At 35.0% G+C, this 60,948-nt stretch overlaps 1 long non-coding RNA gene across 1 annotated transcript; it reads right to left on the reverse strand.

The window, feature by feature from the left end:
* Positions 1 to 18,461: 18,461 nt before the first annotated feature.
* LOC138239385 (uncharacterized) lies at positions 18,462 to 51,850 on the reverse strand. The gene is made up of 4 exons (XR_011189834.1): positions 51,769 to 51,850; positions 37,296 to 37,338; positions 35,322 to 35,401; positions 18,462 to 18,541 (listed from the first exon to the last, which is right to left on the reverse strand). It is a non-coding gene; the product is annotated as an uncharacterized lncRNA (long non-coding RNA).
* Positions 51,851 to 60,948: the final 9,098 nt, after the last annotated feature.

The raw sequence follows: 60,948 nt of genomic DNA on the forward strand, positions 1-60,948 counted from the left end.
CTTCATCAGGAATGAACCGGTCTTCTTCCTGACCCACTGGGACCCACAGTAACTTTTCTCCTGTGCACAAACTTCCCTCGTTAAAGCCAACACTAACTTGCCGGTCTTCAGAGAGCATCAGCAGCGCACTGTCGCAAGCCGCACAGCACAGCCTGGCACGGAGCCAGAGAGCGCGGATTGGACAGCAACAAGCCTGCAACTGTTTCTTTGTGCCCACAGGAGATCTGAATCCCCAGAGATTGGATGAGTATTCAACTTCACTGCATTACTGCTCGAGAATTCAATTGTTATCCCAACCAGTTGATATCAGTTTAGTTCCTAAGAGTTATGTACTTGTTTTGAATATCTAATGTAGAAGTTGTAATCAAGTTCAATTAAGAAACGGTCTAAATGAATGATATACCGAACGTATGTCCTCTTGATATGTGTTACTCTTTGTGACTGACTGAATATATACCTCTTGTATTCTGATAACCCTCACGATAAGATCTGTTAGGTTTATATGCATATTTTATGTATTAATAAAGGTATCCTCGTGTATTAGTACCTGTGTGTGTGCGTTGTTTGAGTTATATCGCATGGTTGGATTCTAAGGCCATTAAAAGAATCATTTTGTGACTTACTGCTACAATTAATAATTGTCCCAGTAAATGCCCAAACACCTTCAGAACTGGTGCCTCGTGAGAGCACACTACACTGTGATGTAACACTTTTCATTACAGGGACCACTTTTGACTATTAATATGTAACCTCCTTTGTATTCTGATGTCTGAAGCCTTTGGGGCACTGACCAGCAAAGATGTCTCATAAATGTTTACAAGAAGGTTGTCTGATGACGTTGCAAAGACTGGTTGAGGATGCTGCTGTTGAACACAATGAAGCAATGCATCTCTGAAGCATTTGTTTGGATTAATGCTGGACAATCATTATGTAAAATCAAGCACTTGAATACTGTGTACAAAACAAAATGCCTGTGCAGTACTGTCTATGTGGGGGGCTAACATTGCTGTGGTGGAAACTGAGCTTTCCATGTGTGCCAAGGAGGATGAAAGATGTCGTCTGCTTAGTATCATGCAAATATTACACTGCACAGTAATACGGTTCAATTAGAAATGAGCATTAATTGTAGCCCATCACTACACCTCCACCAAATTAATCTCATTCAAGCAAGCAGCTCTGGAGATCATGTGACAGGGATCCTGCTTGTGATATGAATGATATTTCATTAAATCTATGCAATGTTGTGGTTGCTGCACACTTGTCACCAATTCAGATTTAATGCATTGCAACACTCCTTTTAATTTAATATTTAATATTTCTTTTAATTTAAATGGTAATGGAAATAATCTGATAAATAATCAGATTTTCTGCTTGAAAAACCGCTTAAGAGGATGTCATTGAACTTTTGTTTCCTTTCAACATACCCTTCTTTGGTTGGTCCCCAAAAAGAAATATCATTGGAGGACCTACAGTATGCGCATTAGGGTACTGAGTTACTGTAAACACTGGGGCTGAAGCTGAACCAACCCTAGTGTAAATAACCATTTCTAATCATTTCTAATCCTTAGACAGAAGGAAAAGTACACCATGCTTTTTCCTTCTAACTTTTAGACAAAAAGAAAGCAAGCCCTCATTTCTCTTTGTAACCTACAGAAGAGCAGCCTGTTTCTCCATTTAAACCTGTGGGTAATATAATGTTTTTCTAACTGTAACCCTGAGATTATTCTTAGACCATGACTGGCTGTTTAGATGATTTCTCCTGTTGCAATCAACTGTGTCACTCTCACTCTTGCTGGCTGTAGAACATAAAGAACCCTTAAATATGCCACACTGGAATCAAGGAAATTAGGTCTAAAGTCAGTGTACTAGGCTGAACTCTTGCCAAAACCAAACTAATTCCAGATTCATCCCTAATTGCTACTCACAATTTTCAACATTTGGTTCTCACTACGGACACAGAACTAGATTAGATGAAAAAACAGAGCTAAAAGGCAAAAACATTAATAGATAAGTCCCTAACCTTTTTCTGGTCTACAGACCAGTGAGAAATGGAAACCAAAAGACTGTTTCCTTCTCCAGACAAAATCCACTCTGACTACCCTGCATCTGAAATGGATGCTGGAAAGAGAGCTTGACAGGAAAGAGACAAGAGAATCTTCCACAGAGAGTGAAGCATTATCTCTTTAGAATATTAACTTCCTCATTCACCAGTGTATGAGGCAGAACTCTACTCACACAGACACTTATCTGGCCAAGGCCACAGGTGTACCTATTAATCTCCCACTGCAGCCTCTGATACACTGGCAGGCATACTGGTGGCACACATACAGCTTTTTGTTGCTCACTACTTAAAGTAAATCAACAGTTAAAAACAAACTGAAAAGATCATCCAATAACAAAAGACCCAAAGCTGAAAAAACTGATTTTTAATGATCCAAAAACACTTTGCAGACTAGTAGTTTTCTTCTATCTTGAGTTAAAAAGAAACAAAAGTGCTCCTTTAGCTGGAACCCATCTTTAAATGGGAAGTTAATGTAAAAACAGGTGAAACAAAACAGTTGATTCTACAAAAGTAAGAAAAAGCATCAACATAAAGCAATAACATTACAAATAAGAATATGCAGCGATGCAAGTCATTAAATGACACTAGTGAGACAACTGCTGTATGCTTTGGATATACTGTAAGAAGAACTCCAACTGAGAGAGAGTCATTCAATCCGTTTAGTTTCATTTTGGTTGCTAGTAGCTAAGAAGCCAGTGCTGCCCTAGCAGTGGAGGGATTACTTTGATTCAAGAGAGTGATTTTGAAAAAAAAAGTGTCCAACACAAAGAACATACAGTACAGTATAATGATTGAGGATTATACTAAATCAATCGTTGCAGGAAGTGTCAAGTTGCCAGTTGTCATCCATTACCATACAGTACCGATTCACTACTCTGATTAGACATTAAGCAATTACAATGTGAACTGGAAAAATAAAAAAGCTAATGTCTACATTGGAACAAGTAAAGGTTTATTCCATGCTGAAAAGAGAAGAAAGGAAACACAATGTTTCAGCTGTGGAGCCTTCTTTGGGTCCGAGCCTAAACATTGTGCTTCCTTTCTTCTCTTTTCGGCATGGAATAAACCTTTACTTGTTCCTTTGCAGCCTATGCATTCTGAGGCAGCTACAGTACTTACCTGAACTGTTCATGTCTACATTATTCAGTAACATTAAGGAGTTATTCCTTTTTTTATCCAGTATGTACCAGTATTCTGAAGGAGTTCTTCCAGTACATTGTGCACTAAATTTGTATTAGTTTTATAAACAATAAAAAAAGTTAACAAAAATCAGAACAAAAACAGCCCCTCCCTCTACATTACCCCCTCTGCCTCACCCACAACAGGAACTCATAAGATTCCTTAATTTTAATGCACCTTATACTGCATATGCTAATATTATGCTTACTCTTGCTGCAGCTCTGCATCACAGTATGTTCCAGTCTTCAGTGCTTTCCTTCTTCTGATAATTTAGCATGTGCCATGTTTCAGATCTTTATAAATAAATGCACTGTATATTCTAGACTGCAGAGTTTCAAGAGCTAGAGTAGGCTCCTCACAAAAAAACCTCAACAAATAGCAAGTTGCAAATACATTTACACATATAGTACCATTGCATGCTTATCAGAAAGATTAAACGATTAAAGTTACACTCTCTGCACTTGTCCATTAGAGTTTCAGACTGTGAAATAGATATATTGCTCACATTTGTGTTTGTTAACCTTCTGCAATGACGTGTGTGTAGGAGCTGGTAAAAATATAAAAATAGGTACTGTAGGTGTTGCTTCTGTAAGGTTGGTCGATGTGGGAATTGGCAGATTTAAGCTATGTACAGTACTTTATATTGAAAACAAAATGGCTTTTTTTTTCTTCTTTATTCTGATGCTATGAGCTCCAGTGTGAGGTCTGTTTGAGTCAGGATGATAAATCCAAGGATGATATCATTGGACACTGGGTTGCATATGGTGTTTTTTTACATGGGGATATGCAGTGGTAGTTTTGCAAAAGTCTTAGCAACTTAAAACACTAAAGGGCATTCACATTCATCTAGACCTAGTCCTGACTAATATGTTCTGCTTTTTCATATACAGTACCCTTTTGCCCCCCAGTGGCAATTCGTTTTTCACCTCTCAACCAGCAAAAATGTTTTCGTTTTTGGTTGCCTTGAAATATGAAGCAACATCAAACATCACGGCTCTCCAAATAATAACTTGTACACACACCGAACTTCAGCATTTGACAGTGCATTTACACATACAGTCTTGTCATGGAGGTATCTATCACTTACCAAGCAACAATGTGTGGTTGTTTGTACATAAATATACTGTAAAAAAAACATGCAACATTCATTTAACATTTCTATACCTCTACAATGTTGGATTTCCCTCTAAACATTCTGATATGGATGTAGTATTTCATATACAGTATTCAGTATATACAGTACTGTAATATACTGTACAAGTTATATACGGTACTGTGTACAGTATACTGTATGTACAGTAGTATGTAATATCAAACTTTTTTGTGTCAAAACTACTTTGAGGGACAGGATTTATTATTTCAGCAATGAGTTGTACATGTAAGCTAGACTAGTCTAAAAAGAAAAGGCAACGTCTAGTATGTACAGGTATTAGACTGTCTGTCTAAGTTGCAGAAATTTGATGAAATTAAAAAAACTTGTGATATTTTTATATCTCTAAAAAAATCGATGGTCTACAATTAGATAATGAACTACTACCTCTTCCACTTCATTCTAGGGAGCATTTCTACTGTTTATGCCTCATAGTCCAAGCAGTCTCAGCAAATGTAGCTGAAACATAAAATGGCTTTTCATTTATAGCTATGGAAATCCCTTTGCCACCCCTGCATAAAAAGAAGATGAATCCCAAAGTTCCCTAGTGTAAGACAATGAACATGAACTAGAGGGATTACACAATCGTACCTTACTGCCAGCACTGTAAAAGTGGTTTATTTATATAAAGCTATTAAAGTAGAAACTGTTCAATTTTACGAATTAGCCAGGCTGGAATGAAGCACTGTGTGAATTTATCACTGAGCCCCACTTTATTGCTCCAAACCAGTGCTCATTCCCTCCATTTAATCTAGCTGTTACACGCACTCTAAAAATGCACCTGCAGCTGCTTATCAATGCTATATATTGTGTACCATGACTGCAAGCCATTTATCCCGATCTTTATAATTAAGCTTGTGATTACATTTAATTTCAAAATCTTTATAACACTGAAACACTTTCCTTTTTTTTAGTCCTTAAGGCTTATGCTTCCATTCTGACGTCTGGATATTAAAAGAGAAAATGTTCAATTTTCTGAAACATCAATTTTTGCATGCAACAATTCTGTGACTTAGCTGAGATTACTTGTTTGTTAATATGCTGTATTCTTTAACTCAGAGATCCCTAGTCTATATTTGCTATGCAAAACTTTGCTCATTATACTGTACAAGTTGGATGTCCGGTGTGTTGCTTTGATATTTTACACATTGGAACTAGAGACTTGTTATTGCACCTTATTTTCATTTTTATATTGCATACTGGGTGCATTTCACACTTCAGACTCCAGACAAATTATAAGATGCTGCTTTTTTGTTCTCATGTGTGAGCTGGGTAAAAGAAAGTAAATAGATAATATGAAAGAAAATTGGAAAAGTTAGTGATTGCATAAGTACTCCATCCCTTTGCTGTGGCAAACCTCAATTAATTTATGTGCACCAAATTTCTTTACTTTAATGAGCCACTCAATTAGTCTCTTCTCTCTCTGTGCAATAATAATGGTTCACAAATTTTCATAATATACAGTATATGTTACAACCAGCACCACCATCCAAGACACAGAGTCAGACACTGTAGGTGTTACAGACCCAAAGGCTAAGGTGTCACAGTCCAGGGGCAGAGTCCAGTGGACCCAGAACACAGATGGAAAGACTACCTACAATAGATCAGGCTGTCCTTCCGAACTGCACAGGAAGGAGGATACTGGTTATAGATTACACTATTTACAGAGTCACACAGCTGAGATAGGAGAAAATGGCCGTGGGTCAACAATGTCCCAGTCACTTCACAAACGGGGTTTACAGTATATGGAATTGAAAATCTCCTGCATGGAATTTGCAACAAAATACCTTAACAATTCTTTAAACATGTGGTCAGACAAGGCAAAACTGGGACTTTTTGGTCTAAATGCAAAGTGTTACTGTACACCTGATATACACCCAACATTGTGCATCACTTGATCAACACAATCCCTACTGTCAAGCATGATGGCAGTAACTTTATGGTATAGTTCTGCTTCCTAGCAGGAGCCAGGGCGTTTATCAAGATTGATAGGAGCATAGCTTGAGCAAAGTCTTGGCAAATTGTAGAGGAAACTTACTTCAGTAAGTCCCTAAAACTGGGACAAAAATGTGCTTTTCAGCAGGACAATGAAGCAAAGCAGAAGGTCAAAGCTGCACTGGAGTGGCTTAAAATTAAGAAATTGAAAGACTTGAAAAATGCCATCTACAGTATATCCATATGCTATTCCAGAGATAAGAGAGCTTGAATAGATCTGTCAAGAAGAATGGGCAAGAATTGCACCTGTAATGGACGCGTTCTTTCAGGACTCTATGCAGACGACACAATCTGTGGTAGAGTGAGGAAAACATGGGGGGAAAAAGCATGCAGGAGTAGGGAATGAAAACAGGAGGCGTGTCCAAGGTGCACAGGTGTTCTGGGGGGTGAATCCAAGGCAAACTGTCCAAAAGGGAGTCCAAAGGGAAATCCAAAATGAGGCAAATGTCCAGAGCTGGGTGGTCCATCAGAGACGAAGGCAAACAGGATTAAAAACCGGAGCGGGATCCGGTGGAGGGTCATTGGAAATGGGACCAGACACTACGGGTCCTGGACTCGCCTGGTACAGGAACCAATGCAGAGCCTGGAACAGAGTGAGCGTCTGACTTTTTATAGGAGGCTGGAACAGGAAGCAGGTGCACAAAATCAACTCAGAAGTGAAAGACTCGGAGCACCCTTAGGGGTTAGGGACTACAATCGTGACAGCACCAACCCTTTGTGCAAATGTGGTAGAGACTTCCCCAAAAAGCCTTGCAGGTTTAGCTTTTGCTAAAAGTGTTTCCACTAAGTATTGACTTCACATGTCTAAATACTTAATACAATCAGTGTTTCAGTCTTTCCTTTTAAAATGTTACTGATATTATCTGTAATGTATTATATCCTTTGGAGTTTTCAGTTTTGAATAACATTAAGTTTTAAAAATACGTTTTTTTATCATTGTGAGCCTGGTCAGTACCTGGATGGGAGACCTCCTGGGAAAAACTAAGGTTGCTGCTGGAAGAGGTGTTAGTGGGGCCATCAGGGGGCGCTCACCCTGCGGTCCATGTGGGTCCTAATGCCCCAGTATAGTGACGTAAAACCGAGATCCTGACTCTCTGTGGTCATTAAAAATCCCAAGGCGTTTCTTGAAAAGAGTAGGGGTGTAACCCCGGTGTTCTGGCCAAATTTCCCATTGGCCCTTACCAATCATGGCCTCCTAATAATCCCCCTCTATGAATTGGCTACATCACTCTGCTCTCCTCCCCACTGATAGCTGATGTGTGGTGAGCGTTCTGGCGCACTATGGCTGCTGTTGCATCATCCAGGTGGATGCTGCACATTGGTGGTGGTGGAGGGGAGTCCCCATTACCTGTAAAGCACTTTAAGTGGAGTGTCCAGAAAAACGCTATATAAGTGTAAGCAATTATTATTATTATTAATTATGGTGTAAGTATTCATGGGAGACATATTGGAGGGCTCTGAATATTGTTAATAAAAATCAAACTACTAGTAATCTTTCATTTGACATACGTCTGTCCAGGAAATTAACAGATTCAGCCTAATATTGTAGCTTCCAATCTAAAAATATTAGGTTTTATTTCAATTTCAAAACATACTAACAAACTGTATTCTTTTTCTAATGGTACTAACTTCGCAATGGCAATAACGTAACATTAAAATTAGTACACACTGGTCAAACTTGCTTTAACCATGGAAATTTTCTTGCAAAGCTTGTTATGTTAAGTTTTGTGTTCTACATTTTTAAAAATTTACTATTTCAAAGAGAACTCTTTAAACGATTTACTTTAGTATTAATTGAGGGTCCTTAAGGAGGGTGATTTCTTGAAAAAATAAGGAAAGAAACTTTTTTTCTGGTGAGGAAAGATCGGAAACTGTGGTTGCAAGCCTTATTTCTTTGCTGGGTTATAAATCATTTTATTTTCCTGTTTATATTGCCTGTACAGAAGATTTTCCAGACCAGGAAAAGTACAAGTATATGTTACACCTACACACCGTTTGTGTGCATGAATGTTCACATGTGCAGTAAAAAATATAATGGATGCAGAGACATATACTATGGCTCTGAGTGCTTTATGGACCTGGTAGGTGTAAAGTTAGCAACTCTGCAACTGAACTGAAATCCCAGGGGAAGGGATTTGTCTCAACATGTGAGACATTCTATTTCATAGCTTTCACTCATGCGAAGAGAACTGGCGACAGCTTGTACTGTACTCAGATTCTACAGGTAGCATTGACAGATGGGATTTCCCTCTGCAGCAGATCAGCAGAAGAAACAACTGGCTCATGGGAGAGTGAACAATGAGGTCACTTACAGCTTTCTTCTTGAAATCGACTACAAGATTCCATTTCACTGGTGACTGTTTTTTTGTTTTTCAGAGGAACCTTAGCAACAAAGCATATCAACATGTTCATGCTCCAAGGGACATTGCAACCAGGCTCCTTTTCTTCATAACTTATGATTGCAAAATACAAAATAAAAACTAACACAAACATTATATTGCATAGCCTCATAATTAAACAGCAATATAAACTTCTCTTCATAATTACAACCTCTTTATCATTACCCTCTCTGGGGTACTAAAATGCAAATACACCAAATCTGTCCTCATTCTACAGCAAAACAAACATGAGAATGATACTTTTCATACTTTAATGACAGCGTTAAGCTTCCACATATTTTCTGCAATATACAAAGCCAACTAATCTTAAAGGACTGCTACAAACATACAGTAGTAGGACTGTTTATTTTGCACATAACACTTTCAAATCCATAGCATATTAAAGTTCTGCAGGGGCACGTATGTCAGGACCTGGATATTACACAAGGTCAAGCTATTAGGCTTTGACTTGGCTTCTACCATGTTTTGAGTTTGGAAATGTGCTTCATGTAATGCATACAGAAGAGATGAAATCACTGTGCTTTGTCACTAGATATTCACTACATGCAAGATGGTCAAACTGTTATCAGGGCTTTATAGTAGCATTCCTCCCTTCTCCTTCTTTTCTGATTAAACTGTTTGAATTCCTCTGCATTAAAAGGTTTAAAATATCATTTTTTTCATTTTCTTTATGATTTCCCATGGTATGTCTTGCATTATATATACAGTATAAAACAGTAGAAGTGATAGATAGTTAAAGAAAACCGGATATCACAACATGATAGTTCTAGAGTGTCATTTACGGTTTCTTGGCATCACTACTCAAAAGTGTACACAGCCTTATTAATACACTACTGTTTGCAGTTTGTTATCCTGGCTTCTTTTTTAAACTAAAACAAATACTCAAACTTGCAGCTCAACTCAGCATAAATGTATTGAACTTAATACAAATTAGATGGCTTGTATTAAAGGATCAAGATGACTGAAGGTTAATAAGTATAGTAGACCCTGGCTGACACTGCAATAATAACCATGTTTTTTACCCTACACAAGCAATTAAAATCTTAATAGTAATGCTTCTTGTAAATATTGTAAACACATAACATCTGAATACTGTAGTGTTATGCGGCTTAATGCAATATCTAGGTATTTCCATATTTGAAATTGCAGACATTCTTCTCAAGATTTACAGTGTGTATGTAAACAAGTTTTGGCCAAATGGTGTATTAGGCATAAACTTAAATGTGGCCATTTGGGGAACACTGGATATATGGGGACAACCAATATGTTTTGGGGGATTATAGTTTTCCAATTGGACACATTTGTACCATCTAAAAATTGACCGACATGTTCTTCTGTATGAACCTTTAGTAAATACGTTTTAATGATTCCCTCCCCTTATTCTAGGTTAAACTCCTCTGAATTTCATACATTTCTGAATGTGGTTTTCTAAGGAATTAATACTGTTGTCTTTAGGTGATTCAAGAAGGTCTTTCAACTTTTTCGGATGAAATGAATCACTTCAGATCAAAATGCAGAAGAATACAATGGCTATTAAATATAGTATTTAAATAGATTAAATGTAATTAATTACGAAATATGGTATTTATGTGTTAAAAACTGAATAGATCTATTTCTATTAGTTATTAATAGTAGTATTTCAATTCGAGCATCAATTCAAAGATTTAAAATGTGAACTGAACATGTAGAAAAATAAAAAAAAACAGGATTTTTCTTCAACTTCAAATTTTACCATTACATTTTCTCAGTTCATGTATCAGCCTCCATCTTCCTTCTTTCTGCTGTCATTGGTGACTGTAGGATGGCAAAAGAAGCTGATAAGGTGTCAGTTATAGGCAGAAAGGCAGTTTACGTTTTAAAAAGTTATAAAAAAGTGTCAGAGAAAAAGGTGTGTGCAACCTGTGGAACATTGTAGAAGAAAACTGACATCCAGGCTACACTGTGGGAACAATCACAAAATTCAGTTTCTTCTTCAAAAATTAGCCTGCAGAACTTCAGTGAGCATCATCAGAACAGTAACAAAGAACTGGAATAGTCCTGTATTCATGAAGACATGCACCCCAAATCATTAGAGCAACAACACTGTGTTGGTTCCAGTTTGACAAAAGCAAATTAAATATAACAGTCTGTCTAACAATCCCACTGACCATTGAATCATCAAACTAGTTTGTTACATACCAGGATCTGGAAACAAATACCCCAGAGTATTAGTTCATTTGTATTAATATCAAAGTTTTATGTCCCAGGAATCGACCATCATATATACTGGAGTAAGCTGAAAACACAAGGGGAAACTAAAATGGGACCAGGTATTAAATACTTATACATAAGCCCAGACTATTAGGAAAGAAATCCCCAAAATGAATGATGCTGGATTAGCAGGTGATCACGCAGAGTATGAAAATACAGAAAGAGTTTGAGAAATCAAGTGGGATAGGATTGATTCTGTAGAAATATCCTAATACTGCCAGATGCCAACAAGGTAAAATAGTCTGATTCAAGCACAGAACAGGTTCATACACAAATTTAGTACATCTAAAGCCAAGAAAACGATAAGTCAAATGGTTTTAAAAAATCATCTAAGAAAAATATATGGAGAAAGAGAGCACTTTCTAAAATTAGTTGGAGGGCCATAATGGGATCTGCTTTCCTGCAGCTGGTCAGGTGACTGAGGACAGCAGATAATTCTTGTTTTCAGGTAATTTTGTAGATAAATAATAGCCTTATGATACTAAGGAGAAGTCATGTTAATGAAAATATGCCTTAAATGTGCCTTATAAACCTTGACTTGCTGATACCTGTGACACATTTGATTTGGTAACATTTTTGCAACGCAAGCAGGATCACAATGGTATAGATTGTGATGATTCATACTTTCAGTCAAAACAGATGCTGTTTACATGACAGCACATACCTTTGAAATATTTTGAATATTAAGAACATGTGATTGTTTCTGTTTTATTGTGCCTCAGTGTGTGCTCTACATCTCCATTATGTTACCCCACGAAGAATGATCTCAGAGATATTTGCTTCCTACTGGATTTTTTTTAAATGGGAATCAGCAAGGAAATAAAGTGAAAAATAAAAAAGCAAAAATAAAGAAATATATACAGTAGTCTCCGTATTTCTTAGAGTTCTGTGCAAAGAACTGTTGTGAATAGCCAAAGTCGCATATAACTATAATAGTCCATCCCTATACAGTCCCATAATGTATTATAGTACATAGAACTGTACAGTATACAAGCATTAATGCACTGACTTTAAGCTAATTTAAAAAAACATTGATCAACTAAAAGAAACCATGATAAACTAACTTATAGACGCACCCCTCTGTAATGAAACAGTCAATAAAACTACAGACTCTCTGACAGAAATCAGGAAGTGAGGACGAAATAAATTATATAATTAAAAATAATATTTTAATGTTAATTATTTAAATGCAATGATACCCTAAATCTGCATTTTAAATTAAGTGATAGATACATTGTTGATCCAGGTGGATTTCTTCAACCTGTGTGCATTTTTAATTACTTTCACATCTTGAAGAGGTTATAGCCCTTCAAGATTAAGACTAAGTATCTGAAAATGATACTAAAAGTAAATATAATAAATAAGCATATCCATTTCACAAATCTTGCAATGAAGTAATTGGTAGTTTCTTCAAAAAACAAGTACTTGGAACACATTAAGTTATTTGATATTCTTGTTTTCTAGCATAAAGCTTCCTATTAACAAATCCAAAATTAATGGCATCCATGGATATTACACTATGCAAAATAACCTAATCATTACAATTTTATACTGTACCTCCACTCTGCAGATAAGACAGCATAGTAAGTTCACTCTTGAGTAATTAAACCTTTCAGATGTTCCTTTTTGAACATTGCACAGTATAACTATAGGTTGTCTGAAACCTGATGAGTTTCTCAAATGAAAAATTATCATGTTAATTATTAGGTAGAAGAATATATGTGAAACCTTTTCATTGTGGGTAATGAAGGAAAATGAAAATGTGTCATGAAATGCACAAGCTCAATGCTTAATATTCCGTTACCAAGAAATTATCTGAGTGGTGCAGAGACAAGTTTACAATATTGTGGAAAGTACAATGTATCATTTTCTTTCTAAGCAAGGGAGAGACTGGTAAATTCTGGAGTAGTGGGTGCTGTTTTCAAGCATAATATATTTTTTATTTAGGACTTCTTATTATTTCTTGGTAGTCCTTTGGTATGTCAAGAACATGACACAAGTACAGTAGCACTTTATAAAATAGATAATAAATACAAAACTCTAAATCATTATACTGTACATTATGTTAAAAATGTGTATACATTTATTTTAAACAGATTCATCAGTGCTTAATAAACATTATTGTTAGATGAACAGCACATCATCAACAAACTATAATATAGACATAGTTAATACACCTGAACACATGAAGAAGGCTCCACGGCGAAACGTTGTGTTTTCTTTCTTCTTTGTTTTTTAGCACGGAATAAACCTATTACTTGTTCATAATTAATACATTATATAAATATATTAAAACAGATATCAAACAAGTTACAAAATGTTTTTTTAGCTGTATTAATAATCAAATAGCAAAAAGACACTAATTCCTGTTTAGGGTTATCCCAGAGTCTATCCCAGAAGCAAAGGGTTCCAGGCAGTACGTTACCCTGTATGGGTCACCATCAGTTCACATACACAAGGAAGTGAACAGGGACAATTTAGAGAAATCAAAAGAAAACTTAGCCTGCGTGTCTATGGAAGGATGCCAGAGCACATATGGAACACTCCACATAGGAGGCATCCCAGTTCAGAACTAAACCTAAGATCCCAACTGTGTGAGGAGACAGCCATCCTCTATTTAAGAATATTTACAAAAATCGAACACTGTAATGTTAGCACACCTGGTTTTATTTGATCTTTCAGTTGGTGATTCTTCAGAGAGTGTTGAAAAAAATATTTTTTAAGGGCTTATTATTTAAAAAGTCATAGCATGGCCTTGAATACTCAGATGACATTCAATTACAGTATGAATTGTACGGTGAAATACAGTATGTGAATTTATCATTCACATATTGTATATCATTGACATCAAATAATAAACAATCTATACTGTATATGTAATTAAATATTGGATCCAATATTGATAATGATATACAGTAGTTTGATCTTATACAGAAATAAAATTGGGTACATTTTATGGACTTTCTAATTGCTAGATTTATCTATGAATTTTGCCATTATTAAAAATAATTATTTGGGTGTGTACCTGTGGTGACAATTAGAAATAACTAATCAAAAACTATTTCTTCGGCTTTGTAATGCAAACCTTGAATTTGAAAAAACTTTTTTTTGTGAATATTCAGAACATTTACCGAATTAAACATGGAATAAAGTCAAACCGATTCAAAGAGATCAGCTAATGGGAGATAAAAAGAAAAGCAATTACCTGTTGCTTTTTTTCATGTGAAGCCTGTTGAGAAATAATTTATATACAGTAGCCCTTTGAGCAATACCATGTATCATCAGCAATAGCCATTGCTACATTTTGTCTTTAGATAGGCCTTAATGAATATTTTCTTTTTCAAAAATCTTCTAGAAAGATCAAGAAACCAAGAATTGATGAGGTGTAAATGTCATTTTATAAATGAATAACAGACACAGTTGTTAACACTGAAATAGCGGTAAAATGTTTATAAATGACAAATACAGGATACACTCCACAATTATACTGTACTGTATATACTCCAGCCTGTATATACCATACTGAGAATACAATACACATCACTATATTTACGCATGAATGCATTAGAAAAAACTAAAGTATACAGGTATTTGGATTAACCGTTTAGTATCATTTTCACGAAATAATAATGACTGACTGTAATGCTGTGTGCTTGAGTGACTTTGACTGTTGCATAAGCACTAAATCACCTGATTGGTGAGACTTGATTGGGCACCTGTGATGAAGTGATTTAATCTGTTGACTGTAAAGCTTGATGTTAAATCATGAAAGAAAAAGACGGAAAGCGATCAATATACTAAGTTTATTAAGGAAACAATGCTTTTGTGCCAAAGGTATATTGTAGTCTGGACTGAAACATTGTACTTGTCACGGATGTCGGAAGGGCATGACGTGGGATGACAATTAGAGAGGTAGAGACCCTGTGTGTAGCGGCAAATGGGGCAACATACCCCCAGTGCTGAGCCAGGAGCAGAGCAGACACAGGAAGTAAATAGCCAACACAACAAGACACACCAGAAAGACATGAATAATCACAGGGAACTAGGAACAGGACAGAAGAGCAGCACCCTCTAGGTGTAGGGGGCGCAACAGTACTCATTATCTGGGGTGTTCACAGCCAGCTATTTGTAACCTGGAAAGATGTAAGAATCAAACACAATCATATACAGCCAAAGTCTTGTAGACCATGAGGCACAATACCTTTCCAAGATCCAAGATACATGAATGCTGGTCAGGCCAGGAGTGTCTATGCACTAGATTCCTCCAGTTGTAGTGTTGGCTCTGACTGCACAGCACTACATTAACCTTGCCTACTTTATTTGCTTCCTGCAGGCCAATTTGTAACAGTGACTTCCATGCACGATAGAAATGTGATATTCACATAGTGGATACCCTACATTCCAGACATGAGCTCCCTCGAACATTTCTGGGATGAGCTGTTACTGTGATATATGTGGTATCTAGGACTCAGAGACAAATGAAGAGGCATATGTTTTCTTATGGAACAAATCTCATAAAACAGTGTCAGTAACCTGGTACAAAGCATGTGTTTTTTCACTGGTACAGTCCTACTGCAGATACCACATATTGTTGATGATGTTAATCAGCATACCAAATTCACCTGACATGTTTGATCAATAAAACGTACAGTAGGTGTACCTGCTACAACATAGAACATAATTTCTCTGAAAATACCTTTGTGAATCTTTTGTAGTTACTGTGTAAGTTACAATTTCCTTTCTAGCCTTTTGAGTCTCAGAATAGAAACTACATATTCTATCTATACAGTTTTTAATATGTTTTCCAAGAATTTGGATTAATGTGGTGCCTTTTTATAAAATGTTTCTGGTTTGAAAAGCAATTATTCAAGGATAGCTCTACATTAACAATTAATTGTGATGCTATAATTTATTAATGACCAATAAATCTAATCTGGTTTAGGTCTTGTTTAATTAATGATTGTTGATTGTTGAAAGTGTATTCCTCTGAACAATGCTGATATTCAACTTTGACTAAAACATGTTTATTTTGTGTAAAGGTTTGTAATATCTTTTAGTTGTTATTTTTTTTGATTCATAATATAAAATTAAAGAAGAAATACAAATTTAAATATGGATTAATCTTCTTAATCTTAACATTGATAAATCTAGAGATTATGCACCTATTGAATCTGCTGTGTAAAGATTCTGGGAACTTATGAATGAGCATGATGGTAATGGTAGGACTTATGAGTACACAACTGGTCACCAAGGGCTTCACACGGATTTCCAGGTGCTCCAGTTTTCTCCCACAGTCCAAAGACACATTGGTATGTTAATTGCCTTCTTGGAAATTTTACCCTGGTCAGTATTTTGGTGTGTGTCCTGGATGGACTGCCATTCTGTCTAGGGTGTATCCTTCCTTGTATCTGTTGCTTGTCAGGATAGAGTCTGCAACTCTGTACTGGATAAAGTTATAAAATGGATGGATGGACGAGTTTATATGTAAAAAGGCAATTATTATTGATTAATCTTTTTACATCTGGGCAAATGTTACTGTAGTTTGACTTCTTTCATTGTAAATGTAGACATTGTAACTCAAGTGTCTGAGACTTCTACAGTACCAACAGTGGATTGGCAGATTTTGATACCTGCAGCTCTGCTCCCTGGAGTTTATTTGGTTGGTTTGTTTCAGATGTTTGCTTTTTTCTTTATCAGAAAAGCTAATTGGTTATCATTTTGGCTTTCGACAATAGACTCAGAAAACTGAAGTTTATGTGAGACTGGTTGATCAGATTTTCACAGCTCTTTGTTTAGTGTAATTACCCTACAAAAAACACCTGACCAACAGGATCTTTCCATGTTTGCTCCATCAAAATAAGGAGGCCCAACACTCTTAATTTGCTTAATCCAATAGTGCACAAATTAATTGACCTTATTAAAAAATAAAGCACTTCAGAATTGTATGTGTCACTTTGTATTATTATTACTATTATTGAAAAAAAATCTTAATCTCTCTTTATGCACCTTCAAATACCTGTAAATCCCTTTGACGTTTTGTGTTGCGGCAGCCAATGGAACAGAACCCACTTTTTGCTTATGTTTAGGTATAGGGTTACATTATTCATCTGTATTCATTCATTATGTATATGATTTAGGGGGATTTAAATTACAGTATGCACTGTAGGTTATCATGTGGTGGTCTATAGTCCTACATTTGTTAGAGCAAGTTGATTTGTTCACTTTGATAGAAAATATCAAGTGCATTATTTCTGTATTGGTTGTTTCACTGTCACTAGTGCCAAGTTGTAAATATAGATTTGACAATTTTACAGTTGAGCCTACGGTTCAAGCAATGTTGTCATTAGGAAGAACATTATTGAAAATGATTGAAGGACCCAAGACCAAGAAGAAAGGCCTGATATTGATTTGATGGTTGCAAAAAAAGTTCATCATAAAAAATTAAATGCATCTTTGTCATAAGCTTTGAAAAGAAAAACTAAAAGTCACTTTTCAATAGGCAATGCAAGAAGTATTTTCTTTGTACAATAAAGCAAACGTACACATACATCTGGCTTTCAGATTATATACAGTAATATTAAAGTTTTAAAGCATTTAGTATTAGTTTTATTTAAACATTACTGTGTGAATAGAACTGACGAAAGGATTTTGCCTCCAGTCAGTGGTAAGAATCACAGTAAGTTCTTCATTTGAAATACATAATTGGTCAGAAAAGGTTTTCATTTGATTTAATCCTTTTTTGAAAATCTGATGTCCTGTATTTTCAACTAACATTTTAAAGCATTTTATACAAAAAACATAAATGCACTCATTTTGTATTAAAAAGTCAAGAAAATAGTTTGTTTTTACTCAAGAAAAACATAAGTAAAACTGTTTTTCTTCTGAATGGATACAGATATTTTTAGACATAAAGGATGGAATGACACTATGAGCCTAGTAGTTCATAAACAACAAAAACAATTCTTTATATTATTGGATGTAAGAGGAATGTTTGCCACCAATGGAGAAGAAAAAAAAATACTTAGCACCCTGATTTTCACATGTAAAGCAACCCAATTCTTTGCCTGATCAAAATATGTCCTCTGAGCAACTTTTTCCCTTAAGAATCATAAGTGATTATTAGCAAGCTTACAGAGATGTTCTCCATGAACTTGACTGTAAAAACATCTAACAAGGAGCCAGAGAGGATGATTTGTGGATACATCAAATAAATCTTACATACAACATGAAAATAGCATGAAGGGCTTATAAGTATCTGATGTGGAATATGAAACAAGTATAAAAGAGACAGTAATGAAAAGTTGTTGAGTGAACTTCTAGATTTAATTAAATTAACACAGTGATTAGCATTACTGCTTCACAGCACTGGAACCCTGGGTTCAGTTCCATACCTTGGGTACAATCTGTGTGGGGTTTGTATGCTCTCCCATGTTCATGTACTGTAGGTTTCCTCCAGGTGCTCTGGTTTCCTCCTGGTTTCCTAGGTCAATTGCCTAGACAGCATGTCTTGGAATGTGGAAGAATGGAATGTGGCAAAAGACAAATAACACTGAGCATCTATAACATAAAATGTAAACTAAACATCTATATGCACTCTAAGATCAGCACTTACAAAATATTGTAACGCTTACGGCCGACAGGCACTGTGTAAGAGCCGGCGTACCAGAGCAGGTGACGTCACCTCCCTTCCCTGTGATAGCAGGACTACAGCTACTGGGCTGTAAAGAGATCTCTCTTTAGCTCACGGGGCTGGGTCACTGCAGAGGGACGCGGGAGTCCCGGGTTAGAGCCCCCGACGGTGGGGGGCCGACCTAATGCGGCAAGGGCGCCCGCCTGAGCCCCCGTTGCGTTACAATATTTTAATATACAATATTTAATTTCCATTGTGATGCATCCCTGCCACTGCAGTAAATTACATTATCCATAAAGATGGAAATGATATACAATTAATATTCCCTGAAATGAACATTATTGATTTGCTTATTAAATATTATCTCCCTACTGTGATTTTTTTTCATTCTCTGTATGATGGATTCTTGAGAAAAGTCACAGTTGTTTGCTGTCTTCCAGAAAAAATACTGGATTTATTACCAAGGGTGATAAGGCAGCTGTTAGAAATCAGAAGGGATTTGCCACATTCTATATATACATACTCTGAGCAATTATATTGCAAACAAATTCAAAATATTTTTGCAGCATCTGCGCTAGTATTTTTGAATGTGTGACAAAAGCAAACATATTATGCTAATTCACATTTGTCGACAACAGGGGTGAACAACACACGTCTACTGTGAAATAACAGGTCAGTGGCCTACAGTATGTGGCTACCATCAGAAGCAATATAAGCTGTCCGTCAGTGACATCTTCATGCCATTTACCAGGTTACAGACACCTGTGAGATTTGTCCAATTTGTTCTTTGTTCTCATTGGTCTCTGAACCCAGGATTACACACATCATTGCAGATCATCCCTCAAATGGGATTCAAGTTTGTTGAGTTAGTCATCTCCAGCATAACTGTCACATTCTTATTGTTCTCAATTAGGATAAGACCACAGAAAGCTGTGCTCAATCAATGAAATTGAACTTTTACTTAGAGCCTACTTTTATTTTTTTTAATAACATTTGTGGAAAATGTTCCCGGTTGTCCAGTCAATCTACAGTACATCCTCGTCCTTACCTACGGTCACAGGTTTTGAGTAGTGACCGAAGGAATGAGATCACAATAATAAGAGGTCGGAAATTAGGTTTCTTTGGCGGGCTCCTGGGCTTACTCTCTGTGACAGGGTGAGGATCTTGGCAATCTGGGAGGACCTTGTAGTAGTGAGTTGCTGCTCCTCTGGAATGTTAGGAACCAGTTGAGGAGGTTGCACATCTGATGAGGATACCTTCTGGGAACCTCTGTAACCTCTATGTATTGGGCACAGCCCAAAGGGAAGAGACCCCAGGGCAGACCCAGGATAGGCTGAAGGGATTGTATCTCTCAGATGGTCTGGAATCCCTGGGGATACCACTGGATGGGCTGGAGACTATTCAGCATGTTACCATCAGTAGTAGATAGATAGCCAAACATTCATAAAGTGTTTTGGAATTAATCATTTTAATATTTGCCATCTTCAACAATATTATGGCAATGCTTTTGTTCTATTCATGAAATGTCTATAGGATTTGATCTTACTTTGCATGGTTACTGTTTATTTTGTGGCTTGCATGAAATTTTAAAATCTAATTCTACAAAAATATTATGAAATCCTAATATGTAAATATAAATCATAATCACATAAAATCATGCATTTTAATTGTAACTGTTATAAATAACATTTAAATATTTACAAGTACCTAAAAAATATTATCTCCTGTTATTTAAATACAAATAACTGCTAAATATTTTTTTTTCCATTTGTATGACTTTCAGAAATGTTAAATAATGTTTAGAGATGAATGGATAATTTATCACTTTGACACATTGATGTTAAAAGGAAATACTTGACTCAGATCATAATGTAACTTGCCAATTCTTATTGTGCAGCACAGAAAATTGTAAGGCCATTATCTATCCATTGGCTAGGAGGAACTGTCTTGCATGATCAGAGGGAAAAAAAACATTGCTTTCAACACTGATAATGGTTCTGTCCTGATTAACTATCCTTCAAGATACAGTCTCTGAAAATATTTAAAAACATGATAGATCTTCAACTGAATATGTACAATCCAGTCTGACATCTGCAAGAAAATCACAAGCAAACATATTACATTCAGAAATGAGGATCTGATTTTCCAATATATTCTGATTATGGCTTTGACCCTCCTGTTTGCCAATTCATTGTTGTTCAAGAAAATGAGGCCACTTCATTAAAAATGACAGTGACAGATTGCAAGATCTCTAGGCAGAAAACATTCAAGATTGGAAGGCTATCACCAGCACTAGATACTGCTTACTTTAGCAAAAAAGTGAAATTCAGTCAGGCTGTCTTTCATTTTTTTTCAAACGTTTTTTTTTAATTGTATGCACTTTTTGCAGAAAATATGTTTAGTTACCAGACAACACAAGAACAAATTATGTATATACATTTTATTAACCTCTTATAAGTCTATAATAGCATACTAAGGATCCCTTCATTGTACAGACAGATCAATAGTAATTTTAATTTCCTGATTGGCTTGTTGTAAATAATGCTTTACTGTACAGTTTAAATCATATTCTATTTTTTGTGTTAAATTATTTATTGCAGTGATAAAAAACAGCATTACGGCCAGCGCTATAGGCCCATATATACCTGCACTGTATGAAATTATTTATAAAAGAGAATTTGCAGATCATTAATTAAACTATAATTTCTGAAAAAGAATGTGATTGTAAACTAGAAGATACTGTATAGTTTTGCACAGTTCTGGACTTGGTCAAAATGTTTAAAAGTATTTTTCCATAACTCAATTCTGGAGTATAAAGGGTGTAAGCTAAAACACATAAAAATGTTTTTTTTACAAAATGAAATAACTATTCTTAACAGCACCCTGCTGTTCTTCATCAAATTTAAATTATGGTAATTGTGGAAAAAGAAGTGTATGAACAACTCATAAAAGATCACCAGCCACGATGAGTTACTGTACAAGTGCAGAAGTGAGTCATAAAGGCTCATAAGCATTATGCAGCTGGTATATCTTGTTTTATTTTCAGTAGAAATGTATAGATTTTAGTCAAGAAAGATTTACAGTGAGCAAAATTACAAACTGAGAAATTAAAAAGGACAGCAAAAATGCATATTTACTGTATGCAACTAAATACTACTTTATCTAAACAATTGTTGTAAAAAATTAAGAGTATCCATTCTAATAATTTTACCAACACCTTTCAAAACATATTTTATATCTTCCTTAATGGATCCCAGAGAATCAGCTTCAACCAAATCACTTGGTAGCAGGCTCCAGACTTTTACAGTCCTTGTTTCTCCTGTTTTCTCTCTTAAATTACCCTAAACTTCACCTTGAGCCCAATGCTTGCAAGAACAGGTGTTACAGTAACTCCCCCAGAGATCTGTGTTGGATAAAGTGTTTAGAAAATGTACATTCAAGTATTTTGGTTCTGGAGGTGTGGTGTGTCCGCAGGTTTTCATGTCAACACAGCTCGTTCATAAATAAGATCAATACTGGCTTAATGAGACCAGTTTAACAACGTCTTCTAGCTCTTTGAGTGGTTGTGCTTTGGAGAGACCTACAGTAGAAAACCTGCAGACAGACAAGCCCTCTAGGACCAGGATTGCACACTTCCCTCTAAGGAAAAACAGATTACTGCTGCAAATAGCATCATTGGAGCAAGAGGTGGCACTATCCCCCCTGTCCCATGATTCCCAATACACTATCTGGGAACGCTATGCTTTAGGTTAGGAGGTGCTGTCCTTCAGATTAGACATTAAATCAAGGTTCTGATTGTATGTTTTTTTTAAGTGTAGAGAGCTGGGGTGTTCCCTCTAAATTCAGTTGGTCAAATAATTAAAACAATTACTAATTTCTACATCTACTCTGTCTTATACTGGGTGTTGTCACTTAATGACTGGTGTACATCATATAGGTGAATATAGATGGATACCACACTTCCGTCATAGTTCCTTTCTCTATGTAAAGTTCTTTGAGATTCATTAGGGTGACATTTTGAAGTGTACAGTATGTTCTTGCTCCCTGCATGTAATATCTTTTGTTATATCATGTTATTATTTTTCTTACTATGCGTTTTTCAATTGAAAATGTCAACAGTAAGATATTTTCAATTTCTTAATGTTAAGGAAATCCATCAGGGACATATGGTGGCAGAATGTATTTTGGTGTTAATGTACATGCTATAAAACACAGAAAACGCTGCTTGTACCAGTATATTCCATATTTGTAAAAGACCGGAAAAGCAAAATTAGCTGTCAAATGCCAATAAAGCACTTGGGAATGTTGGCATAGGGCTGAACACAAATATATTGATTCATAATATTATAAAGAATATTAAAATATTAACAGTGACCTATACTCATGATATTTTACAGCCATGGCAAATTTCTACCTATTCATATTCATATATGTATGAATAAAATGCAGACATTTTAAATGAAAAATTACTACATTACATAGGGATAAACTGTATAATGCACCATTTTTAAATACCTCTAATTAATTCATTAATGGATTACCTTTAAGGAATATTTTAATGTTATGCTCTATGAGTTTAATGAGTGTGCTCTATCATGAAATAATTTAAGGATGGTGTACAGATTAACATTTATGCTGAAAGTCTGTATTTAAATTCCAGTCATAAAATAAGGCAAAGATAATATTTTCCATTGGTCTTTGTCTTAAAAGAAGAATTGGTTTAATGTACAAAAGTTGTAGATTGTATGAAGAACAACATACAGTAGAAATTCACAAAATGTCATTGATCCAATACCCTGAACTGTACTGTATGTCTGTTTTCATGTTAGCAATCCATCTAAGAGATGTACTGTAGTCGATTACTAAGGCTTTAAACCCTTTCCAAGTAATGTTAGAAATTGTTGTAAATAAATATTTCAGGTTTTAAGTGGTGAGAACATTCTAAAATGTTTTCTTTAGAAGCAGGAGAAAAGACAATCATCATTGATCTAAAATGTAGAATCTGTAAACAGAATTTGAGGTGTTCTGTCATTTTACTCATTTATTTTCACAAAACCAATTCTAATCGCCAGTAGTACAGTATGGGCTTACTAATATAGATTTTAGGTAAAAAAGAAAACCTAACTGGTAAAGCGCTGAAGCTTTGGACAACCTGAATTCTCAAATAGTTTCTGGGCCACTGGAGCATGGCATTTATACTGAAAGGGAGTTTCCACTGATTATAGGCACTGACCTAACTCTTCCCAGCACTAAAATATTGATTTCACATTAGATAAACATGAATCTTCTAAACGAGGTGAATGTGCTAGAATTGACCTCCCCCTTTTGTGCTCTGCTGTTAAAAAGGTAGCAGGACACAGTCTATGAAGTTTAATTTTAAGTCTAATTATCTTTCCCAGTGAAGTGTATTGGAGTAACAAATGGGACAGACAGTTGAAATGCCTTTCTAAGCATAGACCACAAAGGTCAAATGCTCACTAGAAACCTAAGAAAAATGTGAATCATTAATATGAACTAATAGAATTCAGAGAAATATTAAAATCCAAAGGCTGGGGTGGCACTCTGTGATTAATGCAGTTAATATGGTATGCAGGAGAGTTTTTTTGTCCACAGAAAAAAGGAAAGCAAAAACAAATTGTGGAAAGAAAATAATACTTGCATTTAAAGCGTCTTTACTTATATTGATGTTGTTTGTTCAAAGGTAAATTGTTTTAATCTGGCATACAATCCATCTGTTCGACTCCCTTTATTTGATAATGGCATATAGTATATTACTTTCAAAAAATGTAATCTTGTCTTCTAGGAGACACTGGCAATTTTCACACCTATCATTGAGACTAACCTTTCTTCCCACGTATGTAAATACACAGTTTATAAAAGAGCTTGTTGACTTTATCATTCACACAGATTGGTAAATGTGTATCTGGCTTACAGAAACGTTCGCAGTTTGTGAGAGTCAAAGTGCTCTTCTGGCATACAAGTAATGTAGAAATACAAGTAAAGCATAAACTAAATTATTACACTTGAGTATTGGTATCTTAGTGGAGGAATGAAAAAGGGAGGAAAGATCCCAATAATAGATGTGTAACACGAGGTCAAGAAAAGTTAGATAAGTTCAGGAGAGAGAGAGAGCTTGGATATTTTCTTTCAGTTCACTAGAAAGGTAATTAGGACCAATGATGTTCAGTTCTCTGTAGGTAAGGAATTACCCTGAATGTGATCTGAAACTTGATGTCTTGACTGTTTCAATGTGCTGGGTGTGGACTAATGGTTTCTTGGAGCTCCATATCAATTAAAATTATTTCTGTGTTCAATATCAGCCACAGCTGTGATATGATATGAAGATTTATGATATCCTGTTTGAATCCCGTACGTGGAGCCTGTGTAGTAGTCCAAACAGAAAGAAGATGAAAGCACATCATAATCTTGGCATTTAAGTGTACTGTACAATATGTAATATGGGCAGGGATATTTCTGGAATGCTTCACAAGTTGTAGAAATAATGTTTACAAGTGATACACATGCTTTATGTGAGAGCACTTTAATGTTCACAACTCTTATAATCCAATATCTTTTACTGCGCCCATACTAGGACATTCTTTTCCCTCCTTCAACTTCCAGATTCATCCTGTTCCCTGCTCCCAAACAACTTAATCTCTCCTCAAAACACCATGGTCTGAAACTCCCTGCACTCTCCTCCCTTAACACACATTGATCATGGTTTGAAAAGGGAATGTTATGATTTTGAAGAATATTGAGGGGTGTTAATATTTTATAACATTTAATACTAGTGAATTTAAATCTAAAAAATCAGAATGACAATATGATAACACAGTTATTCTTCATACTGTAGATATTGAAATAACATAGAGGTCATGGACACCACTTTGGGCATGGAATGAGCATGTCCGCAGAACCTGGCATGCCCTCATAGTATGTTGTGGAAAATTTTACTTTTAATTAGTTTTTCCACAGACACTATCCTATGAGAGTTGTGCGATTAGTCTACTCTCTCGTCGGAGCAACTAGGACACGAGGTGTAAACCCATTTGTTTCTAATGCTCAGTCTCTGATCCCTTGACTTGCAGACTCACAGGCTCAGAACCTGATACAGTACATCTCCCTCAGTGTCATAATATCTCTTGCACTGATTCTAATAAAACATTCATACAGTATGTTATCTCTTGCATTTGCCTCAGTCCTTTCTACGACCCTGTCCTAGTCACCTTCCTTAAGATTAATTTGTATCTTTAATTTGTATTCAAGTCTTTATCTTGTGGTCTCTCAGATTCAGTGAATCTCACACCTGGTTCTCAAAATTGCTAGATCGTCCCCTTGGGAAAGTCATAGTGAACGATCCCTGCCTCAGTTGTTCCTGTTTGGCCAGTCCTGCTTTACCTCCTTCTTTACCTTACCAGCTGGTCAACACAGCATCAACCCAGGTTGCTGCTCATTTTGAGTCTTCCTTGCACCTCAATATCTCAGAGCTCATCCTCTATCTAGAACCTCTCTGATCCTAGATTCCTCACATACAGTCCAATCCTGATCTCTCATGGACTTGCTACTTGTCACATGTCACTTGGAGCCACCCCTGATCCTCATGATCTCTCAGAACCTCTTCTGTTCCTTGCTCACACACCTGAGTTCGCATACTCTCTCTTATAATCCTACCCCTGGAGCTCTCTACTCCCTGATGACTCTCACACAGTGACTGCTGGGCTGCTCAATCTCCATTAATCTGACCTCACCAGTCTGCCTCCAGCCACTGATGCCTCCATCTACACCACCAAGCTGGGTCTCACACTCATAACACTTCATTAACTCAACACCTCACCCTTGCACCCAGACTCACAACACTCACAATAAAACTCCCAATCTCCTGATTCCTCAACCTCGTGTCCTAGGCTATGCCTTTGCAGCTGCCAGTGCACCTCTGTCTTGATCCCAGCCACCACTGCACGACTTGTTTCAATTTGTAAATCTTCCTGGGCATCTCTCTCTCCTGGACGTCACTGTTTCACTCAACTTACAACTCACACAGTTTCCAGCACATACAGTAGCTAAGAAAATTATATTTGTGGTTCTTAAAGTGTCAACTACCCCTCAATGAGTTAAAGCTGAAATAAATGCTTGGGCATCCATAAGCATAGGTCCAAGAATAGAATCCTAAAGAACATCACATACAATGTTATTTTAGGTGAAGGACTAACTGAAGAGAAGATACATAATATGGAACCAGGCGAAACAGAATGTTTTTAATTGAAGAATAGCCTATTAAGAATAAGTATGCATAATATTGCAAATCATTAGCAACTTTCACATTGGGAATCACAGAAACTGATTTTATTCTTGATCACTTATTTCAACTACTTTATAAAGAAAAGTTTCTGACTGGGTTAAAGGTTAAATAGATTAATTGTTGAAAAGCTATGACTAATTGTAGAAATATAAACAGAGTTTGATAATAAGTGAGCCATGCCTCGTCATTTCTTAATAAAGTTAAACACTACTATGCAAAATTGAAGTAACAGACCCATGATAAAGAGATGTAGGTTGAAGTTCTCTATTTGTTCAGCAGAGTGAGCACATTATTGAATGCTACAACTGAAAGATGGGAAAAATTGTGAAATTGTTTCTAGATCATAAGTAGAGGTGGCACTGCACCATGCAGAAGAATGTGAGTTATCTGTAGTTCTTATTTAGATTTTGTAAGAAAGAGGAAGAAGTTATGAAGGGACAAAAAGGTGGGACAAACTGTCAAAAATGGCAATGTTAATATGCTAGCCTGCAATGTGATTAGTTTTGATTTACAGTATTTGCAACTATTGTGTTATTATACGGGGTATTTTAAAAATTCTGAGAGTTGTACAGTATATCTCCCTTGAGTCCCCAGTGCATCTAAGATGCATTAAATTATATTATCGTCTTTTGGCCACATGACACTCCAGTGCACAAATTCATTTTAAGATTTTGTCTTATTAAATTAGGACAAAAGAACACAGAAAGCCAAAGATACATTGATATATAAGTGCAACACTTCTTATAAAAAGGAGATGCAATTAATTAAAAGATGGAAACATTGATTTGTAGTTGCTTATACTTAGTAGTTTGTATGGAAAGTGCAAAAATCTCATTGCATTAACTTTAAATGCATGATAATCATCATATTCAAATTAAAAGAAAATGATTTCTCCATATACAGTAGCTTTGGCTAAATACAGTACCTCATCCAGAAAAACACATTGTAGACACATGGCTGTAATTTGTTGAATAATGTGACATTTTTGAACAGTAGACCAAAAATAAAAAATGATTTAATTTAGTGAAAGTTTATTGTAGTGTTCTAACAAAATCGAAGGCCTGGATTACAATTGCAAGATACATGTATTAAATTAGGGTTAAATCAAAACCTTTATTTTTCTTGTTCCATCTTATTTTTCTTGTACAAATGTGTAACTAAAACAACTTAAGTTAATACTAAAAAATATATAGTTTGAGGACCAATAGGCAATATAAAGCATGGCTAATTCAGCACCACAAGCAGCAGTTTACTGTAGGAAGCTTTGCCAGAATATTTTTAATAGAATTTTCTACAATAAATGCCCAACTCTAAATCTCTAAATCCATTCTCCATTATATCTATTGTTGTAGCCACCAGGACCAGGACCAGGACCAGTTTTACTTTAATTACAGATCCAGCCATTCAAAATGTACGAAGTATGCTGCGATTAAACACGTGGTGGGTGAGGCGCATCATACCGCATCATACCGCATGTTAATTGAAATATGATAGTATCTGGAATCACCTTGTAAAACTGCCAGGTGGAGCTAATAAAGCTTAACGTCTCATGTACAGCATTTGAGCCGTCACCAGAAAATTCCCAGTTTCGAATCCCTGTCACTGTTGAGGGACAATATTTTTCCAATTAAGAATTTAGGTTGTATACACTTTATATTTTCAAAAATTTTAAACTGTGTATCACAGCATGTCAATCATTACACATTAAAAAGTCAGTACTTTTTATAAAAGCAAGAATGCTCAGTTGGACAAAAGTACATTTTATGCATCAAAGTCTCGGTAAATTCCATGGGTTCTGGTTTTAACATGCTTGTTCTAACATTATTAAGCTTATATTGTGTACTTCGTATAAAGCTATAACATTTTATCCTTTTCTAAGAATACGTACTGTAGTGAGAACACCACTTTCTGTTACTGTAAAAAAATTAAAGTTGTTCTGATTTAATAACACTTGATATCAATATTAATATGGAGTCGTGTAAGTACATAAGCAGCTGAAATATTTTGGAAACATATTTTGGACATTTTGGAAACATTTTGACATTTGTTTTTTTTTAAAGCTTCTATTGTTCTTATAGTGGTAATGGAGAACATGTATGGTGCGTCGAAACCTTACCATGACAGTGAAGACATACAGTATAACTAAGCCAGTGACTGTTGTTTACTACTGTATATTGAGATGAGGTTGTGTAACTCTGCGGAAATTATTCTGTACACTGAAGAGTTATAGAGCAGACACATTGTGTATCACCTCATACATTTGTTAAAACTTGTTTGAATTTTGATGCGATATGGAAGATATTATTAATAGTATTAATAATGAATGAACTTGGACAGGCTTTAAGCTCAACGTATTAGTGTGGTCCACTTTCTTTGAAAACATCTGCATCAGTTTAACTGTTAAACAGTTAAACACAGCTGAGACGAACAGCTTAAAAATGGTTCTAAAGTAATCATGCGTGAATGAGTCAAATTAAAAATAAAACGTGTTTACAAAAAAAAGTGGATTACAGTAATACTACCAGCTATATAAATACACATATTTAGATCCTTAAATTAATATCATTATTAATTTATTTAGATAAGCAATTCCATATATTCCCTATTTAGCGGATTCTAAAAAGTATGAGGTTTTTTACTACAATAACGAGTGCAAGTATTCCTAGAAAAGCTTAATCACTTAACTCACTTAACTTTGAACGTGGTGTGATATTTGAAATACCAACAAAGTCAATATAGTGTCGATAGTATTTACTATTTTAATTTTTCAAAGAAATGTATATTTGTTAAAAGAAAACTCATGGTGAGACCTAGGTTCGAACCCCAAACCTCCAGCATGGAAGGCACATGCCTAACTCATTACACCAACGCACCACTTCACAACTTAAGCTGTAACTGATGCAGATGTTTACAAAGAAAGTTTACTACTGCGATAATTTGAGATGTATGAATATAATTATATCGTTATTAATTTCTTTAGATACACAATTCCATATTATATTCCCTATTAATCAAATTCTAAAAAGTATGCGTTTCTTTTACTGTGATAACGATCGCAAGTATTCATAGAAAAGGTTCAAACATTTTAACTTTTTATGAAGTATATAAACTTAATATAGTCAAAAGGAGCACATCAAAACTTTTCCAAAATAACCACAGTATGTACTGTAACCGAATGATGAAAGACTTTGATGCTTAAAATGTTTAGGGATAAAGCAGAATACTGGTGTGTATTTTTTAGTTAAACAAATACAGTTTACATTATATGTTTATGTTCCTAAATTAATTTCATTTATGACCATCAGATGCGTTATGCTCCTCTTCTTTTAATGCTCAGCTACTAAAATTTCCCTTTAGTTGTAAAATATAAAGCGGATTAAAACATGCACGGTAAAGAGATTAAATGAAGCAATCGTTTCACTAACAACCAACACGCCTCGAGTGCCGCCTGTCGGTAATTTTGGCCAGCCAATGACATACTGCGGTACAACACGGTGAACTGTAGATAATTACACGCGGTACGGGGTTGTACCATGCATTTTGAATGGCTGGATCTGCATCACTGTTGTAATTATCAAACTACCATTACTAAGTATGACTTACAAAATGCCCCTTTTAGCTAAACAGTTGCTCAATTAACAATTTATTATGGTCAAAACATTACAAATAGCACTTACTAATAATAATACTGTATTAACATTGCTACTACTATACACAATTACTAATTTCTACAATTAATGCTATGAACCCTACTTGACTGAGATACTCAGTTTGCCATCACATAGCTAAATATATATTCATATTTTACTTTAAGCCAGTGAACCTTAGTATGAGCTGTCTAGTACACAAAAAGTACACAAAAACAGGTAGAAAAGAATAGACTAATCCAGCTAAACATGTCAGAAATACCTACACAGCAGAACCGTGATAGTGGATAATATATCTGGTAAATAGACTCCTGTAACCTTCTATTAATCAATAAATGCATTGGAACGTATCAAGCCATTACAATTTGTGCTTTGTTTTAATGTTACCAATTCATTTTCTCGATATATGGAATACCCATTAAGATCAAGGCTTCTCAAACTGATTCTTGGTCTCGAATGAAGGTTGAGAAGAATTATAAACATTAGATCCTGTCAGTGTAAGATGCCTGGGGTATTTTAACACATATTTCAACCAAAGGCAGCACTTCAAAGGAAGTCTTTCTGTCCCCTTTTTACCAAATAGACTTACAATATAGTATGTATTCTTAATCTGCTTATAATAAAATGCATTCCTTATGTATGCCACAAACTACATAAAGTAGCTTGAGATTCAGGACATTATCCCCAGGCAACTTGGAAGAGCTGAAGCAAATCTGCCAATAAGAATGGGCAAAAATTGCACCAAGTATAGTTGGTAGACTTACTCAAACAGAGTAGAAATTCTACAATTAAAGCTCAAAATTGCTGCCAAATGTACTTAGCCCAAATATTGAGTTCTCTTTTCTGATTACTTCTAAAGTACAATCATCATATTTCTTTTCTTTGACATTTCTCAATTTTTGTTGACATTTGGATATCTGTTTTAGCATTCATGTTTTGAAGAAAATATTAGGTTTAAAAATGTTTATGCAAGATTTTGTCATTTCAAATATTTGCATTCCCTTGCTCTATAATACAGCAGTGATTCATTCACTGACAGCATGTACAGTTCCTGTATAAGAATGCCTGTAGAATGGTCTGAAACACCTTGAAATACGTTCCTCATCTTATGATGATTTGCTAACAGTATGCAATGTTAACTGTAGTTCTAAGGTACTAATAACATATTTTAACAATTTTATATTGTATTTATAATATCAAAAATTAATAATAAAAGGTTCACAAAATACTTTACATATGAAATGCAAATGTGGGACATTATGCACATTTAACTATCAGTTTTTTTATTATTTCAAATGAAAATTATTTTGCAGATAGATAAAGTATATAGCTGAATAAGTACATTGATGTGATGTGTGTGGTATTTCAATATACTTCTGAATTAATGTTTCTTTTTTTTCTTATTTAAGTGAAATAATCAATCTGTTGCCACACAGAATTACTATAACTAAAGGAAACCTCAGAGAAACTGCAATGGAATCAGATTGCCAAAATGTGACAAAAATATGGGCTACATCAAAAAGAGCTACTGTAGGTCAGAAATCAAGGGAAAATGCTCTGGTTATTTTTATTCTGAAAAGCCTTGTGGTCAGTAGGCCCTTTTATCATATCTTTCAAACTCTCATGGACAAAAACTTTTTGGAGAAAATATATTATCTCTTTACTGCACATTTTTGGACACCAAATTGGTTTGCCTACAATCTATAATCATAAGAGCTCGCCAGTAGTTATGACACTAAGGGAGCTTGCCTTGGCAAAGATATAGGCTTCCAGCTAATAACACAGCAAGGCGTGCTGGCATCATAACACACTGTCTAGAAAAGGATGGGCTGTGTCATTCTGAAGTTTTTCTTCTATTCAGCCTCAGACCTATTTGTCATTACCACAGTTTCCCTTCTCTTGTGCTGTTGAATGGTTTCATACTTCAGATCACATTTTAACAGAAATGGAGTATGCACTATATTCTGGAGCATGCTCCATCTCATTTCTAAGCTAAATCTCCATCACTGCTGTAATGACTGTATCAAGACTTACAGCAGGAACCACAAAATAAAGTAGTCAATTATTTAAATATTTAGCTGTTTAAATAATTAAAAAATAATACTATGCACAATACTACAAACTGTACAACACAAGCCACCAGCAAGCAACTACAGAAACACTTTACCCTCAACAACACTATACAGTATACTGTACAAGTGTCTCGGGAAAGATAAATATTTGGATAGTGTTAGCATTTAACTGAAAATACATGCTGAAGTTAATAGTATTACAGAAATATTCCATTTGTCGTAGAATAACAGGTGACAAATAATGGAGGTTTACTCAAATCTCTGCTGAATCTTGAGAAATATTTACTTTATTTTCTAGTTGTATTGAATATTAATTATTTAAAATATATGACTTATGTAAAGTAGCCAACCTTCAAAATATCAGTTCTTGATTTTCTGCAGTTTTTGTATGTTCTTAATTATGTTAAACATACAATATAGAGTTGAAAAATATATATATATTTATATTATTAACTGGACAATTTGTAAATTACCATTAGCTGACAAAGTCTGTGTAGGTTTCTGTTATTTTAGGTTAAAAAGCATGTCTCACAGTGAAATAAAAATTGTAACATATTTAACATATAGTGCACTCAATTCCCCATGTCATTACCATAACTGCACTGTAGGATTTTAGAATTGTTATTTAATTGTTAAATTGTTAATTTAATTGTTAAAATTTCAGCATTTATAAGGGTATTTAAATGGTTCACATTTCTAACACAATTATTAATATCATTTTTACACCCACAATGTTAAACATTTCACAAAAAGTATATTAAAATATACCAAATGAAGAAAAATAGGTTATTTACTATGAAATTAATGTAAAAACAAGTGCATACAACACGGATACAGAATAATTAATATTAATATTTCTTAATTTAAACAAATTAAGATATACTGGATTTTATCATATTGTTATATTTTTATTTATTTATATCAAAATCAATTTGTTGTCAGAAATATGTACATTAACATTTATAATGTTATGTTATACATTAACAGTTATTGCTTTCAATATCTAGTAATATTGACAAGAGACATCAGTTCTTATGGATTAAATGCTATACAGCTGTTATTGTATTGTGAGACACAGAGGATGGCCTTTTGTGAGTATACATTTTTCTATTTTTATCCTCAAAACAGTAATAAAGACAGGAAAAAACATCTCTCATTCTTTTATGATGAGTACAAACATCAGAGATGATGATGATATGTTATTGCTGTCAAGCAGACACACCAGTTTTCTTATGTTCGTGGAAGAACCAGACTTACACGATGTCAAAACAAGAACTTTAGATTTAGATTAGTGCAATGAAATGTGTACATTAAAATGTTTAGACGGTTTTGTAGAACTGACCTTCTAGTCCTATGTTATCCTGTGAATAGTATTTTTAGAAATGTGACCAGTGTGTGTTATTTGGCTTTAACTTTACTATGGTAGGATGAGGCCGCTATAAATAGTAGACCAGGATATTACATTGTTTTTTAACAAACAGCAGAAAATGTGCTTTGAAGAAAATTATACTATATATATGGAAACATAGTGCAAGCAGAAAAAGTCTAGACAAAATGTTTAATCTCAGCTTCTGCTTTCACAGATAAAAATCCATTATTTCTCTTGAACCTGTTGGCTGAAGCATGTTGAAACAGGATGTGATTGGAACTGAAAGCCATCCAGTTTTATTTATCCCTGCTTCCCTGATTTAAAATGAAGCCTGGCTGTGTGCAGATGATAACTGTGAGCAAAGGTTGACATCAATAGGAGCCGTGGGACGAGCTGTCTGTGTGTGAGGGAAAATCTCACTTTTTTTTAAAAAAAGATACTGAGTGACAATGACAAAACAGACAAGGCAGACTAGATCAGTGACATAAAACATAGCTGTCACTCGATGATTAGTGAACTAATGCACTAATAATCTCCTTTAATAGTTTCCTCAGAGGATAAACTATTTGATTATTGGAATTCATTGTGGCTGTTAATTATGAGTGCACTGCATTTCCAGACTAATTTGTATTTTTTTATGCCATTTGACATTTGAAAGCTTGAAGTAATTTTCAACACCTTATTAGGTATTTGAAATTCTGAACACAATCATTTAGGCTCTGACTTCATCAATCACCAACTATTTAATTGAAGAAGCAAATTAGGGAAATATATAAAGGTATGCTTTGCATCATACATATAGACAGGATTAAGAAATTGCCTTTTTTGTTGCTTTGAGTAAGTTGCTATTCTGGGAGCATGGCAAGTAATGCCATCTTCATAGTATTTAAGACATTCCAAATGAATTGATGTCTTGAATTAAATTAAATTGATATCTTGATGAATGATATTAGGGTACATCTCAGCTTTGGTTGGTGAGTGTTTTGCCATTACTTTTATGAGGTTTTCCTATAGCATCAGGCCTAAATTCACATTTACTAAAGGAGCAGGAAAGAATTAGAATGTCTTCAAAATTCAGCTCTTGTTTTTACTCTGTACTTTGAGTTGCTGTCATGTAGTCATGTGATATCCCAACAGACCAGCATGTAAGCAGATTGAATCTTTGATTTTGTTTAAATGTTCAGTATGTGTGAATTTAAGAGTTTTTCAGGTAACTATACATTTCAAATCCTAAAGATTTCTAAATTCTAAAGATCTTTCTAGACTCACCTTCTTCTTTGATAGGAGCAAAGGACATAACTTCTTGAAAGGTAGTAAACATTTTCCTTCAAACATCTTATGGGGCTGTGCTGGGGAAAAAAGATGAAAAAATGTCGTCAAGGAAGACTATATGCTTGTGCAGGTCTAGACGTCAGACAGACAAATGGAACAGTCCCTAAAAATAGAGATCCTAACTCTTATCAAATAAAAGGTCAATAAAACATATGCTAAACAAATGGGATCCTATTCCAAACACTAAACAAGCACAAGACTGCTTTTAGCCTGCTGGATGCCACATATAGGAAATTCATATTTCCACAAAAATAATAATTGAACAATTCCTTTCATAAACATTCTATATTTAGGTTGATTTCATAATTTATCTGCAACGGGTTCAGTCTTAGTTAAAATGTGTATAATTTTTTGGTCATGTTCAACAGTTGTACAAACATTCCCAAAAATGTATTTTGTTTGATATTGAAAAATTGCATACCCCCAACATATAATGAGATACAATAAGATAGTGTTATTGTAATTAATGTACATTAAATTTACAAATTAAATGAATGGAGCTGGGGTTAACATAAAGATAAAGCTCCTGAAACCTAGGTCAGTTCTTCAGCTTTGCTAAGTTTGAAAATGTGTTCTGAATGTTTTTGCAGTAATGACAGTTTGTTATTTTAAATAATAAATTACTAGTAGTAAAAGAAAGAAATATAAAACAATGGAGATGGTGAACCAGGCAACAAAAATCAAGGTGGAGCAAGGTGTAATCAACTAAGACTGGATATGTCTAATATGTCTAAGACTAGTATACTCTTTTATAGTCCTGCAATAAGGGGAAAAAATACTTTTTTCATTTTCATGTAAAGGTAAAGGCAAAACATATTAGTTTTTAGTATTTATTCATATAAATTAATTTTTAAGAAGTACATGTTTAATGATTTGTACTTTGCATATGTTTGGAGATCATCAAAAGGATGGATTAAACTCAAAAACAACCCCTGGCAGTTTCAGTACGGAAGATTGTTCATTCAGAGAAGATTGAAAATTATACCTTGAACTTTCAACTAATGTATTAATGTATGTTAAAGCTGATGTAGAGCATTTGTCACTGGTACCAAGACCAAATTTCCTTAAACTTTCTTAAACTAGTTTTCTGATATTCTCCTTGTTGCTTGTTTTCTTTGTTTTTCTTCTTGTGTTTCATTTTTGAATCACCTGCATTTTTCATGTTGTTTCTTGTGGTGCTGAAAGCTTTTTACACTTAAAGTACTATCTACTAGTCCCTTTTCACCACGAACTTAACTTGACATCTATAGCATTGTCTTGTCAGTGTCTGTCTGTGTTTACACCGTAGACCTGGAGAATTATATCTCACTCTTCTGTATACTTGTACCTGTATATGGCTGGACTGACAAATAAACCTGAATGTAAACCCTTGAGCCATTAGTTTACAAAAATGGACTCCTTAGGACTTCCGTAATGGTTGGAAGAGCCATCGGCTTGCTACTTTGTCCATTTTTAAAACCTCAGACTTTTAAATAAATCCTGGTATCTAAAGGCATTTTAAAACGTTTCACTTAATGTAGTTGTATACATGTATGAATATATATATATACATACATTCAGGAGAAAGGGAAGAATGAGGATGCTTATACTGTATTTTAAACACACGCTTTTCAGACACAGTAGTTAAATTACTACTGAATCCATTTCAGAGCACTGGAGAGTTATCAATTGTAAAAGTGAATTCTTAGTGACAGCACTGAAAATTCACAATGGTCTGGTAAGCCATAGCCAGCTTATACACATCTAACCCCTGCCTCACTGTTACTAACTGTTAAGATTCCCAGACAGGAGTTAGGGGTGCTTAAGTTGCCTATGGTTTGCCAGACAAGTTGGCTATGGCACCAGACTCACAACAGTGAGTATTATAACATAACACAGGTTAGTCAATAATGATAAGACTACATTTTTAACCTGTACTCCAGATGAGCCACCATCACATCTCCACTTCTGAGACCTTAAGGAAGAGAGATATATTATCAATGTCTTTAACATAAGTGGTAATTACATACACATCACAACAGACTTAACTATGGAGACCTTTTCGATTTTTGTTGTATTTACTGTATGTAACCGAAAATTTTAAATTACTTATTTAATTGAAATCATTTTAATTGAGTAATAACAACCTGAATAAAAAATAATTACAGAATCCAGCACCCACTGATCAAAATGGCTTAAGACTCCATGATAACTCCTTTAAGATATGCTTTAGCTTCATACTTTAAACAAACTAAGATCCTTGTGCAAGACAAACAATCATTAGGCTAGCACAGGTGTATAAGTTCTTCAGAACCTTGTCTACTAAAACTATGGAACCTGCTGTAAATATACTCATATTATGTCTAGATAAGCAATATGTCTTGCGGTACAATGTTTTATTTGGTTGTATTCAAGGCATATGAAGCAAAACTAGTACTGCTGAAACCATCTGTTTTCTTCTGTTGAATCCATGGTAACCATATACTGTACTGTAGTCCCAACAGACGGTAAATATTCATAGAAGGGGTTAGATGTCTGGTCTTCTTTTGAGTAAAATGCAGTTTCCAAACAAGCTATTTTGAAGAAATAAAATACTTAAAACTGTTAAGTAAAGTTCTGGTCCCTGGTTTCAGGTCCATATCAATGGAAGATGGAGAAAAATCCAAACAGCAATTAGTTAATAATAATAATAATAATAATAAACTTTATTTTATATAGCGCCTTTAAAGGTGGCTTCTCAAAGCGCTTTACAGGATGACAATAACAATAAATAAGAAGACTACAACAATAAATAAGAAAATTAAAGTTAAACTCAAAAAGGACAACAGTGTCTTTTCTGAATTTAATTCTTGCCTAGCACATATTCATTTAATTGGACTAATTACTAGATTAAGTGGAAAAAAGTCTACACAGGTTTTCCGTTACTGAATGAAGTCAATGTTTTAGAACATCAAGAATGTACAGTAAGTCCTAGAAGAAGTGCTATATGTTTCCAGCTGAGCCTATAGTTGTGTAATTAATTTAACTGAGAGCTTAAATTGGAACACAATCCAGAAAACCCTTTGGCCCTTCAGGATCAAAGAACATTTTTAAACTGTACAAATACAGAAAAGTATTTGGGAAAGTAAATTAACTAAGGATAACTAAATCCTTAGTTATACATTTATTATTAACAACAGATAATGTAGAACGTAACAGAATAATCATGAGAATATTAAATATTTCATGTGGGTAGCTGCGTCAGCATGCGTAGGCTGCAAAGGAACAAGTAATAGGTTAATTACATGCTGAAGAAATAAGAAAGAAAACACATTTCAGCTGTGGAGCCTTCTCACACCTTCTCACATACTTGTTCCTTAAATAGTTCATGTCTATTAGATCATAAGTTTGAAAATAGCCTTCTGAGAAAACACACAATTTTGTTTTATTTGCTGAAGTATTGAAATAAATCTGTACAGATAGATCTCCAAACAAATAAGATGCAGACAAATTAGAATATTTTTGAAAACAGAAACACTAAAATACACAAATATGACTGGTAAAAAATAGTTTCATAATACAATTTTCTATGTAAGTTATTTTTTTCTTTTTATATGTATTATATTTAGAACACTCACAAGCTATTCAAATGTTACATAATATTCCAATGATTAAATTATAATGCTATAGTGTATATAGAACAGGCTTTGGTTAATAAAAATATAATTTAAGCAAAAGCTTTTTAAAAAATGCCATTTGATGAGTGCTCAATAAAAACAGCTTCTTTAGCATTGTAGTGCACCATTATTAATATCCACCTATATTTTTTTTCCCCGCACTGCAGAACAAACATAGAAATGGAAGTTAAAGTGTATTTAGGATAGATCTAAAGCACTTCTTTACTCAGAGCAGTGAGTATTTTACAACAAATAATCTCTAGCATGTTGTATAGGCTAATTACAGGGATTTTAAAAGAAGCGGCTTGATATGTTTATAAATGATTGGATCAATAGGGTACTAGCATTTAGATTACTTCATCTCATTTGTAAACTTTCTTAAGATCTTACTTTCTTCAAAAATAAAAAATACAACATAAACAAAGGAAAAGGTTATGTCTTTTTTTATTCAGAGTTCAAAGAAGAGGATTTTAAATGCAGCAACATGAAGTTTTTTTGGAACACAAAAATTCATCAGTCAGAAACACCCATGATTTAAAAACACACCAGTGGTAACAATAAATGTAAAGGTGACTGGAAAGAAACATATCCTCAAGATACATGAATTTCTGCATTGAAATTTTGAGGGGACAATGACAGGTAATGATTCACTTTCCCTATTCTGAAAAATGTCATCATAAAACCTTCTCACTTTGCATTCCTAGAAAACACTGATTCATTTTTACAAACTAAATTTTATCAACAGCTTAATTAATAAAAGCTTACTTTGATGGTCTATAACGGGGAAATAGTCATGTATCCCATTCAATTTACAGCTAAATTATTTTATAAAATTATAACATAAAAAGAATATTTAATTGAATATGAAATTGTCTAAATTTAAAATTGTTTGCCTTCAAACAATTAAATTTTGCTTGATTTTTTTTTTGTGCAAATGAGCAAAAAGCATTAAGTTAACACGAGTTCCTGAAGTAGCCGTATCATTCCTTTTTGTTGTGTCTCAGGATCTGAGATCAGCCCTGGGTAATAAATGCTGACACGCTAAAGCCAACATTGCACACAGCGCCTTTAATAGTTTTCATTTTTCTTCTTTACAGGATGGCCTTTTTTGTGCCATTATGAATGATCAGCACATGCCCACCACTCTGGATCTTTTGTAGAAGCTTCTCCCTCTCTGACCTCTATCCCAGAAGATGCTACTGTGACCATTATTTTCCTCTGTGTCTCCCTCACCTCCCATTTACACCATTTCCTACACAGACAATTTATATAAAAGACTTTCCTCAGCTTTCATCAAATCTAGGTAGCAGGCCCATTTCGTAACATTAATTCTCTCTCTTGCCAACCGCCACATCAATTCAGTACTTTATAAACTATTTCAGGGATCCGATTTATCAGGCCTGACAGAACTTCACACAGAAATAAACAGCACTGCCTCGGCCTAGCTCACTCAGCAGCTTCTATTTATCATTATTTAATTCAGAGGCCTAAAATTCTCTGACATTATTAATAGTAAGATGAATCGCTGGAAAACTCCAGAATCTGTGACCAACGAGGCTGAAATAATCCATTTCGGTGAAAATGTCTGTGCGGAATTGCATTCCCTGATGGGTAGGCTCTCTGTCATTAGTGCCTCCATATGCATGGGTGGTAAAGTACTGAAGCATGAAGTCCCCAAAGAGTTAGATACTTCCCCAGCAATTCCTTTCCACAAGCCAGAACCACAGTAAACGGACTGCAGCACAGTTTAACACTTCTGTCAGTTGAATTTAAATGCACTAATTTAAGCCTGTTGTACTTGATTAACTTTAACTTGGCTCATGCTGAACTTGTGTCTGAGGCAGACCTGGGAATGTATTAGTTCATTATTAGGGTTGTATTACTTAGTCGCCTTGATAAAAGATAATCAGCTGCCTGGCTAATCCTTGGATACTTAATAGTTGTATGCATAGTTATGTTCTTTATTGTTTGCTTCTTTATTAGAAATAATGGATAAATGGAAACAACGGAGATCTCACAAAGTAAACTAGTGAAAAATCCCACATTATGCAGATCATTTTATTATAGTATAGGTAATAGCATAAGCACTATACATATTTATATATTTATTTGCTTTTAAAATATATTATAATACAACTAGTAGTTGCAGTAAGTACATTACATTTTAGGAGAACTAAGGTCACCAATGTTTCTTAGCTCTAGATACAGTGTGTAAATCAGAGAGAGGTTAAAGAATTTATGTCTCAGCAGGTGCTTATCAAACAGCGACAAACCTCACCCTAGCAAAGCTTTGCTACTGCAAAAAAAGTGTTCACACAGGGCTGTCCCTTCATATAAACCTCCTTGTAGAAGGTGGATAAAGACAAGGCATGGGTGCATGCCTGCTAAATTTAATGTAGTTAAAGTACCAACTTTTCTGTTTTAGGAGTAAAATGATCATTTTGCTTCCATATTTATATCTCCTATGCTATTCTCCCTTTGTTCTGTTGCATTTGTCCCAAGCCTTCCAGTGGGTTTCCCCTCCCAGGAATCCCCAGAATTCAGCCAGGATCTCTTGAACATTTTCTTTATTCTGGGTTAAGAGGTTAAGCTCTTAGGGACAGTTACTGCTGCAAGTAGAGAAGTTACAGTACTCAGTGAGGATTAAAAGCATAATGAAAAAAAAACTGAATTCACATACAGTATCTAACAGGAAAAATGAAACATTGTTATTTTAGAGCTGTATTATAATGCTTTTGGAATAATGAATTAAAATCATTCAAACAATTTTGATTTGCTTTTGATTGGCTTTGTACAGTATTATTTGACTTTTAACTGTTAATGCCATAACACTGTATTTATACATAGTGACATCATTTCAAATTAAAATTGTGCTTTGACCTTGTTAGAATCTGATAATCACAATAATTTTTACTTATTGTGGGTTTTTTTCTTATTCCAATGTCTTGTTTGCTGTTTTGTGTGATTAAAATGTAACAGTCCTGCAACTTTAAGAATATGATACAACATCTCTGAACTAACACGTTCTCATCCCAAATTTTACTGTACGTCTTCAAAGTAACAAATCGTAATGCAGACCTTTAGCAAACAAGGCACAGCATGTCACAGATTAAATTCTCACAGCACCATCCCTTTGCTCACTATTAGTTTCTCTACAGCCTTATAAATGTCCTCTGCCAAATTACACTACTATTTTGTCCAAAACATTGCCAAACTGGGAAGTCCCCATTCATGGCACAATTCTACAAAGCCTGTACATCCTGATCATACAGTACACCCCACATGAAGGACTCGCAGAAAGCAGATTTATACTGCACAGTAGGTACTGTACAGTAGGTAGGGGTTGGGAGGTTACATCCCAAGAGACGTCTTTGAAGGAGAGGGGTTTAGATAGTGAAGTCATCATGCATAGCATTACTTTACAAAAAGCCCAGGGGATGGCATAGTATTTTAAGGCCCTCTTATCTATGAAATACTGTTTTTATTAATAACTAGAGGATCCCACGGCAGCTTGGAGGAGTCAGGGATAGTGGGCATGTCTTTCCCAGATGGCATCCCAGTACCCCCTTAACCTGTCACAGCAACAGCTTATACAGAATTATTCATTCCCTTAACACATAACAAAAATATGTATATAGCATATAAAAACAAACTTGAAAATTTAGTTAATTGAGCACCATCTTATTATGGTTATACAGAATCAATAAGCACAAGTCTTGAATTTTGGGGTAGACAGGCTGATCCAATAGCTGTGTGATATATAATCACAGTACTAAAGAGAGTAATAAAACAAGGAAAAGAAAGCAAATGCATCAATAAGTGCGAGCAGGTACTGGTCTTCAGTTGTGATGGACAGAGGGGAGCTAGGTTCTCTATCCCCTCCCTACTAAGAGAGGGGAATTTAATTCCCCTCTCCCTCACACGTAAAGAAGGCTGCATGGCCAAAATGTTATGTTACTTTTCTTTCCCTTTTAGCATAGAATAAACCTTTACCTGCTCAAATGTATCAATATCTCATTAAAGTCCCTCCAGCAACTTACTGTGTTTTATAAGAGTTTTTTTTGTATGTTCTTGCTAATCCATTAGAACTACTGTAATTTAATCAAATGTTTTTATTGAATCCATGGCTCCTGGCCCTGCATTAGTGCAATGAGCCCCATCTTACCATTCTCCCATGAAGGAATACAATTCAGTTTTCCCTTAGTGCTTCCAGGACCTCTGCATCAGTTCTCGCAAACCTTCAAGATATGAATGTGCTTGTGTCTGTTCTGTTTTGTTCTTGATGAATGACCTGCATGTTAAGGCCTGTTCCTAAACTTCAGAATATAGGTTAGATCTGAACCCTGGCAAGCATTTCCTAACTAGTGTAGCAAGAATGTACTGCTAATCTGTTCAATACAAAAACAATTCAAAGGGCTACATCAAGCCCAGTAATGAAACAAGAATCTGAGGACACAAGTTAAACTTAAGTGCTAGACATATCAGGGCATAAAACAGAACCTAACACATTTCTTGTTGGGGGCTAATATGCAAATTTAAATCCCCCATCTAAAGAAAAACACCGTCTCATGCATTGAAAGTAATTTTATAATTAATGAATATTTAAGACAATTTAATTAGTAGTCATCACAAGCCACAACAAAAAATAATCTGTTTTATTTCAATTGTACTTCATTGTTCCAAAGTGGTGTGCTCTATATATGATTGCTGTTGGCAATGTTGGTTTGTATACTGAATTATAATTCTTCAATGAAGTTTGGAAAAGGTAAAAAAAAATCTAATTGAATTTTAAGGGGAATTGATAATTTAAGGAATTTCAATAATTTATTTAATAATATTTTTGATTGAAATTTTGTATATAAAAACTGATTTGTATATACTATACCACATATATTTGTATACACTGTAATATAAATCTTTATATATAGATATCAAATATTGATCATTTTGCCCATCAAAATGATTTCCTTCTCACTGTATATCTACAGATGGTTTCCAATGTCTTGTTTTATGTGTAATAAATTTTGCTGGAATACTGATCTCATTGAAACTAATTGGTACCCCAGAAATTGTGAGTATGGTTCATTCAAAAGACCTATAATGTGGTTAGTAGTCATAGATCATTTAAGACAGAGCTATTGTACTTTAAAGGAACATAAGAAAGATTACAGATGAGTGGAGGCCACTTGGCTCATCTAATCAATTTGGTAGTTAGTAGTTAATTCATCCAAGGATCTCATCCAGCCATTTCTTGAAATAAACCACTATATTGTCTTCTTAACATGGCTGGGTTGCTTGTTTCAAACTCCCAAAACCCTTTGGGTAAAGAAGTGCCTCCCGTTCTCAGTTTAAGAAACAGTTCCATGTACAGTAATTTCCACTTGTACCTTCTGGGTGTTGTTTCACGGTTCATTCTGAAGAAAACCACTGGGCTGCCCTTGTCTACACTGCCTTGGAGGATTTTGAAAACTTACCAACCAACAGTAACTAAACTAAACAGTTTCGATTCCTTCAATATGTCAGTGTAGAACTTACCCTGAAGCCCAAGAATGGATCTGCTCTTATCTCGATAGATTACAGAGCAGAAATATTTTGCCTCTACAGGTATTGTACGTGGTGATCAAAACTATGGACAGTATTCAAAATGAGTCCTTACTGAAACTTTACATAAATTTAAACATAATATTCCTCAATATCAATTCTACACATTTAAATATATATCTGTTACGACCCCAAGTGTCTAGGGGTAAAGGGGTGTAACATTTAGGATAATTCTTTTGGAAGCAGGTGGGTTTTGGTGAGGGACTAGGAAGTGTGATAACAAGGGTAAGGAACTAGAGTGGTGCCAAAGAAAAGAAAATAAAAACAAAATGGAGCTGGCTAGGACAGTGAAGGAAAACTAATCTGACTACAAAAGAAAACCCGAAACACATGGTCTTCGGCGTCTTCAACACCCTAGCTAACCTGCACTGACTACCCAAAACCATACAAGACAAACGGCACTCACCCGTACTAAACTAGTGTACTAATACAAAATCAACTAAGTGTGTAAGTGTACCCAACAACCTAAACTAACCTTATATACAAAAGTTCACACAAAAACACAAGTGAACCAGGAATACAAATAAGGGAAAACAAGAGTAATCAACAGGAGCAGGGTACAAAAGAACACAAAAGTTGAACATGTAACACTGGGGCAAGGTAATGGCAAAACAAGGATGAACACACAAACAAACGAAAGTACAAAGAAACTAACAGAAAACCAACAAAACAACAAAGCCGAAGCTATACAAAAATACACACACACACAAAGCAAAACAAACCAACAAACGAAGCCAAAGCAATAACCAGAAGCGAAGCAAAGCGATAACCGAAACCAAACGGGACCGAAGTCAAACAAAAGGCCTCTCCTTGCTGAAAACCTCCATGTTATATGCTGAATAAGATGTGTTCTGATTGGCTGAGAGCTAATTGATGATGACGTCATACTGAAAGTGTGGTGTAATGGTGGGCCAATGGGGAAGGGAGAACAATCAAGGGTCAGCAGTGTGGACATAACAGAAAAAAACACACACAGAACACACACTGAGATGTAACAATATCATAGTATTTTGATTTGCTTCCCTAAATTTAATTAAAGACGTAAATGAAACAACACCTAGGTTGTTTTCATAAGTAGCCTGTCATGCCCCACACTCTCCCTCGCAAACACCATTAAATTCTCAAAATCACTGTTTCACGATCTCGTTCCTAATTGAACCGATCACAATCTCACATGCACCAGATTCTCACTGCTGGACTTTATCCAACCACATCCCTATCCCTTCAGTATTTAAAGATCCCTCACGCACCAACCCATACTCACTATTGAGAAGCCTCCTTTTGAGGTATCTTTTCCCTTTTCGATCTCATCTCTCTGATTTTGCCTTTTGGATTGTCTTCTCGGTTTGTCTCAGATCTTTCTGGTTATCTAACCTATAGCTCCTATCGACCTTGCTTCTGGATTACGATTTTGGATTGTTTGCAATCCTCAGAATTCACAGCTACACACAGGATTCTCTGAAAACTACCTGCCGGCTCCCTGGCATAGCCTCTTCTAAGTCATTTTTCATTTTGTAGTTAATATTTAATAATACCCTACATCAAAACTTTTAAGGCATTGACTAATCCACATTGCTATTAATGGGATGGTACTGTGATTGCCTACTGATTTATTTTACAGTACTGATACTGGACACATTGCAACAATCAGAATATGGATTTTAAAAGAAAGGAATTTCAGTTATTTAACCATTACCAAATGTATCCATTTATATACAGTATGTATGCACAGTGACTTGTGAATGCTGTCACAGCTTCAAAGGATTTCTCATTTTTTAATTACAAATGATACAGCATATAATATACATAGTTAAAGTGAATAAGCAAAATGTGAATACTTCACAGAGGGTGAAAGAAGTAAAATGTCATCAAAAACTAAAAGCACTCCACAACTAAATGAAACAGAAACAATTAATCATTTGAATTTAACTAGATTTAATAAGGTTAAAGTGAAAAAAAACAATCTTCTCACAAAAAACATTTACATTTACTGTTTATAAACAGTAGCAGAATCCAAGTGTATGTGTACACCCATTTCATTTAAGGTGCTGAATTCCTGTTAAATGTGAAGTCAAGTAGAATGTAATTAAACACATAGGGAGAAGATAAATAATGAATTATATATTATATATGAGTTTTTAAAGTAATAATTTAGAGAAATTGGAGTTTTATGAAAATAATTCTCAAAAGACTGGCTAACTGTTGTGGAAAACATCCATCATCTTCAGGATTTTAGGTATCTCTGAAGATAAAACAACCTCAAACATAATTTAAAAGACTGCAAACATATTAAAAATCTAACTACATACAAGTTACTTAAAAAGTGTCCAATCCTTTGGGGATACAATTAAACAGTAAGCATTTTTTCTTAGATACCATTACTTTCTCCCTAGATGGTAGTTTGTTCCACCAATTGCATGCAACTCACTCAATTGCACAGGTACTGTATTTCTGCGTTTGAATGTGAAAATTCTGTTTGCCCTTACTTAACTAAATGAGACAAGCGATGATGCAAGAGAATTATTTTCTGATGAGAGGTCAAGTCATTCCTCTCCTACTGCAGCCCATCTACTGGAATAGTGGGGCGTTTCATTTGAGAAATTTCAAAAAGATTGATGGGCGCACTTATAATTTTCTAATTTCCAATTCACTCAGGGATTTAACTGGAACTAGCAATTTTTCTGAGTGCCAACCAGATTTCTTTTATTTCTGTGCAGGGTAAATGGGAAGAATCTTACAGTCCATTAAGCAGACAGTCCGAGTCATAAAAAAGTGCAGAGCTGGAGTGCTTTCAGTCATGAACAGCAGGCTGTTTGATCTGCCAGTGATGTACTTATAAAAATCATAGATTTGTCAGAGATAATAAGTATGATTCTTTGTACATTTGCATTTCAGAAATACAGCAAAGCTAACTTCTTTTATAAAAGTATGCCTCTATGGTTATTTTGTACTTAAAGGATTTTTAAATCAACATTAGCTGACTATTCCAATGGTAATAAACATAAATATTTCAGAAGATTTAATCAATAAATGAGCTAGAAAAATGCATATCCATATTTATTGAAGACAACATTTAGAAAGAAATCCACAGTTGTCTCATTACTCCGATGTGTACTGCAAGAAATATAATAACTTCCTACTTAAGGGCTGTTTAAATGCTTTTATTCTTTTTATTTTAAACAGATATGTACCAAAATTGTAAAACAAAAATTATAGTGGGTGAGACTATTCTTCAGGAAAGCTTACAGGTCTAATTATTGTCTGAAGTAAGACAAATTGTCTTATTAATTGACCTGAGACTCTAAGGAATGTGGTTTCTCTGAAGAAAGTTCTGAATTAAAGAACTGATGAAAATCGGTACGTGAATCTACAGTATAGTGACTTGAATAGTGCCAAAACTATTCAGACCCTTTCTAGGGTGTCCCATTTTGTGAATTTATAAAATGATGTTTCATTTTGTTTAAGCCTAATTATTTATTTAAAAACCTGAATGCTCAAACTACAGTAAGGATAAGATGAGTAAGTCACTAAAAACTAAAGGGAAAATTGCATAAGACCTGCTAGATTTGCTTGCTTTGTGTTCGGGATATTGCTGACTGGTTTATTTCTTTCCCATCATAGCCATTGAACTCTGTAGCTCTTTCAAATTTCTCATTGGCATACCTCACCAGTTTTATTCTTGCCCAGTTGCTCAGTCTGGGGGAATCTTGAAAGTATGCAGGTGATACAAGGCATTTTCTATGTCTTGCAGATTGAGCTGACTGTGCTCACAGGGATGTTCAGAGACTTTGATATTTTTGTACTCTTCTTCTTATGCTTTCAGTGATTTTATCCATTACTCCTTAGTTGTGCTTGAAATTCACTACCTGACAAAGGAACCTCACAGAGATAGGTGTTAGTATTCTGAAACAATGGAAACTGATATCATTGCAAATAAACTAAGGCTTTAATGGGGCTGAACAAGGTCATTTTGTGTACCTAAATAATTTTTGTTTAACACTGTAAAAGGATACTAATCATTCATAACTTTAATTTTTCAGAATATTATTTCTTCTTTCAATTTGTTTTATTTGCATGGATTGTGTAGCGTGGGTTGTGTCTATAATACATATGAATTGCTTCACCAAAGTGATGTGACTGCAAGCTTTAAAAATGTGAAACAAAATGTGAGAACTCTACAAGGATCTGAGTACTTCTGTAATGCAATGTATAAATGTATTTATTTTTCTCTCTGTTTCTGAGTGACAGAATTTGATAGTATTGTTTTAATTAGCTTTTTTTTCACTGTTATATGCACCTGGTTTGCGCTTTGCTCTACATAATTTCTTCTTTTACCCCTCCATTTTCTAACTGTTTTATCCAATACAGAGTCTTGAGGGAGCCAGAGCCTATCCCGCCAAGCAAAGGGTGAAGTAGCCCACATGAACACAGGAAAAAGTTACAAAGTCCATACAGATAGCACCCCGGGAACTGAAACCCATTCTCAGCAATACTAACCAATACACCACCATGTCACCCTGACATCTATCAATACTACACAAAAACTTGTTTAGACTTAGATTCATTTATTTAGATTTTATTTTGAAATACTTTAGTTCATCCATATTTTAATTGCTTTACTTAAATCTAATGTTCAGACAAAATAAAAGCACTTTTCCCAGTGCAACCCGAATAAAAACAACAACAAAAACACCATCTATTTATATTCACTCTCATACAGTATATTGCTTGTAACATCAACGATCTACATATTGAGATGCCTAATGATCTCAAGATAGCTGCTATTTCTGAACTGAAAAGTACTACGTGATACTTGGAAACATTCTCCCTGAAGGAAGATGCAAACCATTTGCTCAAAAACTTTAATGATTACTGAGGTCAGGGCCTCATGGGTCTATAACCTTTCAGGCAGTGTCACAGGAGCTGGTTCTGACTCCCATGCATAGTTAAAGACCCTATGCGAGACGGTATAATCCGAAAGGGTCTGGAGAAGGACATCAGGGGAAGATACAACAGCAGGGTCAGGATCAGTTGACAGACAGGGGGAAGGCAACCAAGTCCAAATGGGTCCAAAAAGGGGTTATCAGGGCGCAGGATCCATCCGGGACGAAGACAGTTAAAATTCCTGGGAAGGGGAACCGAGACTGAGAACTAAAACCTTAACAGGACCAGGTGCTCCGAGCCCTGGACTCAGAAGATCTGAAAGCCAGGGTGAAGCCTTTGCCGTCGGGTAACTCCTGGACCCACTGGTAGGCAGGCTTCCAGGTGTCCATCTTCCAATGCTGAGCCAGGAACTGCGGAGACGCTAGGCTTTTAACCAAAATACAAACAAGACACTCCAGGAAATAATAGAACCTAATCATAAAAGAAAAGGGCAGGAACACCCACTAGAACAGGGATGTGGAATGTAACAGGCAGATGACAATGGCTTTACACTGCTTAAGAGACCTATTAAAATATCAGTAAAACCAGTGGCAAGCTGGTAGGCACAGCACTTTAGAGTTGCCGTGGATACAAGATCAGGATCCACCTTCCAATATACTTGTATTGTTGTGTAGCAGGTTCCTCACTTCATGCTACTGAATTACAAAACTACTGTAGGCAGGCTTTGTTTCTCAAATCTACAATAAAATTCATTAAGATAATCAGAAAGCTTTGGATCATTATTATAGACTGTGTGTTTGACTTCTAGCCTGTCATCAGCTGGAGACCCAGCCACATCTCTTGACTTTCCTTAGTATAGTGCCTGTTCTCAAGTTTATTCTTGTACTGTAATTAGTCTTATTCCTCCTCACAACACACTCATAATCATATTTAGCCATTTTGTACAACTCTCTCCACATTTATAAGCTTCATTATTCTTCCTGCATAAGCTCATAACCTCACTGCTAAACCATGGCTTGTTGTTACTATTGTTACTAAAGACAGTCACTGTCATAGATGAAATGCATACAATTTCAGAAAAATTAAAATAGGAGGTAATCATGTTAGTATATTCATCTACAGTACGTCACTACACGCCTCCCTAAAAACAGTCCAGTCAATAATATCCAAACAATCATTTGATTGAATTCACCTCAATCAAATGAGGTGAATTCCTGCAGCAGGTAAAAAGGTGAACAGGAGAGAGTTTTAGTAGCAGTACACAACCTCTGGTTCACGTAAAAACAGACACTCCCCGGTGAAGTGCCAGAACCAGTACCACCAATGTCAACCCATGTCTCAATGAAACACATCAACGAGCAATTGTCAACATCTCTCTGGAACAAATGAGAGTTATGAGTATCCAGCTCATCCCTCTTGTTAGGCAAAGAGCAACCATCGGAAAGGATTTAACTAGGCAATGATGAGTGATGTTTTCAGCGCCGAAGACATACCAGAACACCAGCCCTGCTCCCCCCCTTCCTGCGCTGGTGTTTAAATTGTTTGTGGTAGTAGCTCAAGCACCTGTAGCCACATCCCTTAAAGAGAATTTCAACTTCAGCAGAAATTCAAAACTGTCCCAAATACATAGCAAATAAAGCCTTTTGTATTTAAGTGGTCAAACAGTACAATCAACTCACAAGAACCTACTGTAAGAACAAATAAAACAAACAAAAAATCAGAGCAAACAAAATGAACACAGACAGACATGAACACAGGCTATGTCACCCTAGTACAGTATGTCACCATCAATTAGAGGCTCACACGATCACTCATAATCTGTTTGAACCATTCCAGTCTGGTTTTCACACTAATCATAGCACTGAGACTGCTCTTGTCAGGGCTATGAATGATTTGTGTCTGACTTGGGGATATACAGTATACAGTATATTATGGAGATATATATTAGAATACTATAAGTATTCTAATGCTCCTTAATCCTAGTGGAGCTCTTGATACAGTAAATCATTCATTGTTGTTCAAATGCTTGCAGACATTTTTGTCTATCACTGGCACTGTTTTTAACAGGCTCTGCTCATATCTGACTGGTGGCAGCATTTCGTTTCCCTTATTTCTTATTAATCCCCCAATGCTCCAGTCTATCACGGTGTGCCCACAGGGTTTAGTCTTGAGCCCATTCTTCTTATTTATATGTTTATCTTGGTCAGATTATAAACAAGCATGGTGTTCAGATTCAAAATTATACAGACGATACATAGACTTACATTAAAATCTTTTCCATTCTGATCTTCGGCCTCTGTCTTGTCTGCGACATCAAGCTCTGGATAACACTTAATTGCTTGAAGCTAAATAGTGACAAAACATACATTTTACTGTAAATATGTTTGTGTATACATTCCTTCCCATAGGCTCTGTTCAGCTGAGGGTGGTCCGTTGCTCACTGTGCCTAGGACTAAATGCCAGACTTTTGAGATCAATTGCAACAATTTTTTCCGATTTAGCACGTAGCCGCATACTACTGTAAGTCATGGACTAGTTAATAAGATACTTTCTGGTATTTTCTGGTAATCATCCAGCTCTAAGCTTAATTGCAAGAAAACAAACATGTGCGGAACAAAGTTGCAGACCAGCTGAACCTGTGCTTAGTACAGTTCTAGGGGCTCAGCATTGTTGTTGTTCTAACTAGCATGAACTACAGGGTTGCTCAGAATCAGAACATTAATCAATTAATCTGATCAGTAAATTAACATGTAGGCCACATTGATATAGAATTCTTATTTTGTCTTTTGTTTTTTGTTATACATACTCTAACTGAATATACAGTACCTGATAATTTTATGTTAGTATTTAATTTATGAATTGCATTTATTATAAAATATACATAACTACTAAGGCGATACTCAATTACAATTAGTCACAAGACAAAGAGTACAGCAGCTGTGGCTTTAAGATTGAACACGTATCGTATTATAGTGGCTTTTATTTGCATATAATTTACTATAATTTACATTTACTTTAATTGTATATCTACTCTATATTATTATAGGTCTGATGCTACTTACACTGTGAAATATGGTAACACTAATAACAAAAGCAGATACAGCCACGGTGTAAAAGCTGACAGTCAGAATCTTGAAGAAATGACTCAAGACAATTCTTAGATCATTAAGCATCCAAACAAGCAAGGTGGGCCAAATGGCTTCCTGTCATTTGTGACCTTTCTGATGTTATTATGTTCTTAAAATATTTTCTGGGTTTTGTTGTTTGCGAAATTTAATTTTGAATATTTTGAGACTTTATGATCACTCACTCACTCACAATATCATATTTTATTAAAACTATCCACCCAGTAAGTTTGATTATGCTTAACTTTAATGTATTACTCTTCAGAATGTTTTTTGGGTGTCCCTATTATTCTTCTGATTATTAATATAAATGAGAAGAATGAGGTAAAGTTACACTGTAAAAGGTATTCTTAATATTACTTTAACAATGTTAAAAATATAGATAATACTTCTAAGGTAACGAATATTTTTATCTCCCACTTGGAAAATCAATAACTTTACCAATCTGGGGTGGAGAGTATTCCCCTTGAAAGATTCATCCTTTGGGGGAAAGATTTCTTTATACTCCTCTCAATAAGGTGAAACCTATTTTTTTTATGAAGGGGAACACAAATGACCTCCTCTCATTTGTAACCTTTCTTATCTGACTTGCTAGTCATCTCTTAAAAACTACATAGTGGATGCTGTCCAGAACATTTTATCTAACTTGTTATTTTCTCATGCCTTAAAGGTTAGCAATGAGATTCCAATTCCATGCTGAGATGCTGATGGCTTACAGAGGAAAAATACAAGTATGCTCCAATTTGTTTCTCCTCAAGTATCTGTAACGAGCAACAAGGGTATTAGTTAGTCATTAGCACATTGCGGATTAGTCTATAGTCCCTAAGATCATGCTTCAGCGTGTGACTCTTTCCTGCTTTGCAGTTTTTTCATCCTCTTCCCTCCACTTGAACTTTTAAGTCCATCCTAAATCTGTAAAAGAGGCACACTGACTATTATTTCTGAAAAAGGATTGTGCTATAGAACTCTATTTATAAATCATTTTATACATACAGTACAATAGGATTTTTTCTGACCTCTGTAAATCATGCACCTGGACTCATCTAGTTTCCCTGCAATGTATTTTGTAGAAGCTATATTAGAAGCTATTTTTTATATGTAGGGTGTTTGTAATACAGTACAGTATACTGTATGTAATAATACAAGTATTTGAAATTACATACAGTATAATGTCTGTAATACTAACATACAAATTTGAACTTAAAATGTCTTGGTAATGCAATAGCTGTTGCGGTTCTGACTTTCGACAAGTGTAGGCTGAAGGTATAGGCCTCAAAACTCCAGAATGAGGAACAGCTTTTTTTATTGCTTAGAATTAAATCTTCCAATATTCTAGTGTTATTAAAATCTCATCAAATGTACTACAAAGCATAAGAAAATGAAATGTTCATGAAGGTCCTGAGTCAACGATAGGAAGACATTCTGTCTGTCCATCTTTCTTGTTTCTAAGTAGTTTCTAGTATCTCATGCAGTCATTTCTTGAAAGAAGCCAGCGTATCAACATTGATAGCATGGTAGTTTGTATCAGATGGTCATAATCCTTTATTTAAGGAGTGGGGCTGCTTACACTCAGAACCCAGAAGAAACTAGGATTGAATCCTGACAGGAGTAGAGGAGAACCAAACTTGTCATACCCTTAACCTGTAATTTAAGAATTAATCTTTTGTGAAGAATTTTATCTTTGAAAGTTCCATAATTTAGATTTTAGTTCTACTTATTGTTTTAAAAAACCTACGTGTAATAGCAGTCAAACTTATTAATCGATAATTACTTGGGTCAGTTTTGTTGCACTACATGCAACTGTATGCAACTGGATAGGCACTGCAATTTTCTCCTCTTTGGATACTACTCCTGTCTTGCGCAACTGTTGGAAAAGTTTTGTCAGTGGGTTTTCAAGAACACCTCTTGCTTCCTTGGTTACAATTGAGAAAAGGTATTGAGAAAATACCATCAGATCCTGCGGATTTATTAATCTTACATGTAGTGCACAAGACATATCTGCCTCTTATATGTTAATATTATTTAATAAAATAAACTTTGTTCTTACACAGCCTCAATGTAGTATATTGACTAGGTTAGTGCACCTGAGCAAAATACTCATTTAACATTTCATTTCCTTTCATTCCCATTTCCCTTTAATTCTCTAGAAGTTTCCTATTGTTGTCCCAGATACATTTTATTTTATCCTTAATAGTCGGTGTTGTACTGCAACAGCTTATTTTTTATTCCTGTCTCCATTGCAATATTACTTTCAATCTCTCTCTTGGTATTTTTAATATGATTTTAACCTCTGCTTGCAATTCATCATGCTTCTTTTCTTGAATCATGTTTCAATCATTTTATAAAGCTCTTTTTCCCCTTATATTTTTCCTAGTTGATTTGTAGAACCATTTGGGACACTTTTTTTAGTTTTTGCTTTATTCACATTTGGAATACATTTTGTTCTTCAACCAGAATCTGTTTAAACTCCATCCATTTTGTATTGATTTTGTATCTATCCTCTTCCTTTCTACTTCTCCTAAGCTTGGTCTCATTTCTTCCAAGTCTGCTTTCCAGAATTTGTAAACTTTTCATTTGGATATGTTCTGTACAAAAGACACCTAAAAGCATAATATATTATGATCATAGCTCCCTGATGCTTTCCATGCCTCTTAAAGAACTGTTAACGAGTATAAAATATCTAGTTATATATGATCATCACAGAGGGAGTGACATAGGAAGATAAGGAGATTAAATAATAATTTGCTAACAAAACTAATGTAAATGGTATAATGTTATCTGGTTTTGCGACAAAAAGAACAATAAACCTTTATGAGCAGGCATACCATGTTTGTTGCAATAAATGTGAAGTGTATATAAAAAATGATAATCGAAAATGTTAATGTTATCTCCCTCTAATATACAGTACTGTACTGTAGTACTGTACTGTGTCTTTCTTCAGATTTCAGGAATTAATTACCAAATTTACCAAGAATTTTCATATGAAAAAGCTCTCCTTTTGGAATCTTAGTCCCAGAAAGTCTCCCAACAGTAGAAGTTTCTGAAGCACTCATCCAGTTGTACAAAAACGTGATTAAAAGACTACATGACCAGCTGTTGAAAATGGCCCTTGTTTGACCTCAACCCAACAGATTGTGATGTTGTATGAACTAAAGACGTTTGTGTAATGGACCCTTGAACGAACCCAAAGGGCACGATGGTCCATGCTGGAAGAAGGACCTCAATGCAAGAAAGCAAGAGAAGGCGGGTGCAGAGTTCAGGGAAGGATATGAAAGACAGCAGTGCTGTAGAAGTAAGAAAGTAGGTCAAGCAGTTGAAGACGTTAACAAAGCAAGAGGCCATGGAAGCTAGTGCTAAGACTGAGCACTGTATTGTTGGTTGCGGAATACTTACCCAGCAGGTCTAAAGGTAAGAGACAGAATTATTGTATAGATAACCTGCTTGACTGTGTTGCCACAGGAATGGGCACATTGGGTGATTGATAAGGTGATTGACCACTGGCCATAATATTAAAGGAGCTGGAAACAGCACTTATCCAAGCATGAGCATTACAGTTCTTGCAGATGTGAACCATCAAACGTTCAGCAACTCCAGGAAGTTCCACGTTAACAACTTCACAGGAAGTGGTTAAATAAACTAGTGATTCGAGGATTGTAAACATACAAGATTTTTTTCCAAGATGCTAGATATCTTGAATTGTACTTTCTTGTATTAAGTAGGACCCAACTATACTGTATCTTTATCCAGTACAGGTCACAGGGGTGCCTATCCCTGCTAGCAACAACCACAAGGTGGGATACACCCTGGACGGAACGCTAGTCCATCTATATACCGTACAATACCAGAAGTGTATAAATTAAAATATATTGGTGCTGTTTTTTAAAAAATTAACATTTACTTAGTAATAAAAGATTTAATATAGTCAGGTTATGTGTTTTAACTTTTCAAACTACTACCTCCAGAGCAATTTAACATTGAAATACATTAATGACAGAAAACATTTGCTAAAGATGATTATTAAATTATATTTAAAAAGGGTTTAGGGTGTTCATCTGGAGTTTCACCTTCAAAGAACAAGATGATTTTTTATGTTATGGCATTTATAGAAATTTTAAAAAATAATTCACAAGTAAGTCAATAAAATTATTTCTAAAAGTTCCATCAAGTTATGAAAACTTTTAAGTTCATACTTCATTTATCCCAACATTTAAAATAATATATTTCAAAATGTTTTTAAATGCTATAGCATGGTTATAGTGTCCCCTTCTGGTTAAAGTATTTCAGTACCCTTAAAAATTGAAGCATTGTAGACATTGAATAATCTTCAAGAAATGCTGTGCTAAAATCAAACATTGTAATTTGTTAGTTAATTGTGTATAAAATTAAATGAATAAATTATGAAGATATTATTTTTAACAATATATACTTTAATTAAAATTAGTAGATGTTTTTGAATTCCAGCGTTAAGATGTTCACTTTAACTTCTTTCCGTAAAACAAGGATTCTTAAACACAAATCGTGTATTAGGACAAAGTGCATCATGTGAAAATTTGCAGAAAAAAACAGTGATCCATCTCAGTAAGTTTTTAAAAAATACACTGATGAGAAAATTACATTACTGATTATAGTCATACCGACTTTTCCACTCAAACATTACATTGAAATATTTTAGTTTAGATGGAATTTTATATGCAAAACCATTTTCTCTTCCTTTTTGAGAAACAACAATTTAGTAACAAATGCAGATTGGATAAAGGTTCTTAAACAATACTGTGTTTAAGACTAGAAATTATTTTTTAAGTGGTTGATGTCTTTCTGCTTTAATACTAAATTGACTAAATTGTTCATAACTTTCATAGCAACCTGTCCTCTCAGCAGGGAAGTCTCACTAACCACTTTTACAGAGGATTTTCTCACAGCTGCTGTTGAATTTAAGACACAAACCACCCTCACAGTCTTGCTATAGCCATTGAACCTGGCTTGAGGAACAAAGAGAAGTTAATTTACTGCATTGAGATTAAGAGATTGCTTTTAGAGTTTCTTTTGAAATGGTACATTATATGTTATTTAGAACAAAAATACAATTTTCTGTTAAAATTTGAGTTGAATCTCAAAGGCAGTGGATATTCAGTATAGTATACAGTAATTACAGGTTCCCTTCTCAAATCCTGCATCATTACTTCACAACTGAAATGCTTCACCGTTTTCTGTCACACTTCCACTCTGAGGCTACTATGTGGCTTAAGGACAATATGTACTGAAGTACTAAAATGACTATAAAGCTGAAAAAGTATCATGTTTGTACATTTTAAAGTTTCAATGCAAAAATACCAAAAAAGAAGAAAACAGATATGTTCTTTTAGTAAAAGAAAAAATGTATTTATTAGACTTCACTCACTTTAGAGTAAAGTTAGCCTGCTGTGACCATACAACATTGTATTACCCGAACGAGATTTGGCCAGATCTGGGAGATTGCCACTATAGGGACAAAGATTATTATTATTATTATTATTATTATTATTATTATTATTATTATTATTATTATTAGAATAAAGAGTAATCTTTGTGTTGCCTTGACAGGAATATGGCTATGAGGTCTCTCTGATAAAATATATCATAAAGCTGTATCAAAGCTGAACACTGTAATGATATACTGTATAGCACAGATGGGCTTCATCAAGTAATTAGTTTTATTTTTAAAACCACGGGTCCAAGGTCACTATCCATCACCCAAATGAAGATTCACCAATTAGGATCTGCAGGATCCTACTAGGCTTTTAGAACCAATTTTTCACTGCTTAAGTCATTGGCTCCTCTGGCTAACTAACCTTTCCAGCCACATAACTACAAATAAGCCAATCAGGACTTTTTTCTCAAAATTGTTTCTCCAAGATGCCAGGCAAAAACTGTAACTCAGTGTTACGACCCCAAGTGTCTAGGGGTAAACATTTAGAATAATTTTTGGATGCAGGTGGGTTCTGGTGAAGGACGTGGGAAGCGTGATAACAAGGGTTGGTGCAAAAATTGATCATTTTAAGTTGAATAAGTGACTGGTATGAAATAAGACACAATAACACACAGGGTAAGGGAACTAGAGTGGTGCCAAAGAAAAGAAAAACAACAAACAAAATGGAGTTGGCTAAGAAAGGTAGGGAAAGCTGACCTAACTACAAAAAAAACCCCGAAACATACGGTCTTCGGCGTCTTCACCCTAGCTAACCTTCACTGACTACCCAAAACCATACAAGACAAACGGCACTCACTAGTGTGACTAATACAAAAGTCGAGAGTTGATTGACGATGATGTCACAACGGCAAAGATGGATGAATGATGGGCCAATGGGGGAAGGAGAACAATCAAGGTCAGGAAGTGGAACATAGCAACAAAACACGCATGGACCACACACTGGGACATAACACTCAGTAAAGTACAAACTTAGTTCTAAGATATTCTTTCTGAAACAAATTAAATCTCATGTTCGTAAACCCACTGTAAATTTCGTCTGATCAACACAATTAAACATTTGGACTCTTTCAAGTTCAAGAATGAAATTTGTCATTCCAGCCATATATAAGTATACAGTGGAACAAAATATCGTTCTTCCTGGTCCATGGTGCAAATACAGGCAGGACAGACAGGGAACTGACATAGACATTGTAGACAGGATACACATAGTGCAAAGTACAAGGCAATACATAATACAATATACACAAAACACTGGGGGGATTTAAACCCTGTTTCTGGAATTAGAGTGGGTGCAAGTAGATTCCAGGGTGCTGAGAAGCCTGACAGCCAGCCTTTCTTGTTGTTGATTTCCAGAATATGCTCTGAACATAGCTTTGACCCCTAACCCACAGAGTCCACAAGTTCCTCTGCTTTCTTTGTGTTGAGGGTATCCATGAGGTGAATGAAAATATTTGTGTTTTTATTTTATACAGAGTTGAAAGTACTTATATTCTCTATTCCATTTTTGTTTAATATGACATATTTGTATTAATTTGTACCATTTTGTCTTTGAAGAGCTTATTTCAGTTGTCTATAAAATATATCACATCGATCTTTTTTAATGTTACAATGTTCAGATCTATTCAGAAGCCTAATAGAGGTACAACAACATTTGAATAAGTGGTAGTGTAGGCAATGTGGGGTTTTAATTTACTGTAACATTAAAAAAATGTTAAGGTAAATTGTGAGAGTACTTGATGATGTTCAGGAATCAATCAAACATAATAAATTACAGCCTCACATGCAGATCCTAAATATACAATATACAATTTCTTGATATTATCAAAACACTTGCTGTAATAGAAAATCATTCACTCAGGGATTACAAAGATCAGACTTAATTACCTCAGAGTTAACATTGACTATTATTACGGTCTACCTTGTAGTCCCATCTAATTGAATCATATTCATATTCTCAGATATAAGTAAATACTGTATTTTCTTTCTTTTGTTAATTAAACATTGTACAAATGTTGGAATACAGTTAAACTCTCGAGAGTTATAACTTGAATAAAGACGTTTATACTCAAGATCTTTGACGAGATGTCTTTGATGACTTTAACTTCACACTGATAAAATGGTGTTTGGCAGATTGGTCCGTGGTCTGTTGGTGGCAGCTGTTCTATGCTGGGTGGGTTCTGGTTGCAGAGAACCAAGGGAGAAAGAGCTACATACTGTAGCTGGGTGTCTTGCATTGACCCTCAGACAACTTGGCCAAAGTAAACGATTTGCTAAACGTCATCTTTAAATAATAGTCTGAGCACAGTTTGTCTTCTTGTGGTCCAGCTACAAGTTAGACAAATGATGAGAACTTGGTTTGTATTGAATTGGAATCTGTGGGTACTGTATCCTTTCTACTCTCTTGTTTAAGCTATGTTACGTCACTGGAACAATTTCAAAAACTGGATTTTGGATTTGGACTTTGGGCTGATTATTACTTTTATAAAAAATGCATGAAGTATGCATCCTTACAGATGAACATTTTCTATTGCAATTCCTAACTACAGTAAATTACAATTTCCAGACAGTTCTGAGGTTTACTCTGTCTTTTATTGTTTGGCATAGTCTGATTCCCCCTTGATCTCATTTCAAAGCAGCTTGATTGGTGAGACTCCAAACTGTATTTTGAAGGATACCTTGTTTTTTCCTTGTTTTCACATGTACAGTACCGTCTGCATAGTTTATTCTACAGGAATTTTGATCATTGATTTGCTGTTTTTTTTCCATTTCTTTCACCATGGGTGGACTTTACTCTATACACATCATCAAACAAACATCTACCATCTATGTAGTATGATCTACCATCATCTAGA

Source organism: Lepisosteus oculatus, chromosome 6, assembly GCF_040954835.1.
Source record: "Lepisosteus oculatus isolate fLepOcu1 chromosome 6, fLepOcu1.hap2, whole genome shotgun sequence".
Lineage (NCBI taxonomy): Eukaryota > Metazoa > Chordata > Actinopteri > Semionotiformes > Lepisosteidae > Lepisosteus > Lepisosteus oculatus.